Source organism: Cinclus cinclus, chromosome 14 (genome assembly GCF_963662255.1).
Source record: "Cinclus cinclus chromosome 14, bCinCin1.1, whole genome shotgun sequence".
In the NCBI taxonomy this organism is placed as follows: domain Eukaryota; kingdom Metazoa; phylum Chordata; class Aves; order Passeriformes; family Cinclidae; genus Cinclus; species Cinclus cinclus.
In genome coordinates, this window is record NC_085059.1 from 9,731,096 (window position 1) to 9,803,184 (window position 72,089).

General features: G+C 37.6%; 1 protein-coding gene across 1 annotated transcript; it reads right to left on the reverse strand.

Moving 5' to 3' along the window:
• Positions 1–3,197: 3,197 nt before the first annotated feature.
• On the reverse strand, positions 3,198–42,488 carry GABRA1 (gamma-aminobutyric acid type A receptor subunit alpha1). Its single transcript, XM_062502306.1, has 10 exons — positions 42,431–42,488; positions 39,796–39,883; positions 36,003–36,115; positions 26,320–26,387; positions 21,634–21,854; positions 20,006–20,088; positions 15,332–15,475; positions 9,537–9,689; positions 6,814–7,016; positions 3,198–3,506 (listed from the first exon to the last, which is right to left on the reverse strand). The coding sequence occupies exons 1-10, from the start codon at positions 42,486–42,488 to the stop codon at positions 3,198–3,200; spliced, it is 1,440 nt and encodes a 479-aa protein (XP_062358290.1).
• Between the last annotated feature and the right edge of the window lie 29,601 nt (positions 42,489–72,089).

Genomic DNA, 72,089 nt, shown 5'->3' on the forward strand with positions numbered 1-72,089 from the left:
TAAATCTATGTGTTTGTACATGTCTCTCTCTACAGAAGACCACAAGTCTTGCTTTCAAGGATAATTTCCAAGCCAGTTTGAGACTGAATGCACTGGAATGACTTTTCTTCTCTCCTTTTTTTCTATTTGGGAAAGAAAGAGGAGTTGAAAACTGAAAATTTACATATCTTGTTTGAATACATATCCCTACAACTATTTTAATAAGTGAAATATTATTTTATACAACCTGAGGTTCTTTTCTAACAGTCTTTCTTAAATCTGTGTTTATTTAACCAGCTAAATCTCTAGCTTAAATAGTAATATTTTTACTCTCAGTCTCTAGTCTATCTGCATTTTGCCTGGGAGAAAATGCGTTTTATTTTGTTCCTACCCTTATGAGCCAATGTTGTGGTACAAAACCTTAACAATTGTTCATCTGATGCAATTAATTACGTTACTGGATGTACATGGTACAGAGTGAACTATCTTTTCTGAATGTCAAATCAGATTTGGGAAACATTCCTGTTATATTTGTCCCTAGAAAACACTGGACAGAAAAATCACATCTATTAAAACTGTATTCATTACCAAATCCAAGGAAACTAAGTTCTTGAATGAATAGTAGCTAATCAAGCAATGTGTTATAAAAGGCAGTAACTAAAGAAAACCAAAGTAAAACATTCACTTGCATTATTGAACATTTTTAGCTTTATTATTATAATAGAATTACAGTCTGACATAAAATAAAGAGCTTTTGCTAAACTCTGTAAAGCAATACATGCTTCTGCCATAAACAACCTCTATTAGATTTAGGTTTTATTGCCACATCACTGCACTGAGGTGCAATAAACATTCAATGTCATCTTTTTAAAATTATCTCAGGAGTAAACAGAAACTGTCCTCTATAAGAGTGTATCATTATTTTCAAGGAAGACTTACTATTATTACATGGTTTAGCAAAGCATTGTAAAAAAGCTACATAGAGAATACCTTGTCTTTGATAAAGTGTGCAGTCAAGTTTATACAGTATAATACTATTGGCATAGACTAACTAAGAGGTGATATAATGCAATCATTGCATAGCAAAAAGCAGACTAGTTAAGTAATATTCACATCTAGTGTGCAAAATGCAGACCAAAAGGTAGCTATGAATTGCTAGAAAGATAAAATGGCCTAAATGAACACATTAGTTTAACGCCAAAAATAACAAGATAAACAAGTACACAGAAGTTAAAGAGCCATAGTTTATTTTTTTCTATACATATATCTACACATGATACCAGAGATGGAACATCCCCTTTTAAATAAGGTCCAATCAGATAACTTATTAAGTTCAGACAAGACTAAATGTTAGACAATGAAGCATTTAAAAAAAAACATAAATCTCTAAATCAGACATTAAACATTTCCTTTTGTAGATAGAGAATGCCAACTTTTTGATTTATTAAGAGTTTAGAAATCACTGCCTATTAAACTTGACTCTCAGTAGCTGTTTCTCTAGAGGCTCACATAGCAATGTTTCAAAATCCATTCAATAACATGAATTATATTTTTTTTTAATTGATTCCAGCAAATATCCACCATTCTTCCAATCTCTTTGAAAAAAACTTTATCTGAAAGTTTATTTCTAAGAGTTAGCAGTAACTAGTATCTAGTAGGTATCAGTAGACACTGACTGGAAATTTTTAAAGGGAGCACAATACCTGCAAAATGGACATCTTGTATTTAAAGCCCTTACATATTGTTCCTACAAATATATTGCTACAGTAAAAATGAAATGTAGTAAGTTTGCTCAATAAAATCTGTTTTCCTGTACATTCTTTTATGTATGACTTCTTTGTATTTAATGCTACATATATTACATCGCTTATTGTAACAGTTATGTTTCAGCAAATATAGCAGAAATATACAGATGAACTTCTGTCTTAACAAATATTTCACCATTTTTACCTATCAAATATAATCCCATACTTTAGTGTTTATGCATGACTGGAGCAGACCAGTCATTAATCTAACAGTATACATTGGATGACATTATCAAATTGCAAGCTGCTGTACACTTAACTGCTTTACAAATGGAATAAATTCCAAGCACTTTCTGCTTTTCTTTTTTATAAGCTTTCCAGTACCACTGGTTTATTCTTTTCCTTTAATTCAGGCTCTAAATATGTTTTATTGAGCATTTAACAACATATTAAGAGCTAAGAGGTGAATCCTCCTACACAATGTTTTAAGAACATAAATTTAAAAAAGTAAAAAAATGTACAATCTCATGCTGCATATTTACAGTTATTATTTAAATACTATATTTTATCTTTCTGCTATTCATAAATCTCAGTCTAAAGCTTCTTTTAATGTATTATTTTATAAAAGAATACATTCAACATATCTAGAGCTTGCAAAAAATTTGTTTGTTTTTTTGTTTAACTCTCTAAAACATAGTGATGAATAAAAGCTATTTTTAAAGCATTCAGAAATTGTTTGGATTACACAGGTTATAGTAGAAATTTGGGATCTGCACTTGTTTGTGCAACTGGTTTTAAATCTAGTCTACTGACAACTCAATGCTTAGAACAAGCTTGCAGTAAGAGAGCAGATTAAAGCATTTGTTACCATTAGATCTTATGTGCTATACAGTGACAAACTGTACCTAGAGTGAGTAGATTTCCTTTCTCATTAAAGACTATTTACTATTATAAGTCAGGTAGTCTGGAACATAGAAGATAAAATGGATTAGGAAAATACCGTATCTTATGGAATTCAGCAAGTGGAAAGCTTTACATCCTTGAAAAGATTATAAACAGTGGCTGAATAAATAATGTAGTCTAGGATGTGCATCAGGAATGTAATAAAGAATATTTCCCCCTCCCTATAATATTCTGAATAAAAATATCTTTTTCATGTACATATACACTATCTTTTGGGGAAATTCAGTACTAAGCTTGCTATAAATGTTTTCTTTTTTTCTTCCCTCCCATCACTCTACAACTCTTTTCCATTTCCAAAATCACTTTTCCGAAGTATATAGTTTACAATGTTCACTCCCTCACACACAGGATTTTTTTAAAATATACAGATATATTTTACCTTTTGCTAACTAAAGAAAACTTTATTTTCTTTAAGACCGAGACAATGAAGCAAATGGGAATTACCGTATGTGAAAAAGGGAAGCAATTCCCAGAGCAAAAGACAAAACAGAACTATATGAATAAATGATGTTATTGATGTGGAGTTTGAACTTTCAGCTGGGGCTCCCGGTTTAAATAGGTAGCCCAGTAGACTAAATTAAAGATTCCAAAAAGCAATGGGAAGGCTATTCTTGATAACCGATCAATTTTACTGACGCTGTTAAAAGTTTTCTTGGGTTCTGCAGGTTTTGTTTCTGGCTTAACTTCTTTGGGCTCAATTGTTGCACTTTTAGCAATGGTTGCCAGCCCAGGGTCCCTTGCAATATTAGGGGTGTAGGTCGTAGCTGCAGCTGTGTATGTGTTGTTTTTCTTGATGAGAGGATCCTTCACTTTCTTTGGCTGAAGAAAGAAGAAATATTTAATTCTCAATACCTTCTCAACAGATACAATTATGAAAAAGCACTGTGACACTTTGCAATTAATCAAATTCATACCACAAAGTGTAATAAGCTGTAAGAGAGAAGTTAATCCTGGATATACAACTCATGCAAAATATTTAGGTGGCAATAAAGACAAAATAATCCATTTGTATTAGGTAAACCAAATTAGATGACAGATAAAAATAATGAGACCTGACAGCTGGGCTCGCAGGCAAAATCACCTTTAATGATAATCAGCAGTGAAGAAAACACTCGTAGTTTGATATTCCCACTAACAACTGTATCCCTTGATCAGGATAAAAAACTTACAAGACAGTGAATTCTTAATGTAGCCTTTCAACATTGGGACAAATATTGTGATATGAAGAGTTTAGACATAATTTATACACAGGAATACACATTGCATTACCAACTAACCATGCACTAAAGGAGTGGTTTATTCAGTAAGATGCAAAGCTGTCAGTACTCTACTCACTAATGGTTTACACCAAAGGCACATGCATTATGGATTAGGAACTTAATGTTCTTGTTTGAATCTTAAAATTGGATCATAATGGCTGAAATGGCATTCCATATGCAAAGACTTTAATGTCTGTATGACTTTTTCATCCACCTACTTATAGTGCTAAAGCAAGAATATATTGAATATATTTTAGGGGAGGAGGACTTATTGAGCTTATTTAAACTTATTTTATCCCTGGGTCCTTATATTTTATAGTATTCTATTTTTGGGATCTAGTTGTAGGAAAAATTTTACATTTTGACATCTGGGCATGCCAGTTAGAATTTAACTGTCCCAGTTTCTGGTAGACCAGACCCTTTCTACAGCCACTGCCCAAGGATAAACACAGAAGAGAGATGTAGTGGGTCATTAAGAAGGTATAAGGATTCCTCCAATTATGAGAAAAAAACCCCAACAACAAAACATACAGTGAAAACCAATTCCAACAGCATAGAAAAATCTTCAGGCGGTATTTCCCACAAAAAGAAAAGGCAAATGTTATCTATTTTATCCTCTTGGGATGGGGGGAAGATATGATTGAAGAGAAAATATCAGTGAAATTTGATCTATTATTTCATTTCACAAGACAGCAAATACAATTCTATGTTTTTAAGAAGCAGCTGTCTCAGGGAGGCAATATTTTTTATGTGATCACAGTACTTTTAATGACAGACCAGCTATAGATTAATGGCTACTCTGACACCCTAATAATATAGTTTTGATAAAATATTCTTGTTCAAGAGGTGAACGTTTCAGGGAGTGGAGAGATTCCTGCTGGAAACATGGGAACAGGAAACAAAGCTGCAAAAGCCTGAGGGCAAGTGAGGAGATGCTTATGGAGGAACAGCTTGGAGCCCCATGCTGGAAGGAAATGTAGGCTCAAATGTTAAAATTATGCCACTTAGTAAGGAAAGGGATTTATCTAATGGCTCTGATGTAGATGTGCTTTAATTCATGGCAATAAAATTCTTAGCTTCAGGCCAAGAAAAAGCTTCAATCTTCAGAACAAACAGGTTAAAAATATAGCAACAAAAAAGGAATGTCAGGTTTGTTGGTTGCTTGCTTGCTTTTGGGTTTTTTGGTGTCTTTTTGGATGTCCATTTTTCCCCTCCCAGGTATGGAGGCTGCTAATGTGGTTCCTGAATGTGAAGGCAGTTCTGTTTGCTTTTAGGTCAGATACTCTGGTGAGCAGCAATAAATCCAGCAGACAAAAAGCAGCTTCACTGAAGTCTCAGAGGAAACCCTTTCAATAGATTTAAATTTCATTAGAAATCTGATCCACAGAAAACCCTGACACCAGCCTGGGTCTTAATATTTCATGCCAATTTCAACTTCATGAAAAAGCAATATGACAGCTAATTAGAGCTCTAGATTTGATTAAGATGAGATGCTCTGATCATTGTGAGCTTGCCTTGCTCACTTTTCCTCACTGCAGAAAACTCACAGCACCAGGTACCAGCAAATGATACATAAAGCCCCTACCTGCTAATGAGCACAAAGCCATAAATCTTGCAATGTTTTAAATAATGTTTGTTGGTGTAGGGCTTTTTTTAGAATGTAATTTTCTTTGTGACAAATGAAACAGCTCATTATAGTAACTACATTACAAGGGAGGATAAATTAGCAAGGCAATATTTAAGGATACAATTCTATCAATGCAGTTCATTTTTACAACAAATGTCATGAAAATAGGAAAAGAAAGAATCAAAAAAGTTATTTTCAGTGAAAGTATCATCACTAACTGAAAACTCAACATTCAGCAGCAGCTGTGCAGTTCATTACTGTAAGTTTGTTTGTTATTTTACTCTTTTGTTTTACAATAGTTTTGTAGTAGTTGCCGTTGTATAAATGCCCTAATTTAATTTGGAGGTTTGTTTTCACTGACTTATGCAACTAATATCCATAAATCATATATATGCATACAATCCTGAATTAAAAACATATCTTTGCATACCAGTGAGTTAGATCTGCTCCTCCAAATACCTGTTCTCTTGAATCCCTAGTCTGTGGATGTTCATGATTACCAGTTCTGCAAGTTAACTCAACTGAATGAGCTTGGTCTTTCATAAGCAGCTGACATAGAAACCCATAGGAAACTCCTCTTTCATCTCCTAAATGTCCTCAACAGTTTCTTGATGCACCTGGACTAGGTCTGATCCCAGACCAAAAGGAATCAGTGTGAGTTTTGTCTAGTGCGTTTAGGGAAGCACAGATCAGGATTGCACACTCCCAGCACAGCTTTCAATTCCTTCTTCTAAACAAACGCCTTTTTCCAATAGCTAAGGAAGGAAAAAAGAACTCCTGTGAGAATTTATTTGATCCTGATGATAGAGCAGCCCTTCTGAATTTCATGTTGGGGAGCACTGTACCTTGAGAACTGTTAAATACTGCAGCTACAAGATTTTTCCCCCTACATTTATGCTGAGGCATCCATCCTTTCTCTTGTTCAAACAGAAAAAATTAATTGCCATCCCTTAAAATAAGACATGTTCATCTTTTTTTCTGCTCAGTTGCAGAAGTCAAAATCTCAGTAGAATATTTCATTATTAATAGCATTAAGTATCACCCAGTATGTAAGAAGTGGTGTTTAGGTATTAAATGTCTAAGTAATCATGGCCTAGAAATGCTGTATGTGGACACAGATGGAAACAGAAGTAATAACTGTTCTACTTAATAAGAACTCTTAACGTGCTAAACCCCCTCCCATAGGGTCACCAGGCATGGCAGAGTGTGATCTTTTGGGATGGGTTTGAGGCAGCGTTACCTTTTCTGGAACGACACTCTTGCCATCCCACGCGTAGCCCCTCTTGGTGAAGTAATTGACTGTGGCAAACTCAATGAGCGCAGAGAAGACGAAGGCGTAGCACACGGCTATGAACCAATCCATGGCGGTGGCATAGGCCACCTTGGGCAGGGAGTTCCTCGCGCTGATGCTCAGGGTAGTCATGGTCAGTACAGTTGTCACTCCTGCAAAGCAAAGCATTTGTGTCTTCATGCCAGGGGCTGTTTTCTGTGCTTCGTTTCCCAGCTGCTACAGGCGGGAAAGCCTTTTCTACACCCCTGGTTCTTACAAACTTCCCCACCTGAGTTCAGTTTCTAAATGAGGATATCAGGTTTCAAGTTCTGTGGGAGTTGCAGGATTTTCAAAATATTTTCATGCTTTTATTCTTTGATGTTTTTATAATAGAATGTTATTTTTAAAATTGTAATGGAAATATAATTTGTGAATTACTTTAATCTTCCTGGTATTTGAAGGATTTTGTTGCTGTTCTTTATTCATGCCCTGCAAACTACTACAGATGTAACAATTTAATATCTTTAGTTCTCTCTTATAGCAGTTCTGAGATACTTAGAAAACTAAAACCTTGTTTCGGCTTATTTGGGATATTATATTTCAAAGATATATTCAAGGGCACCAAGATTTATGTGTTATTTCATATTTTTTTTTAATCCATGGGTTTACAGATTTCTGTCCCTTTATTCACTGACACCCTGAACATAGCAAAGATTTAATGTAGGAATGACAATGTAATTTCATTTCTTATATCAGAGCTTCTCAGTGCTGAACCTTTCCTCTTACCTGGAGCCAGAGAGCAAGCAGGACTGTACTGAATTCACTCTGCTTGCAGCTGCTTGGAAAAATGAATCTCTGAGTGCAAGCAAGATATTTACATCAAATCACATGTCCACAAGTTACCTTGACAACTGCACTGTCATGTCTTGAATGTGTCTGGCAAGTTCTTCTTCACTGCATTGAGTGTTAGTGGAAATGAGCAGCAATCTAAAATAGGTCAGTTAATGAACAACATACTGACATGGTAGTGTGAAGAGCTTGAATTATTAGACTAGTGAGCTTATTTCTCTTACTTAGTAGAAGAAAGATTTATAACTTATTATCTGTGGTACTAAGCGGGCTAAAAGATGAGTTTTGCTTCTGTGTGTATGTGCATTCATGTGAGATGTTCTGAAACTTTGTTTCATTGCCATTTGGAAATGAAAAAGCTATCTTGATACATAATAATGGAGTAAACCCAAGAGTATTTACTAAATAACTGACTTATAAAAGGAAAACTGAGAAATTTGTGGGTTCTGGAGCCTGTGAAGATAGCAGTTTGAAAATTGTGCAGTATTGTATATTATCCACTGAGATTAGGAAATTCCGGTCTCCATCTAATCACAGTGAAGTACAGCATTTTAAACTGATGATCAGACATTTCTTTTTAAATGGTATGTGCAAAAAGAGGTAAAATAGTTACAATTTCAATAGCTTTGACTATAAAAGTCCCTAACAGATGTTAAAAATTCAGAATTAATTTTAGTTACTAATATAAACAATATTATGTAGATCAAATTTAATTATACTGTAGTCTAAACCACTGTTCTGTGGTTTGGAACATGCACATGCACAGGTTTGTGTGCATCTATATATCAACAGAAAGCCACTGCTTGGTTCATGAGGTGTAAGGCTATGCAAGTTTTGACTGATTTCCAGAGAAACTGGGAAACTAAAGCACAGCTGTAAAGGGTGCAAGAAAAGATCCATAAAAATAGTTCTTGTCCAACAAGAGCTTCAGAGGCTGCATTTCTCAACGGTGACTCTCTGGCTTTGCCATGTTCAGCATGAATCAGTTAATTCCCTTTGGCAAAGCCAGAGGGCCCAAAGCTTCCTGCCACTGCAGTGTCCTGAAGCAGCAAAATGGGTGTGAAAGCCAGCACGGCTGGGGGTGCTTCTACCTCCTGCCAAAGGTGTTCAGCAGTCCCATCTGGATATCACCAAGGAACACGGCATATAGCAGACAGCTCAGGTTCTAGCTTTCCTAAATGAAAATTTGTTGCTTTTTTTTATTTTATTTTATTTTATTTGTTTCTGTTCGTTTGTTTGTTTTAATATGTACTTGACTTGGGTTAATATCTCCAGAGAATATGAAATAATATCGGACTTTTACGATAAGCATTTGCAAGCAGTGGATAAACCCTAGGGACCAGCTGTATAAATTTGAGAGTCTTTTACATTGACTTCTCACTGGATTCCTTGAGTGCATGTATTCACTGCTGTAAGCACAATAAATTGTTGCTGATCTCAACAATAGCCTGTAAACAGGATTAAGGAAAAAAAAAAAAAGAATTTTCAGAGGGCCTAAAGGTGTCAAATGATGGATATACATTGATTAAAGCCTTTTTGATGATCCCGTGATTCACCTTATTGCCATTGTCAGAGATGTGTTATTCATAATCTGAGTGCTTTGGAAAATTCAAATGGTAATGGATAGCTTGAAGTATTTTCAGGTCTCTTTTTACATTGAGTTCAAAATCAGTTTAAAAGCTTTGAACCTATATCTTCACAATGAAATTTTTTAGCTCTTGTGTGCTGCAACATGTCCAGACTCACACTATTCTCCAATACCATGCTACCCATAACTACTTTACCTCACATTTCTGAAACCCAGTTGCCTCATGATTGCCAGGAGGTTTATAGGTCTTGCTTACCAAATACGGTTCTTGCTGGAACAGATTCTCTGTTAAGCCAGAAGGACACCTGTGACAGTATCACTGTCATGATGCATGGTAGGTAAGTCTGGATAACAAAGTAACCAATCTTCCTCTTCAAATGAAAATGTGTAGTCATAACAACATATTCCCCTACAATCAAGAAAAAAATAACATTAAAAATTTTATTAATCAGAGGTCTTTGTAGGAAATAGTTTTTTACTACATTCACTCCTATTATAAAATAGAAGACCTCAAATCAAAATAGGTCAGCTCTGAAGAAACCACTTAATAAACCTGGTGGGTTTTACAATTTTTCCCTAATAATACAAAACTAGACATTCCTGGGAAATGTTAATTAAATTTACATGTTTTCATCTCTGCTGAGTAGTGAATCAAAGTCTGCATTAACTGGTACCTGTTTAAAGCTCTTGTAGAAGGTCTTACTCCATTAGAAGATGAAAAACCACCACAGCATACCCATTTAAACATCATCTAAAGACTAAATCAAGAATGCCTCCCAAAAGTGTATTTGTTTGGCCAAGATTAAGAAGTAATTCCTGATATGATGGTTTTTGCATTACCACTATCAGTGCTTTATGTACTCTGAAGTGTCACTGTTCTGTGAATTTAGTACCTTAGCAAATTATTCTCTCCTGAAATAAATGATTACTACAAGAATAACACACAATATTTTCATTAGCACTAATGCTTTGGGAGCTACAAAATGTTATGAACTGGGTACTCCATATGCAATGAAAATTAATTTGTTTTTTACACATAAATAAATTTTATTTATATTTTTAATAATAAATATATTTAATATTCTAATATACTTATGTCATTCCATAAACCTTTCTTACCTGCAGAGCAAATAATGCTCATTTTCAGATCATTATTTATATAATTTTAAATGGATTTTGGAGAACAGTATATTCTCCAAAGACTGAAAAACCTATGGTTTTGATGGTTTTGTTTTTTTGTTTTGTTTTGGGTTGGTTTTCTTTGTTTGTTTGTTTATTTGTTTTGTTGTTGTTGTTGTGTTTGTTTGTTTGTTTGCTTGTTTTACTGGGCTGATTCTTCTTATTATGCAATAAACATCTTAGGAAGGAAAGAAGTAGACATGTAACTGAATGGAAACTTCTGTCTAGATTAGAGATGACGTGAAATTACTGTAGTTCTATTTTAAAATGTAGGCAGTTGGAAGGAGAAAGCTGCTCTTGTGCAGGAAAAGCTTAAACTTGGTTGAAAAACTATGTCTATACATTGACTGCCTATGTACAGAGTATGTCAAATGCCCATTTTTGTACTGTAGAGTCCAGAAGAACATTTATTTGAGCAATCTTGCTCAATTTCTAACCCCAAGGGAAGCTTATTTATGATGTGACAATACTCTTTCAATATAAAAGACAGTAGAAAAGGGGGAAAAAAGGATAAATTTTAAACTGAGAAGTAAAGCAAAGGATATACAAGGAAATTTTTCAATTTCAAAAATAGGAGTGGCTGTAGTATAGTTGGAATTATTACTTGAATTTTGCTCACCTTTCTTTAACTTTGACTGAAACAAACTCCTTCTCCTCTGTAACAGAGATTATGATCTTATTAAAGGTGCCAGTCTTAGGTAGGAGAGCAAATAATTTAATTTTATCTACTTAAAATATGATGTGGGAATCTATTTTAATGCAATCAGATATAGAATGTGCACAACTCTATGTCAGAATTAATTCAGTGATTGTAGATGGCAAGCTAAGAATGCAGAGTGAACACAGCACTGTACTCTGAAGCTTTATTTAGCTGCCTAAATTACCAAAGTATTTTTAACCTCTGGAAAATGAGAACAAGATCCAAAATATAAAGGCAATTAAAAAGACAGGGATTACTCTCGTCTGTTAAGCAGTGCAGCAGGTCTGAGCTGGGAGTCAGATAAAGGTAATGCTGGGAGGAGTGAATCAGGTAAAGCAGAGGCCTGCAATAATGCTCTGCACTTTGGTTACAAGGCAAACCCATGCTCTTAAGATTCCACAGTACCAATGGACTGCACTTATGGGCAGTCACTTCTTAAAAGATAGTAGATGATCTACAAGATTGATTGAAATTACTGCAGGACATAAAAGCATTCCACTTATTCACAGCATCTTTAGCTTTCCATATTTCATAGCTTTCTTTAATTAAATATCGTTGCCACATTTGTGGCAGTGCTGATCACTCTCATGACTCTCCAATATCTCTGTGATTCTATTTTGAAAGCATTGCAATACAACCATAAAATTCCCTACAACCTAAAATTCTAAGTAGCTCTTGAGCAAAATATTGTCTATATTCACAGTGTCTGATTGCTAGGCTTTCACAAGTTGTTATATTCTCTTATCTTTTCTTATCCAAGGAAGTTAGAAAGGTATTTCTTCTTAGATAAATTTTAATTCCTGAAGTCTTCTACAAATAACTGTGTTGTGCAGATAAATCTGGTTTTCATTTTATGCACTCCAATGTTTAAAGTAATTATATGTAATACACAATATGAGGCATTTAAAATTCCTCAAAAAACTCTGCATCTGTATTAACTTAGTTTTTGAATGACTGTCCAAGCTGGAATATTTCCAGAGTTTTGGAAGAGTTTCTACTTCTGTTCAGTGCTTCTGTAGGTGCAGTTTTTAACCAGCCCTTAATTCTACAGTATATTGCAATAATTGAGTCAAATGTACAGGTGGTATAAACTAACCTGTGTCCATAGAAGAAAGTAGTTGATAATTCAGTAAAGTTACATTAAAACTATTTCTCAGTGTTCTGTAAACTATTTGTAAAAAGCCAGACTTATCAGCACCTGAAGTTAACGTGCATCACATCAGATGAAAAGTTTGAGGCAGGGACTGAGTTTGAGCTGTAACAATACTTTTTCTATTACTGTAAGCAGAGAAGTAGAACTTTCCTTGCCATTATTTTAAAACAAAGTATTTATCATTTACTATTTATTCCATGCAACTCATTTAAAAAAAAAAACCAAACCTCTTAAGAACATCACCTCTACAGATCTACAGAGATAAGAAAAAATTTAACTGTTTTGAGTATAAATCCTGATGACTCTCATTGCAAAGCAATGTTTTCAAGATGACAAAGCAATGGAAATTACTTTGAAATAATAATTGAAATTACTTTCAATAAAAATGGAAACTTGCATAAGCCCTTTAAGCATTTGTTAAGGCGCTTACAAAAAGAATAATTTTAAAATCTTTCTGAGTCTATACGGATCAGAGAGTGACAGTAATTTTATATACATATAAAATTTGATAACTCAGCTTAAACAAAACAGCAGCAGCAATAATTATTATTTCACTTAATAGTATTTTTAAGCCTGTAGGCCTGCATATTGCATTGCTAAAATAATTAATAAACTATATAATAAAAAGTAGATGTTTCAAGCTTCTCTTGTCATTAAAAACTCAGTGTTTGTAGTTATCTTGTTCTATATCTATAAATAAGGATTGCAAGTGGCCTACTTGCCAAGGAAGAAATTAAAGAAGAAAAGCACTCTGTGGATCCATGAAATAATTTTTGACAATGTTTAGAATAACCTGGTTACACCCAGATCCTTTGGAAAATAAGTATCTAGAATTCCACACAACCATGAATATTGTCTTAAATTCGCCCAAGATGTTGTAGATTGCTCTAATGATCCACAGAATCAGCTGCAAAAGAGCTTTATTTTCTAGCCTAATAAAGGTGTGTTGAGAACTCTTAAGTGAAGATTGACTTCAATTCCTTTTATCTTTTTTGTTGCTATCCATGACTCTGAAAACAGAGAGGAATTTCATAGCTTTCATTACATATGTCATATATTAAAGCAGAGCTGATAAGAGGATCAAGTCATGCTGGAAAATGCTGTTGAGACTACTGGCCCACCTACCTCAAGAGGGAGAAAAGGGATTATTAACCACTCCTGATCCTAACCTTTAGTATGGGGAAAGCAAAGCATTTTTCTTCCCAAAGCAAATAATGAAGAATTTTCATTTGAGACATTAAATTTGCAAGCAATAAATATGTTTCTTCCACAGCTGTGCATTCTCATCAGGTAGTAATTAAAGAGGATTGTAAATTTGTACATACTAAAAAGATTCTCTAATGGGATTGTTTTTATTTTTGGTAACTATTCCATTCAGTTCTTTGTACTGGATTTCAGCATCTAGACAACATCTTCAGCTCAGCATATTTTATGTATTGACTATACTGCATTTAACTTGATAGATAACAATGGTAAATGGTTTCCTCAGGTAGAAAAAGGAGGCAGAATTCAAATCTTTGGAATAGCACAAGCAAAACAATTTCTTTTCTTGATGGAAATGCATAAAAAATCTTAAGCTTATGTTTCAGTTCTGTTTGTGTATTACTTGTCTGCCCTTCTTAACAGTTTACAGCATGCTCCTCACATTACTGTCTAATTACCCTGAACCTCGTCTGGCATTTCTATTTGGTTTAGTTATGTTCCCTCATGAGTCTTTTCTGATTATCCTGCTACTCTTAGAGCACCTGCAGCAAGCAGGGAGCAAAGCCAGTCCCGCAGGCTGGCGAGGTCTCTGTGAGACAACCTCACAGAGATCCCCTCAAATCCTATGCACTTCCCAGCAAAGGGCACTTGGGGTGAATTACTGGCTGCACAAAAGCTAATGGCAATATTTCCATCTGTGGGAAGGTCAAGAGTTCTCCCCTTTTTACCTGCTTGTTGCACACCTCTGTGCTCAGCAATGGGAGCAGTTGTGTTGATTCTGCTCTTATGCAAAGTTCCTATTATTGCCATACCAATTGCTTTTATATCAACTGAATAGAAGCTTCCAAGCAGTAACCTAGAAACTTGTCTGTGGCAGCTCTTCTTGGCTTAATAGAACATATGAATATATTTTAACAAGCTAAATAAAAGATTCAGACAAAAATTACAGTTCCCCTTAAAGTAACTCACTTTAAATGTTCATTGACTTTAACAACACATTAGGAAATTTGGTTTATGCAGTTATAAGAGGACTTCTTTCTAAGTCACAATGTTGAGTGTATCCAAAGCAATACAACCACTTCACCTGAGGCAGTGCTGCTTTTGGTCTACTGACAAGTCAATCTGGTCAACAGAGCTCTTGTTCATGCCCAGTGCTCAGTTTCTTACTGTATTTAGATCGCCTGAATTGTTAGAAAATAAACTTTTAGAAATTTACATCTTGAAACAAGCACTGCAAATTTTAAAAATAAGAGGTTGTAGCCAGCTTCAAGGTTACAGGTATATCATAGTATAAATGTCAGCTGAATTTCTGTATCTCATTAAAGTTTTGGAGTTAAAGCTGGTGTGAAAGGAAAGGAAATCATGTTTGGGTGTTTCAGATGGTTTTGAGTTTGATGAGTTTTTTTCATTCTCTTAATACTTCCTTGAGAAACTAAGCACTTGCTTTTAGTGACTTCACTGCCTCCAGAAATGTGATCTTTGAGGATTCGTATTGTTATGCTATTTTTATCAGCCTACATAGCAAGCAGATAATATGAGAAGAACATAATGAGTGCTTCTTTATTACAAAAATTATTGTTTTTTCTGGCTAGATCTGACACTGTAGGAAGCCTTTTAATTATTCAAATAATTTTACCACCATTTGAAGTAGGAAAATAATTCCAGGCTGTATTATCTTTTCAGAGTCATGTTTTCCTAGTTTGAAGTACATATATTATAATTTACCCTTCACTCTTATGTCTTTGTATTTTTTAATCCTGCTCTGATTTACATCTTGAGAGTTAAACATCACCCTCCCAAAATTTTTTTCACAGACCTGTACTGGACTGCACAATTCCAGAGTCCACAGTTTGTCCAAGCAGATCATACTGGTTCAGTCGAGAGCCATCTTCAGCCACAACCACTGACCTTGCTGGTTCCCGTGTCCACTCATACACAACCTCTGCTCTGGTATAAGCATCTAATTTAAGAGAAACACATTGCATTTGAGCTTTGCACTTTCTGTTGCCTTATGGCTTTATCACAAAAACGTTTTGAGCAGTAGTTTGAACATTTAATTCTCTTTAATTTCTCTGTGGAAATGCACAACTATCTTACTGAAGTGTATCTATAGGAAGTACAATTGATTTTTACAAAAATAGCTAAATATCTGCTGTAGGGCTGGATTAAGGTTGGTCCTCCATGGCATGAAAAATATTTCTCTCTTATGTATTTCCTGCCTATGTAAAGAAGTGAGAATGAGAAGTGGAATTTCTTAAACATGCAAGTATCCCAATGCTTTTTATAACTTCTAGCTATTGTAAAGAAAGATAAGCCCCAGACTTTTCAGTTTTTCATAGTGTGATGTTGTATGAGCCTCTGAAAGTCCTTCTCAGAGTGGCTTCAGTGATCTCCTCAGCCTGGATACAGCTCCCCATTTGGTCATTCCCCCATCACACTGTCCTTGCTGTAAAATGGGCCTGGCTGACAATTCTGAGGCTGCCTAGGAGAGACTGAGTTTAACTCACAATTACTATATATATTTTTTTTGTTTGTTTTTGCTTTGGCTATTTCTGATTAGTTCTCACACTCAAGACTTGATTTTGGAACAAGGCAAAAGAAAAGTACAAAAGTACTGTGGGCCCTCCAAGCCCAAGCAGTCTGGTGTGTTACACAGATAATTCAGTAGCATCTACGCATGCCATTGAGGGGCTTTGTGTTGTTATTGATGTATTTTCTAGAATCGAGCTACACATAAATATTTTTATTCCTAATTCTATAGTAAAATTGTGCTGCCGTTTTGTGCAGTCTGGAATCTGGCAGCTCTCACTTGGAGTAGTTGAGTGGGAGTTAATTGACTACACAGAGACATCTCATGGAATCCTTTACACCTAAAGAGTATCCAAAGGCATGAATGGGAAAGAATGTGTGGCCAGAATCTGCATCAAGCTTGCACCCACCAAAGGCAGCTGGAGCTGGATGGGACATCTAAGGGCATCCAAAATGACAGCAGAACTCTATCTACAAGATGAAAATTTCCCTTTTTTCTGACTGACAAGCAGGAATCTGATTCACTTGACTTCATTTGTGAGTTAGCAATTTTACCTTATCGGTATAAGAGATAACAGCTAGTAATTGAAGAGTTGATTGGGTAAAATGTGCTGGTAAATTAATTGCATGGCATTTGTTTCTGCATTATAAAAGCTGAAGAGTACTTTTATCTTCAGGCTTCATATTCCCTAAGCACTGTAACATATCTTGAAATACGTTTTTGGAGTCAATGGCAAACACAAATCTACATCTCTATAATTCTGACTTTAAAAATAATGGCCAGAGTAAACACAGAAATTGACTTGATAATGTAGTCACATAAAGATAGTAATAAAATTAATTTTCAAGCATTTGTTCTGGAGTGTGAGAATAGTTTAGAAGAGAGAGGAGTGCTTTTCTGAGCCACTGAGAATGGCTGGATTGGTTTAGAGTGAAGGGGGTGCACTGGGCAGTGCTGGAAATGAGCTACCAGATTTGGTGCTTGATTCAGCTGCCCCCCTCAGCTTCCAGTTCCTGTTGTATAAGCAGCAACATAGCTGTCTGCTCCCATCACTGCTGGTTTTCAGAGTGGCCTCAGTTTTAAACTGACTATCAGATGTTTGTGGTAGGAGTTGAGGAGAGCATCTGCCTTTCTGATTTTGTTTTGCCAACATATGGCATTTCGTTGTTCCAGAATTTCTTTAGCATTTGTCACATTGAATTTACACTGGAATAACCTCTAGCTTAAGCTGCTCTTTGGCAAATCACTTTAGCCTTGGAGCTGGGTCAAACATTTATTGCTCCCTACAATATGGGCAGAGTCCACAGGACGTGCAACTCCTTCACTGTGAGGCTTTTAAGAATCCAGCTTCAACAAGTGATGAGTAACAGTGAAGAATGTAAAAAACCTCTTATCCAATTTAATCTAAAACAAATGGAGCTAGGCAAACACTGCCTTGGGGGAGCTAAGTGTTAGATTGTAGTCTGCATTTTAAGCATTGATTTTGTGACAATTAAATGCATTTTCCAGTAAATTTTCCAGTCCATTAAGATGACTAGAATTAAGTGCTTTAGTTTGACAAAAATGTCCCAAATGTATTTAAATATGATTCTCACTTAAAAAGTGGCAATTAATTATAAGATGTGTTCTTCTTTTATGTTTAACAGTGAATCCCACTTTCATAACTTGCTTGGGTCCAGCCATTTGTCCTGTCGGAGATATTTCTACTTATATCAATAACAAAATATTGAGAGAAATATTCTATAACTTGATAATTATGGCATATGATCTGATGAGAAAGAAGGGAGAGATCCAGCTTTAAGGGCTGTTTTCAACAGTGAATTCTTCATGCAGTGTTTGCAGTAAAGCCATGTTACAGAAGGAACTCGTCCCCATGAGGATCCCAGATTAGGAGCTCATCTGGATTTAGTGGGTGAATGAAAAGTTTCCCTGAAAACTCTTTGATTTTGTCTAATGATCCTTCCAAGCATATGTAGTTACTTGTTTTTCTAGGGCCAATTTTGAACAGCTGCCATAGACATTAGTGTTCAAACAACAACAAAAAAACAAAACAAACAAACGAAAAAACCAAAACAAACAAACAAAAAACCAGTAAAACATGACAGTCCACAGCTGTACTCTGACCTTAGAATGTCAGTTATTGCCTTTGAGTGGTGTAAGAACTGATCTTTCTATCAGAAATATCAGTGATGTTTTGTTCAGTTAAGAAAATTATGTACATTCTGAAAATATTTTTAAGGATAAAAAATCAGTTTAGATACAAAAGATACAGACACACTTGCATGTTTTTGGCTGTCTCATTCTTGCCTTCTGGTATGGTTCTGGATTTTTATGCAAATCCACATTACCTATCCCCTTTATTTAATAATTTCTGCAAATCTTAGTCATTTATTTAAGTGAGGCAAAGTCCTCAGTAATCTGCAAAGCCATGCACTTTGTGAATGAAGAGTATACAAATCAATCTGGGACACTGAGCCAGAAAGAACTCTGTAGGAAAAAAACAGGGAATATTGTTCATACTGGGGAAGGTCTGGTGTTTGGGCTATGGTTCAGTGATGCACAGGTGTGGTGATACGTGTCTTTTTAAGTCTATAAAATTCAGTCTAGTAAGCTAAATTTGTTTGGAAACTGTTCCTGGTTTAAATTGTCATTGGCATTTTGTGCAGGATTAGCCATCTCCCTACCTCGAAGTTCCAGCACGATGCCTGCAGGGAAAAATTAGCCAGCACATCAAAAGAAATTTGATCCTGCAGCCACTCCTGATCTGACTGGGATCTCAGGTGCACAGATCTCTTATTCATCAAGAACCCATTGCAGAATCTGTCCTGTTATAAACTGGAGCAAAGCTTCCCCCCATTCCACTCTGTTTCACGAATTATTTGGGAAGATTTTGGAAGTGCTCTCTAAGAAAACTTAACATTCAAGGAGCAAACTATTCTTGTCAGTTTTACTCCAAGGTTGTTTGAGCTTTCTGTTCTCCAAGCCTTATCTAGGAGACTGGCAGCTCTTCAAAGACAAAACATCGGTGCTGTCTCATGGCAAACATAGAACTATTCAGCCCAAAGTAAATTATCCCCTGTCGGATACCATGTGAAGAATGAGTTGGTTTTTCTGTTTGTTGACTTCTAAAACTGATCAAGCCATGAAGTAACCATTATCAGTGAAACGACCCATTGCTGTTAGAAAAAACGTAGCCATTGAGGAAACAATTTGTACACTATTGCATCTTCCATATATTTTATCTTCCTTGTTTGTGTTAAATTAACTAACTTAGATCTTCGTGGGGTTGTTTTCTTTATATTTTATTTCTAAAAATTTTATGCTTAGTTACATGTCAGGCTGGTTGCTATTCAAAATGAAGTTCTTGGGAAAATTCTCAACTTACCAAAAGCTTTGTCAGTTATTGCACTGATTTCAATTACATGACTTTGTACAGTATGTTCTCTCATCTAGGGCTATGTATGCTGCAAGTGTGGGACTCTTTGGAGATTTCTGAGATTTTTCACTTCCAAAAACATTCCATGAGTGTATATGAGTATCATATACATAAACTACCAAGACTACAGTAGAAAAACTGTTTTCACCTAAACCAATTCAGTTATCCATGGTGTATATTGCTTTTCTTTAACACTGATTTTGGTTTTACTATAACAAAGCAACTATAAGATTAACATTTTCTATGTGGCAAACTACTTTTTTAGATATTTAGAACACTGTCATTTTCATCTTTGATGAATGTCCAGGCATAACATTGTAAGATATAAAGGAGGTCCATTATATATCAATATATACATATATGTATATATATGTGTGTGTATATATATATATATGAATAAAGATAAAACCCTGACAAAAATGTGAAAAATACACAACGTTAAAACCTTGAGGTTTTCTCACTTGTAAAATATTCTTTTAAAGTGGCCTAAAAATGGGAGAAACCTCAATTTAAAATAAACTTACAGCTTCCAAATTTCAAGGGGCAAGCATGTGCATCCATAGGAAAGTCTTCTAAATGCATTGGACATTCTGCTCTCACAGTCAATCTATAAAGGATTAATGAGCAAAAGGACACATTTATTCCAGTTTCATAGAAATAGCAAATAGACTTCTATTAAGACACATAGCATAGGTACAGCACAGTATCTGTTATATGATTAATTAGCAGTTACAACTGGACCTGAATTGTCTGGCTGAGGGTGTAACTGCTCTGCCCCTCTGCCCTTCCTCACCGTGCATCAGAGGTGTACTCAGGCTTCTAATTTGGTGTGAGGATTAAAATCTATTAGCAACTGCAATTGCTTCCTCCCTGCCATCATTAAATTGGCCCACTCTGGATGCTCAGACATTTGCTGAAAACATTTAATTGCTATCAGCTTGAGTGCAAAAATGATTCTCAATAAAAGAGATTAAATGAACTACAAACAGTCATGCATTACACATCAGCAGAGAATGAACAGTAATACTTGAAAAGTAGGTTGAAGATTGCATTAAGACACTTGCAAAGGTGAGGAAATAGGAATGGTTATGATCAAAAGAAGAAACACATGTGAACAATGTGCTGCCAAGATAGTGTTCCTGTGGATTAAATTCGTGACTGCTGAGCATTTAGAAAGACAAGAAAAATTGACCTGGACTTGTGTAGCTACCAGCCAGGATGAATCTACTACAGTTTAGCCAGTCTTGAAAGATGTTGCACAATAAATTGGACATCCCAAATGCCTGGAGAATTTTTTTTCTCCAAACACTTGTACTGACTTTAAAAACATCTTAAATATTTTTTAAAGAACACTCAGTGTTCATCTATGTACTAAGTTATTCATCTTGGCTTGAAGTCAACAGATTCCCTTTATACCTTGTTTTGATTCCGTGGGAGACATAAAGGGGGGATGCGCCGCTCTACAGAGACAACATATCCTTTTTTCCATTTTTTAATCCAGAATGTTTGCATGACTGTATATCGTAATTGTTTCAAAAGGATTTATTTAACTCCTCTAACGACTGGACAGCCAAAGCTCAGCTATCCATGAAGACAATAATATATTTCCAGTTAATGTTGTCAGCACAGAAATAACTTTTTCTCCTAACTTTCCTAATATTTTAATCAATGGAAAAAGAAATGTTTCTTTTTATGTTGTCATGCTTTATAATCCCAAGCACAAGAAATACTAAGAATGGTCAATGAATTCTGTGTGCATATGTTAGTTCTTAGAAAGAGCTTTCTATAAGATCCAAGACCCTTGCACAATTTAGGATTATATTAAACTTTCAGGCTTTATTATACTTGCTGATGGAACCCTTGAAAGCAATGCCAAATTAAGATCCTCTGCAAACTGATGGATTCCTAATACTGTAAGAACCTTTTTAAAGTCAAGCATTAAGATGCATCCAGGGACTGTAGAGGTAGCACAGCAGGAGAGGAAAAATAAACACTACAAACAACTCAGTTTGCCCATCATTCCAAGGCCTATTGTGAAAATAATTATTAAGCAAGAATCAAATTATGCTCAAAAAGAAACCAGTTTCCTATCTGGAAAATATGCTTTCACAAGTTAAATTTTAAATGAAGGATGTAATATTTTAGGGCTCACCTCATTGTGTATAGCAACGTCCCATCCTCTGTAATTCGTAATAGTTTATTTGGCATTGTCATGTTATGAGCCACTGACTTCTTTCCATTGTGGAAAAAAGTATCAGGTGTCCAAATTTTGCTGGCCATTAAATTATTCAATCGGAGAACAGTCATAGGTCCTTTGAATTTTAATCTCTCATCTTTCCAGCTTTGACGGAAAAATACATCTATAGTGTATTCCTACATCAATTCAGAAAAAAAGGGAAACACTTATGATATCATATGTTGCAATATGAGAACTTGAAAAGCATGTTCTTAACATTCCCTAGAAGCATGATGACTATTAATGAAATTAGTCATTATCAGAATGTTTATTTACTGTATTACTTACAATGTACCTGAAGCTGGTTATTAAACAGTTACAATATCATTACTGTGTTCAACAGAATAAACATCAGGAAGTGCCCATGAGTTAGATATAATAAAATGGAAACAAAATAATTCACCCTTTTCCCACTTGAACTGTGATTTGGAGCTGCAGGTAAGTGGCCAGTATGAGTGGCACAGGAAATATGTGTCAGAGTAAAATAAGCCTTGTGAGACAGGGTCTTACTACAGCCTTTTGTTCTAAATGTCTCATTAGCATAAACATGTAATCAACCTGCAGAGAGTTCACAGTTCACTAAAATTATATGGTCTGATTGATGAGATGTGGAATGGTTCATTGGGCTAAATGGTTGGACTACAAAAGCATGAGATGAGGACACCTTGGGCCAAGAGTTACAGCGTGATTCCACATGGACTGGGCAGTGGGTGAGAGTAGCAGTGGACATGGGGACAACCAACACTCACTATAAAATGGAAGAAATATTTGTGACAAAGCAACAGGAACCAAGTTAAGAGGGAGAGGGTGAAAGTAAGAAAGATATGTGGGAATATTATACATAAAATGTAGATGTATGTGGAGTGAAAATGTGAAAAACTGTGAATGCAGAGTTGTACAGTGTTTTCCCAAGGAAAAATTCCATCCTCACATGGAAGTTCAGTGTGGGATTATCCTGCCCCTTCCATCTTTGATAAACTTTGATTGTGATAAACATCAAAAGCTGTTATCCAAACATGGTTCTGAATTACTCTGAATGAGACAGTTTGGGCTGAGAAGTGGAACCTTTGCTGAGATCTCCTGCGAATGGAGATTCCAAATCCTGAAACAGACAGCCCCAGTAGTGGAGGCACATAGAGCTATAAGGAAAAAGCTATCCTGACAAACATGTCAGTAAAGAGAAACATTCTGGAAGGAGCATGCAAAATGTCTCCCCAGCAAATTCCTTTAGATTTGGGTTTTTTTCTTTTTAACATCAACATTACATACAGCCTAAGCTCTTCTGAGCTGTTTATTCCTTGTGCAGCTATTAGCAAGAAAGACTGGTGATTCTTACTGATGTGTATTTTCCCTGCTTTTAGGGTATGAAGTGCCTTAATAAATTTTTTGTTGACATGGAAATGTAGTTACTTTGGGTGACTAATTTTGGGCTTGTTTGGTGGATTTTTAAATTTAACTTTATTTATATGCCAGACCTGTGAGTATTTTGGGTGCATACTTAGTCGTATTTCCATTTTTTAATCTCTTGCTCAGTGAACTGCTGAAGCTTGAGTTTATTCAGCTTCAGTGAAAGCAGTTTGCCCTTATAGCCAATTACTTGCTTCAGAATTTTGCTGGGTCATGGCCTTAGGTTGAGTTGTGACAAAATTCTGTCCCAGCTTTGCAGTAGAGTAGGAGAGAAGGAGGTGTAAAAGACAGTATCCATCATTAAAATTTTGGTTTTCCTCTATGTTTTACTATCACTAAAGAAAATTTCCTCCTACACACATGGGAAAGGTAAAAGACATGTCCAGAAGGTGACATCATTTCAGTGTGCCTGTAAGCCATTCCCAATTTCAGCTGCAAAAGGTGTGAGTGGGAAGTGGTACAGGTTGAGAAAAGGGTTTTTGACTTCATACAAACACAAGGTTCATTTGTTGGGAAAGGACAAGGAGACAGAAAGATTTGATAAGAGTCCTGACAACATAAGAAAATTCAGTTAAAAAGTAGCTGACAGGTCATGCCTGGCACAGACTGAATCTTTCCCTATCCCAGGTCATCACACCATAGAGAGTGAATTAATTTTGGCCAAGATATCTCAGATCTTCAGCTTTCACTACTCACTTAATTAGTGTACATTCATTGTCTTCAAATGAATCCTGACAGACAACTGATCTTTAGGGCCAAGCCATCAGATAATCTTATTAGGGCTTTCTTCTACAGCAGAGGGGCATACAGAACAAGGGAGCAGAAGGATTTTCTCTAGACTATGTACAATAGCAGCCACCTATGTGCAGACATATGAGTGAGGTGGAATTTAGAATAAATTCTCCGCAGCGGAGACTCTTCATTCCACAGTGTTCAAGTTAAAAAAGAAGATTCTTATCTGCACTTTGAATAAATTATATGGTGTTGAATATTTGTAACACCTTGACTTAAATGTTCTCTAATTTACTCTTCTAATACTTCTCCCTGGAGATTGTTTATTCATAGGGTAGACCACTCTGTCATCTCCATGAGGTTTTGTACAGGAAGATAGTAAGATAATTCCTGAAAAGGTTATTCCACAGAAAAACTGGGAATGAAGGTTTACTAGAAAAAAAATCTGTCTTTATGAAAAAATTATTTTTAAACGCTTCTCATTGAAAATAATATGCATCAAAAAATTTCACAAAAATGACAGTTTGTATGAGAATAGCCAAATATCTGTTTTTCAGTTTGTTCCACCATGTGAACATGCCTGAAAGCCACAAAGTTCTTCCAAAAAAAGATAATTTCATTTTAAAAATTGCTTTTCTCCCATTTAACTTTATTCACAAGGATAAGAACAAACCAAGACAGCCTCTTTATAAAATAACAGGTTTTGTCTATGCCACTCTTAGTAGTACTGAGAGTGGGTAGGAGCACCACGTCCCCTGACTTATCCATGGAAGTGCCTCGCTGGGTCCCTGCAAACAGAGGGCTGAGGTGTGCCAGTGTCTCAGTGTGGCTGTGCTTTCCTAGCACTCAGTGGCATCTGGAAGAGCCCCAGCCCAGGCTCACACACAGCACATCCTCCCCGTGCTTGCCTGCTTGTGCAGCCTCCCAAACCCCACAACCTGGGCTGCACACAGGGGAATCTGGAGAGCCCTCAGCTGAAGGGGTCTGCTACCAACCTGTCTATGCACACAGCACATCAAAGTGTACAGTGAAATTAATATAAACTCTGCATTCTGGTAAGTTCTTCAATTTATCTTCCTGTCTCTCATTTCACACCTAGTTTCTCAAGCAAAGGTTTAACATGAGTAGGCTGCACACATGTTACTTTTTATGGGAGGTGAGTAGGATGAGTAGAGTTTTACACTAAATACTTTTCTGTGAATTATTTAGTTTTCAAAATACATGAACACCTGCCTCTGTGTTTCTTGGTCACACATTTTATTAAGAGGATGATGAATTCTTCCTCCTGTTTAACCGACTGAAAAACAGGAGTCAGCATGGTATGGGTATCGTGGCATTGGTTGCATTTACAAATTTGACTATAGTTCTATAGCAATTTTCCAAGCAATGAAAAAATGGTGTCTTTTCATAAAGTTAACTTAGAAAAATAAACTGTCTCATAAAAGTTATTTTTTCTGGTTTTCCATTCCTTAACATTATTTTGAGTAGTCAGAAACTTGTAATAACCTGGTGTTTGAGGCCTGTCTACATTTCTAGTTCAAATTAAACAGCTGACAATTTTGTAGTCAGAAATGGAACTTGTTCCCTTTTCTCTACTTATTTTTTCTTTTTTTTTCTTGAATCTTTCTTTTGGTAAGTATATTTAGCAAAATGTAGCCAGCTACAAGTTTGAACTGCTTTCATCTGTTCCTTTAAATTAACAAGGCTGTTTCTAGCATTCATCCCAGTACAGCATCCAGCAGATACTGGTGTCTGCAGACCAGGCTTTACCCCTCTCAGTAGCAACCTACTTGTACAAACCTCGTTTATATGCAAAATTTTAAATACCTTACCCATATTTCTACACGACTCTTAGTATCTCTTAAGACCAGGGCTCACAACATCTTCATTCCATTTTCTGAAAATCTCCATTCCCTGCAGTTATCTGACAATTTGATTTTAATAATCATTCTGTAAAGAAGTGACACTAATTCTCTCATTAATCTTCTCTTTTGAGCAGTCAAGATCTAGGAAAGTCACTTTCCATTGATCAGTAGCTTTTAATATAAAAATACAGGTTACACTGTACAGGTGTCACACCATAGGCATAAGTGTTAATTGCATTTTAAGATGATGATCTTTCTTGGCAAATTGGATCAGTGATGTGCCAGCAAGGACCTAAGCAATCACTCTCAGAAAAATACAGATCCAAACCCTAATGCATTTCATAATATATTATGTAGCAAATATAAAATCTGTTAAAACACGTTATCAAAGTCACTGAGGCTTCTAATTTCAGGGCACTTAAATGCAGTCACAGCAACAGGAATGGTAGCACATAGATGCTGATGGCATTTTTGGATCAAGGGCTTAAAGAAAGCCCAGCCTTAAAAGGGGCAAATAAGTTATTGCATATATCTTTCATCCTCCAAATTAAAAAGACAAGAGAAAATGAGTGCTGTAGAAATATAGGCCATCACTTACCATATCATGGTCTGAAACAGGCCCAAAACTGGTGACGAAGATGTCAGTCTTCACTTCAGTTACACGCTCTGATGAAGCAGGAAATTAGGACAGTGAGTGTCTATACACAGCCTTCATTAGATCTAACCACTACCAATTCTCACAATAAATAGAGAAATTATTGGCTTTGATAAGTCATTCTGAAATTGGTCTGCAATATGATCCTGAGAATTTATTGTAGAAGTAATTTCACGGTCAATATTGTCAGCAACAGGTTCTTTATTGCAGTTTTTCCACAGAAATTTTTGAGATGCAACGACACAGCAGCTGCCGTTCCACTGTTGTGGAAATATTTTCATTCTTTGTCTGATAAATCTTCTTGTCTGACTCTATAACCAGTGCTGAATATTGTACACAGTACTCTATAATCTCATTGGGTACTCAGTTTCTGGGCAAGGTAAAATAAGGTCTCTACTAATCACCCCTGGGCTTGCGAGTTGTATATTTTGTACTGAGACCAAGAACACAGAAGAAAGGGAGAGAATTCATTGTGGTGTATACAAACATGAATACACTTTATTGTATGAGTTAGAAATGGCTTGTTAAATGGCTTATAGTTAGAATGGCTGCTACCCTTTACTTCAATAAACAACAAGGAGTTAATTTTTTTCCAAAAAAACCCATCAGCTAAACTTCCCTACTGAAATGATCTGTGTAAATGTTTTTCTGAAAGTAAGGTCTCCAGTCCTATAAGCCTAAATGATAGATTAGTATAAATGATACTTCAGATTTCTGTAACATGTATGTAACAGATTATATGCCTATGCTGTTATCATAAAGCTGGACCCCTCTGTGATTTCCAGGATGTCCATTTGCTCCATGGCACAATGACATTGCACATTTCAGAAGAAACCGGTGATTTTAGTGATCACAGGTGCTGAGATGCCTAAACTGGTATTGATCTCAAGAAAGAGGTCAAACATTTGATTTTAGTACATTTGATTGGACTGGCAAAAGACACTTTGAGAAACACCCAAGCTTAACTTCCCGCCTTCCTCTCCTCTCCCTCTACGCACACACAGAGTATCAGTCACTTCTGAGCATACTGGTACATTCTAGGGCACACATAGCAAAATATTCACCCTGGATGGAATATATCAAAATAACCCTGTTGAATTAAATATAGCTGCAGGGAGTAACACCACCTGGAGGCAGGAATCCAAGCAGTGTTGAGTGCAGCTAACCCCCACCAGCTTTCCAAAGTTATGGTGATGTAGGTTGTAATACATTTACTATTGTGCTCCACAAGTGAGCACAGAGATTTTGGTAGAAGTTTCATTCATGGAATGAGTGATCACATTTCTGAAATAGCATTCAAAAAATAAATAAATTGAGCAAGCTTGAATTTTAAAAGTAATCCTAAAGAAAACACTATAGCATGTGTATAGTAAGCAGACATGCAGCAGACAAAATTTTTCCTAAGACTAAGAAATATATATGTAGCTATTTGTATAATGTTACTTAAATATTGCAAGATAATTAATGAAACCCCTCTAATTTAATACAACCATCTGATTTCCAAAGACTTTGGACTGTTTAAATACAATTTGTTCCATCTGACAAGAAAATTCAGAGTGAACAGAAGAAAAATAGGGAACCAGGGTTGCGCAGTCAATTCCAGTATACATTTCCATATCTGTGCAAAAGTTCTAATGGGAATCAGTGTTCCGCAATGCTCATACAGATCTTTCACTTTCATTCAAAAAAAAGTGTGCAACTGCTAAATATATAAAATTGGAAACAGTTTCCTATAAATATCTAGCATAGATAAAATAAAATTTGTCCTTTTGTGAGCCAGCAAAAATCAAAAAGTTCTACTATTGGTAGGAATGCAGTTGATGTCCCATATTCTATTAATAAATTAGTACAAAAATCAGGTGGCATCAAAAGTAATCTTCAGTAATCATTAAAATTATGACATTTCCAATGTATTATTCACAACAAAGGAAAGTAAAATACTGTAATGTGGCTGAACTTCTTAATATTATTTTTATTCTTTATATCTGTGACTGAGACGTACAAAATACAGTGACTATTGAGAAAAGCACTCAATAGGTGAAATTTCCTCCTTAGGTGTCCAGTTGAATTAATACATGACCCCATTGTTATTTACAAACTTTTCAATTAACTTAAAGAAATGCAAGTATTTTTTTGACATCTAATTGTCTCTGGCCTTAAAGGAGTTCATGGCGAGAATTTGACTTTCTGGAACCAAAAGAGGCATATGCTTGTTCAGAAATTACTTGGCTTGGGAGGAGATGATTCTGTCTTTCAGCCCATCACTGTCACAAAAGTTCAAAAGGCTGTGGTCATGTATGAAACAGCGGGCAGAAGAAGGACATGGGGATTCCATAGTAAAACATTGCTGAATGGACACCAGCTACCAAATCGCCTTTTCTTAAGACTGAGAAACTGATACCATCCTGAAATCTATTAGCCTTTTCCATAGTGAAAGGTGAATCTCAAATGGCTTTTAAAGATCTTTATCCTTGTTCCTTACCCCCTCTTCTTTACTCTGAGGCTTTTTAGGAGAGACAAGATTCTATAAGCTCTTCAAACACAAAATGATGGTCCTTAAGAGTCCCAGCTCTGAGCAAGATTCTGTTTAATACAATCCAGCTGATTTGCCTTGCACAAACACAGAATATGCTCTGTGAAACATCAGCATATCATGTTATGCTGTCCTCAATTCTGGCTTTGGAAGATGTAGTCATAGAAGAGAGGCTGAGGCTAAAAGAAATCACTTGAGGACACAAAATGGGTACTTAAGACTTTTGCACTAAGAAGGAAGATTTTCAAGGGGTTGAAAAAATAAGTGATGCTTTTTATTTCTGTGTAACGTTGCAAATAATTTAAGCGGCACATAAATCACATGAACATTAGAAAATTCAGATTGTGAACTCAGAAGAGGCTATGTTATCTTCACACTGATTACACTTTTGCAGTGCACCTACTCCCTTCAAATGCAGATAAACCAATGTACAGACCATTTTTCTGGTTTTTCTTTGGTGTGTACCTCACTTTCAAGACCAATGAAAAAGTGTGCATCAAAACACAGAAAAAGATTAGCCACTCCAAAGCCATGTGGAGGTTTTGAAATTTTTGTTTACTGCTTTACTAATTTGATGATTCAACTGTGCTTTGTTAAGTGCTTCAAAAGTTGTGAGTCACTCCTGCACAGGACATGTGTTTTTACTCATACAGTTGAGCTATATATTTAGAATCAAAGTTACCCGTGTTCAATTTGCATCTTGATTACCATAGGAGAGCTTAAATTGTGCATCAAATGCTCAGAATGATTTTTTCAGGAACCACAAATCCTGAGCTGTATTCAAAACTTTCACAATATCCCTGAGAACTAGAGAAGAGTCTTATTGACCCAAACAGGCTCAGGTCAGGAGCTGATTGGATTGCTGAAGAGAAATCCAGCAGTTCTAAAGGTGCTTTAAGTCTGTGTCTTAACTGTGACATCTATCTCATGTACCAGGAGTAAGTAATGTAGGGATATCTGTAGAGCATGTAATGATTTCAGTAAAAAACCCTAAGGAAATTAATAATGACTTACTGGTTTGACTATAAGGCAATAACAGGGTCCAAGTAGTTACTGAGCAGCAAAAAAGCAGCTGAGTAGCACACCCAGACACTGTGGGACACAGCTTTGGGCAAAGGACCCAGGTACAGCTATGAAAGCATCAGGCAACCTCAACCACTGTAATTTTACTGTTTGCAAATACTGTGTTTTGCTAATGATACTAGACTAGTGTAAACTCAAAATTAGTAACAATAAATATTTTTATTTAAAGTCCCAGGGGGTCTCATTATTGCTGGAATTGTGACTGGATTATAAATTAAGAAAAAAATAAATACAGATATATTAAAATAGCAGTAAATAAGCCTATTTATCAGGAGAGACCATACATTAAGAATTTCCCTTTATGATCTGCCAGTATTTGAGCACGAGGTTCATCTCAATTGCACATTTTGATGGTTTAAGTTAACACCATTTTTTGGTAAGGCACTTGTTCTTCCTGTATGTCTCATGTCTGTCTGTGTTATAATTATTAATATGGAGGAGACGTTCCCTCTGGCTTTGAAATAAAGGAATTTTGATACCTGTACAGTGTACACTTAGATTAATCAGCCCAGCCGTGTCCTGTGAAGTATTTTGATTGAAGAACCACAACAAATGCACTCACAGGAATTTTGTACTGCTGCATTAGTAAGAGTAGAGAGCAAAAGGGATGAGAGTGAGCTGTCCTGTGATCACCCACTGCAGTCTGTGCTGAGGTTACTGGGACTTGCACATGCCAATTAATAGCTCAAAGCTGCTCACATCCTACCTACCTCCCTGCTCTTGTATTAAATCAAATTTCCTAGGATTTTCTAAGGCTTCTTGCAGTTGTCTTTAAATTAATCTGGTGTCTACAGAGTGGAAAAAAAAAATGAAAATCAGCTCCTTCAGTTTTTCAAAGTTAAGTGTAACATCTGGTCCTTCTTTACTTACAGAATAATGTGTAGGGGTGAGTTTTTTTTCATTTGGAGTAGAATAACTCAAGTTCAATTTTTTATTATGCATACAAACAAAACCCTTATTTTCCCTAAACTTTGAATTAGCTCAGATATGTTTAAATCCAACAATTTCCATTGGGACCTCAATAACCAAGAGGAAATTTTATCATGTTTATATATAATGTTTTCAAAAAACTGAATCTTAAAATCTAATTAACATAATACTGTGAGGTGCATTTCCCCATCCCTTCTACTCCATGGAAGTAATGAATTGCCTGAGACTGACTGATGTTCCACTTAAGAATAGTCCCACTCAATTTTGATAAACATCACGCAGGACACATCAGCAAATACCTTTTATTGACAGCATAAAATTACTATAATTCTGTTCAATACTGAAGTTGATAATCTACTTGGGGTGATCTACTGAGCGTTCAACCCCACAATAAAACCAAATTTAATTCAGGAAGATTCTGGTTTGTCAAATCAAACCCATTGTTGTTTGTTCAGTATTAACCTTTCACTACAAAATCCCTCTCAAAGGGATAAGCCACATTTACCTTTATTCTAAATTAAAAGGTCCCAGAGCATGTGGTATCCTTTAGTTTTAGGGAGATGAGATTTGCTATGCAAAGGTGAAAGTCTTAAAAAAACTGTAGCTGCCCCTGATTTCATGTTAATGAATCTCATCACCAAATACAACCTGCTCTAACCAAGTCTTCCCTGCCTCCACTGTGGCACTTCAAACCTGCTGTGATGGCAACCCAGGGATCATCTCTATGCCCCATATGAACAAAAGGGTTATCCATATGCATCTACCTGAGGAAATTATTTTTTCCATGCTGTTTCATAGCACTTCAATTTTTTTTAACTCCCACTCTAGACATAGTGCTTTACTAGAGAGATCACTACCCACTGTAATGAATTTTGCTTCTTATTTTACTCCTTCCCAGTACTATTTGATCCTTTGGGGTTTTTTCAGGACTGTGTATTTGAATAGAGATCAGCATCTTTATTATTTAGGCCATTTTTTATCACCTCTAGTTCTACAGTCCAGGTAGTTTCCACAAAAAATTATGCTATTACCTCAATGACTTCTCTCAGTTTTTTTTTCCCTAATGTCTGACATGATTTCCTCTTTTCAGCTTCAATGTGTTACACTCTGCAAATCCTTCTCCTTACTTTTTGTAAATGATAATCCTCTCATAGAGTCAATAGGTGTTCTCTAGTATAATTTACAACATTTTTACATTTAGTTTGGAACTTCTATCTTCCATGCATAAATAACTAAATGTAACTATTTGTTCATGTTAATGGATGGGTACAACAGATGCTATTTCCTAGCAGTGTCTGACTAAGCGACTAAGCCCATATAAGAAGGAGGAAAAACAAGTAAATGACATAATTTATATCAATAATAATTGATAAGAAGTGAAAATGTGCTAATGCATAACATAGTGTTGCATGCTCTTTTAAAAAATAATCAGATTAATTTTGTGAACTATGCTATTTTTTTTAATAACAAGCATATTCAATCACTCTAATTTTTCCCTGTGGGTCACCAACTCCACTGTTCAATATTCTGCTTAATGAGAAATAATTCCTCCTTTCCCCCTTGTTTAATGGTTAAATGGGTTTATGATTAAATGTTAAATGGTTAAAGAGTTTCTCATTTAATTTCAGATATGGCCTTATTGGGTTATCTGATGATAATTTCCATTCCCATACTCTCTATGGAGCATATATGATTTTTCATTTTCATTTTAAAGTAATACCTCAAAAGAAGATAAAAAAGGCAAGGGCAGAGTTAATTTTAATCTAGCACTTATTCTATGTATGCTCAAAAAGTGATTCAAAATTCAACACCTCGAAATTTTTCATTATCTTAATACTCCACCTTTTACCCTGGCTTTCCCATGAATACATAGCATAGCTGCTACAATGAATGTTTGTAATGAGATTTCCCCAGAAGGTTGTTCCTGGCTTCATGGTGCCTCATCAGCTGCACCGGAATACTTTTACCAAACAGTAAAACTGTTCACCACACTAACAGGATGTGTGCAAACTTGGGATTGAGAAATATCATGGTGTTTATTTCAAAAAGGATGAATTTACTCCTCTAAATAAGTAGAGCCAAGATCAAGTTCAAAGCCCTTTCACAATTCATTACAATTTTTCAGTAACTAAAGATAGCTTTTCATCACTGAATTCTTCATGCATACACATAATCACCTACTACCATCTACCTTTTATTCCATAGGTAAGAAAGAGAGAGAGATTGGTCTATTTTCTGTTTCTGTTCATGCACACAATTCTGTTTCTGCAGGTGTATAGATCTGAAAACCTGCACTACAGGAGAAGAGGTCGTACTGGGAGAACCAGAGTTTTCTGCAGTGTGCCCTTTTCTGTAAGACACGGAAACTGCACTGTACATTGTTTTACCTCATCTCCTGTTTCTCAGAAGGCATAGAAAGTATAGAATAGATAGTTTTGGATGATTGGAAGAGTGCTGTAGTGCCCTCAGTGATACACAGATTTACACTGTGCCTAACAGCACGAAATACCAACATTACATATAATGAGGATCGCTGGTCTCTTGAATTCTCTGATAGCTACATCACAGCTCATAAGGAAGCAATGAGTTTTAGCACTAATTCTACATATCTAAAAATGTTGTTACATTGGTAGATTTCTTAACTTTTGCTTCAGAGTGGATAAAAATTGTGTTCTGATCAAAATGTAACAAGAAGCCATCACTAATGTTGGGAAGAAAAATGAAACAACTGCTTTTCCATAAATTTTAAAATTTCCAGTATCAAGTCATGCTATGATGGAAGGCTACTGAATTTCCAACTCCATAACCCAATTTATATATTGATTTAGATTTCTCACTGGATATTTTTATGCATGGAACACTTCAGAATACATTTCTCCATTATCAACCATCAAAACTGAGTTGTCCTGAGGTGCTTCACTCAGATTTAGATACATTAGGGAGAAGGTGTTGAAGATGTGAATTTCCAAATTCCTGAGCACACCCTTTATTATAAGTTGCTATGAGGACTGAAAACATCAGCCTAGGTATTTGTCCCTAGTTTTTTAAATCTGTAATTTATGTATTTTGAATAATGCTTTATTCAATAGTCAAAAGAGTATATCTGATTATCTGTATATTGATTACAAGAATTAGTTTACTGCCCACAATTTAATCTGATATGGGATTTTTTTAAAGCCATGGTACTCTTATTTCTAGTGTTCAAAGCTGACAAACATAGGACAGAAATTTGCTGAACTCACACCATGAAAATATAGCGCACTATGCAGAAGGAAAATTGTATATTTGAGGTTCTGGGTTACAGGCAGGAACAGGCAACACAATTGAAAAATGGAAGGATGCAAAGATTATTTAAACTTCTCTAATCCTTAGTTAGAGAAACTACTCCAATCCTTCCTTCCTTCCACCCTATATTTCCCATCACTCGTTGCTTTCAAAATCCATACAGATTGCTATTTAACTTTGTGAAGATACTAATTTTCTTTCTGTCAGGAGTAAGTTTAAACTGGACCAGATGACTCTTCCATGAGTTCACCTTTGAAGTGTGCATTCAGAAACATATATGTAAAGACACAGACATATATGTCTGTGATACTGATATGCTTAGCTCTCTAAATGCAATCCAAAGAGTGAGAGAAAATCCTTTCCCTGCATCTCCCTTTGTTTTCCCTTCCAGTATGAGTTTAAAAAGTCATAATTGCTATAAAACTCATATAAGAAATCATCATATGCTCATATTTTTCTTGTAGACATGTACCAGACTCGGTTTACAGAGTCTCTTTTATTTATGGCCCTCTGTACTTTATTTACTGTGATAGAGCAGCTGATTGAACTCTACATTTCCATTAAACAAAGAATAAAAGATCATTTATCTACCCTAAGTCAAGGGTTCACAAGAAAGCAGGAACTAATATTGCTAGATAAAAGCAAAAAATTACTCTTATTTTGTTGTCTATTACGTGAAATTGCACACAAAAATTTGCAGACCAAGATATCTTAAATGTGTTAATTAATACTTTTTATCAGAATTTAATCTTTAGCCATTCCTCAAAATCAGTGAAGTCAATTTATTGAAGAGACTGGCTCACAATTCAAGAACAGTTGCAAGATGGTACCCTCAAACCACAGAATAACCTTACACTTAATTATGTTCCATTTCATCCACAGGAGATGATAAAAGAATTCCTAATGTTATGCACCCTTATATTGCAGTTCTTCTGAGAGTGATTATAGGAAAACATTCTGAACTACATTATTGTGGGGTGGGTTGCTCTATTTTATTTTTATCTGACAAGTCCAAAAGGAAAAAAGAAAAAAGACTTCTGAAAGAAATAAAGTCAACCTTTCCACAAACTGGAAGGAATAGATTTGAGCTCATCCATTTAGAATTTCCATGTTTGTGAACAGTAAGATTTTAAGATCAAATTTCGGGACCATATCACAGTACAACAAATCAAAGAGTGAACACAGGGATGTTGATGAAGACCAGTCTTTGTAATAATGTTTTTTAAGGACATAATTGCTATGTGGTTTTATGCCTTTTTCTGGATTCAGCACCAAGAGCAGAAGAAGACTTTTTTTACCAAACCGAAGAAAAAGATGTTACAGTAGCAAATCCTTACATACCTAAGTAGAAAACAAAAAAAATCTTAAAAACTTCTCTGAGACAATCTACTAGAGTAGATTGATACTTTCTCTTTAAAAAAAAAACTCAAATCCTCATTAAAATGGTCATAGATATATGGGCTATTTAGGCCTCATTCATCAACATGTCATTTGTCAGATCACAGGTTGTATTTTTTTATCTTCTATTTTTTATACATTTAAAGTTTTACTACACATTCAGAGATGTACTTGAATTGTGAACCATTTGTTTTCTTCTTTTGGGTAAAAGTGTGAGAAAACCAATTATGCAAAAGACAGGGAAGGCATGGCTTTTGGGGGAAAAAAGCTGTACATTAGCATTACTTTATGTGTATACATAAACAGAATTGAAATAAGTATATTCTGGAAAATATAATAATGTTTTTAACTGACTTTTTATCTAGCATGCAACATTGAAAATCATAATATAGAGCACCTCCCAGTCCTGGTCTCAAGCGGTTGTCATAACCATCCAGAAGGCGATCCAATATTCTGGTGAACACTGTGGTGTTGTCTTTAAGTTCATCTTGTGATGAAGTTTGTCCATAGCTGAAATACACAAACAGCTACTATTGAAAAACAGTAATCCACCAATGACCTTAGAAAATAATAATTCCATAATCTGTTTAATCTCGCTTATACGCGTATGCGTTTATGGTCACATAGCATCCTCCATATAACAAGATTGTAGTGATTTGTAGAATTCCTGCGTGTTTACGTTTTTTTCCTTAAATTGTAAGAGTTTAAAATCATAAAAAAAAATCAGTGCTCCTCTATAAATGGTGAGCAAATAGAATGCAAGTTCCTTAATGTTTATCTCATTACTCCTTAATGTTTCTGATGTGCTAATATGTGTTTTTCTCAGGAAAACGCTCATTTGTCAGGAAAGGGTAATGTGTTTAGTTCATAATAGCTATAAACAGTTTGCATACAAAGAAAGATACGGTAATTTAGAACACTGACAAGTACTGACAAAAATAGAATATCTTCTTTTTAAATATAGAACTAGATTGAGTGTACATTTTCATAGATCAGTATGTAATTTTGCTTTTATTTCTCATTTTCCCATAGCAATTAGATTTGGAGGACTATCTCCATCTTTGCCTTTCAAACGTGTAACAAAACCATCTGTTGATATGAAAATCTCATGTCTATAAAGCTTCCCTTACAGATCCCTATGTATATCTCTAACTCAGTCAAAGGTCCTGAAATTTTACTTGAAGAAGGATAAAGTTAAAGCTCTTTGAACTCAGGCAACCAAAATCTTACTTCCATCAATACAAATCAGAATTAAATCCTTAGGCTTAGTGGTTTCTGCCTGCTATAGACGACACCAGAATCAACCTTTTTCTTAAATCTGAGACCTTTACCTAATACCCAGTCACAGATTATTCCCTTAATCGTAGATTACAGTTGTCTTAAACCCTAACCCAGCAGCAGTTTTCCATTCATTTCTGGGAATACTCCCATTACAAACAAATGGAGTCATCAGGGATACAAGCAAAAGTGCTGCTTTTCAAAACATCACTTTGTTGCACACATTACTACTGAACTGGAGAAACAATGAAGCACCAAAAACTTTCCTTAGGATCACATCCAGTGACAGAAGTGATTCTTGCACTGGCCAGACTGTTTTCTGTTTGGGGTACGTGGTTCTTGGTGCCCTGCCAGACTTCCCTGCTCTAACCACTAAAGACCCTCTCAGGAGAAATATGATGTTGAACTAAATGATCAGGTTCTGTTTTTTCTGTGAGCTCCATCAGTCAGACATCCTTTGTGTATCCCACACTTACATTCCACTTGTTTTGAACGTAGAGAGAAGGAGGAAGGACACCCTGTATATAGGCACTCTGGAAATGCTTCAAGTTTATTTTGCAGCACAGGTTTGAGTATTTACAGCTACAAATTTAAATCAGTTTCAGGACTGACATCCACAGAAATTTTAATAATTTTTAGCTTATTTCCATGCAGTGTGATGTTTTAATGCATATAAATCATCATTTCTAATAAAAAGACAAAACACCTATTTTTTAAAATAGTATTAATTTCCTCTGACCATGTCATACAACTTCATTTAATAAAAAATTAGGTTGTTTTATATTTCTTGATCTTACATACCTAGAATTGAATTTTGAGTCACAGACAATATCTTTTTTTCTTCTCCTATGTTACCAAATAACAAGTTTTCCTGCTGTCTCTAGCAAGCATTTTATCTTTCAAAGAATCTTTCCTCATACACCTTCCCCACAATTTCAACCAGGACCTTCTGTAGATTAAATTTTATATTATTTTATATTAACACTCATTGTCAGAAAAAAAAGCTGCTCCTCATACATATCTCAAGGATAGCAGAAGGTCATCAGTAATAAGGTGGGAAAAGGATACAAAAACACTTCAGGAAAGTTAATGGTAAATTAAGGACCATGTTTGTGAAGAGGCATCAGGAAGATGGGCTGGAGGCAGTGCAGTTGGGTACCGTGGCACACTCCCATGCTGCAAGTCACATTTGTCAGTGCCCTCACTTGTTCTTCCCACCATTTTAGCAAAGATAAAAAGCACCGTGAGGGCCGAGTTGAACTAACATATGGTCACAACAGGAAGATTCTGACCATTTGTGCACATTCAGAGTAGACTGTAACTCCAGAGGGATTGTGTTTTTTCAAAACACACATATTAAAACAGACCTATTGCTGGGCTTTTTTATGATAACAGGAGTGACATGGGAAGACTGTCTTTCTGTATCACAGACACATTATCTATTATATCAGTTGTATTTTATCATAAAGCATTAACAGCACTCCAGGGGGAAAGCAAGGCAACTAACAACGACAAAATGGCTTTAAACCCAGATCTATTTCATGTGAGGTGTGTACATTTTGAGGAAAAAAATTACTGAATGCAGTTGTGTTTTTACATTAAACCCCAGTCTCATAAAAAACTGTGCACGGACTCCATCTACAGGTCATTATATTCCTGACACACCATCAGACTTTTAAACTCTGGTCCAACGCGTTTTAATTTTCACATTAAGAATGCACATGCACCCAGTACAGCTATAATAAATATCGGTGCATAGATATATGTTTTCACAAAATTATCTAGTTAGGTCAGATGAAACACTTCACGAATACTTCAAATCTTCCCTTAATATATTATAAAAACCAAGGGGTATTTTTCTAAAACATTGTTTGATACAGCAGCTGTTACATGAATTGCCCACTGTAATTTTATTTTTTTTAAAAGGAAATGCTTGTGCAGATGAACCTTAGCCCATTACCAGTCCACACAAATTTAAAATCTTCAAGGCAGTCAGAAAATAAGTTCCTCTAGAACTGTGAATGCGTAAGAAGACACAGTGGAGATCAAGGCACAAATAGATCTTTCAGGGATCACTATTGACAATGAAAATGTTCTACTGCTTTCTGGTCATAACATAACATCATTGACAAGCACATTAATGTTTTTTATATTGCAAAAATATATCTGGGAGTATTCTTAAATGTCTTCACTGAATTTTGAATTGCAGACAGTACTACAAGCATACTCCAAACTGCTTTAGTCTTTAGTTAAGCTACTAGTTGTTTGATGAGGTGTTCTATGATTACAAATTGTTCTTGATACTAACATTAGTTTTAGATTATGATTTCAACAAATATTCCACAAATACTCAGTGCAGAATGGTCTTTCAAACACAACTGTCATGGGCTTTGAGCTTACAAATTCTTCTTGCAAGCAGTCTCTCTTCACCAGGAAGATTTACTTCAGATTTTCTATACAAACTACTAAGTTAGCACATAGTCCTGCCCAACAAAGAAGTCAAATTATGCCTCTGCTTGCAGGCACAATAAAGTTACTGAAAGCACTTAAATGAAATTTAAAAACCCCTTCATTATACATTTTTCCCCTCTGAAGAAACTTGTATTTCTGAGTACTGATTATATAAGAAGAGAATCAAATTGCACAGGTGTTTAAGAAGTAGATTAGTTTCAATTTGTTTCAGAAAGCTTTTGCTTATTTTCTTCACCATTTTGAACAAAAAAAAAAAGTTTGATGCAAACAAACTGTAGTTTTCTTTCAGACTTCACTTAGATTTGGCTGGGACTTGAACAGGGATTAACTTCCCCCAATACACTTAGTGGTAGTGCAGCCCATGCAGTGTTTGTCTTACGCTGCTACACAAAATTAAAGGTTCCTAAAATATGATGGTGCATTAAAAAATATCTCCCCACCTTCTTTCAGTCAGGGTATTCAGGAGGAGGCTCCAGGCCCAGAGGCAGTCACAAAGCACCAGGAATCTCTTCATGGTGGACTCTGGAACTAGAAGGAAAATAGCCATTAACATCCCCCACATTAAAACAGGTATCTGGGGGGGGGAATATGACATTGGAAACTTCTGCAGAATAATTTGATGTCAGGCAATGACTTCACAACATTAGAGCTGATGCCACTCGGAATAAGGGTGCATGGCCTTGACTGTTCTCCTGGTTACATTTTACTTTTAGACCCACAGACCAAGGATGGGATTTATTTTGTGGCAAGGGTGTATTCTTTATGCATTACTCTTGAACTTTAGCAAAAACAATTACGAGTAAAAGCTGCTGTCCCCAGACCCTGTGGCAATTCTTACTTAGTTTCCCCCTGTGTTGAAAATGTGTCAAGGTACCTCCATTGCATCTCCAGATAACCAAGTGTAATTGCTTTTTTGTTTGACTCAAACCAGCCTGAGTCCTTCCAAACCCCTGGGAAGGTGTCAGTGCATGGTAGTGTGACCGAGGAGAGTGGTGCTTTCCTCACAACCACTGTTTTGCTTTGATGTGATGAAAGCAACTTTTTTCTAGAGATGCAACAATCCTCATCTTCCCTGAAATTCAGCATCAGAAAAGGACTAAAATGAGCAGATCCTAACTCTATGATCTGCTGCTACATGGGCACACTTTAGGGCTAAAGGGCACAATTTGTAATGAAACCACGTGCTGACAACCTACACACTACCTCCTAAATCTCTACCAGGCTCTGAATGCTACTAGGAAATGCTTTTGAATTAGCAGCCTTCTCCTCCTCTCCAAGCATCTCCTGTACTCTCTCCAGACTCCACTGAGTTACTCTCAGTTTACCTTTGAGTAAAAACTAACAGAACTCAGAAAGTTCCTTCTGCTTTCTAATAAACCATAAAATAAAAAGTCCGCTTATATTTGTGGAATCAATGTTGCAGATTCAACTACTGGCCCAGGAGATGTTGGGGGTCCTTTTACATATCAATTCCATGTGTGCTGAAATACATTTGATTTTTAGGATTCATTACATAAATAGGGTTAATAAATATAAAGCCTGTATTTTCCCCCAACATTGGAGGGGTATTTACACGCCTGAGAAAATGAAGCACTGTACATAGAAATGTTGTTGTAGCTTTAAATAAAGCTCCCCCAATTCACTGCACACTCTCATGAACAATTTAAATCAATAAACTATCACTACAAAACAGTATGTAAGCAATTAGATATTATTAAAGTGTTTATAGCCAAATGATCAGCAGATATGCATTGAAGGGGCTGAGCTAATCTAACTGGATAGGAAGGAGCTGGATGTGGCAGGAAAGTGTGGATAAAGATCTTCAGGGAAGAGACTGCATCTTAACTTGCCCTGTAAGCACCCCCCTTTACAAGGGGAAAGACAACATCTGTGGCTTCAAAAATCACCTTCTCCCGGTCCTGCCAACTTCTGCCTTTGCAAAAGGCTCCTCGGGATGAAGAATGGAAAGTGAATTATTCTGAGCTATTTTGATCTGTTGAGCTCCACACTCGCTCCCCTTCTCCCAACACCACCCCCTGCTTGGATAAACCCATCCAGGTTTATAAATCCCGAAGAAGGCAAGTTTCTTGCAGCTGGAAAAAGCTGCTGTTAATAAAGCTTTGAATGAGAGTTAAAACCCAGCAGCCCCCGGCCTCCCCCACCCGCACCGCCTGAGAAACCAGCGCCGGTTCTCCCATTCAAAATGGGAGCAAGAGCCGCGCTTCTGGGAGCGTTTCAGCAGCGCCCACTGGAAGGAAAGAAAAAAAAAAAAAAAAAAAAAAAAAAAGGGGGGGGGGGTAAAAACAAAATCGGGGATAAAAAAAAGGGGGGGGGGGGCCCTTTCGATGCATTTTGACTCACTGTGACTCTGTGAGAGATTTGCCTCTCTGAGGCTCAAATCGAGACTTGTTTTCCTCCTGGCATTTCAACTTTACATCCCCCGGCCCGGAGCAGCCACCCCTCCTACCGCGCCCGCGGGAGGGAAAAACCCAAACCCCAAACCCTTCTACGAGGAACCGGCGGAAATCATTCCGCGATAAAAATAATAAATAAATAACATAATTGACAATGCCCATCGACCGCTGCGGATTTTCAGGCTGGAGGGATAGAGGGGAAAAAAAAAAAAAAAAAAAAAAAATCACCCCGATCCGGCGGTACCTGCGGAAGGAAAGGAGAGGAGCCGCCCGCGCGCCCGGACGCGGTGCCCGCAGCCGGGAGCGCTCGGAGGGGTTGCGGGCGTGTGCCCGTGGGTGTCCGGGGGTGCCCGTGGGTGTCCGGGGGTGCCCGTGTGTGTCCGTGGGTGCCCGGGGGTGCCCGTGTGTGCCCGTGCTCCCGGCCGGGGGTGCGAGCCGACAGCCGCCCTTACCGGAGCCCTCGGGCGCGGGTCCACGGTGCCGCTGCCCGGCGCTGCCCTGCCGGGTGCCCGCCCGCCCGCGCGGAGGCTGCGCGGCTCCGGCTCCGCCGCTCACTCCGCCTCGGCCATCGCCACCGCTGCTCCGCTTCTCAGGGCTCAGCACCCAAATTTCTCTTCCCAGTATTCCGACCGCCGCTATACAACAAAAGCTTTCTCTTTACCAAGACAGTAGTAATACGTCCCAGGGTAAACCGGATGTGAAATAGGCTGTGACTTCATGCCAGAGAGATTTTATTTTAGAAAGGAAGGTGGTACCAAGCTCTCATCTAGAGACCAATCCGCCCATTTTTTTATATGCAGCACAATTTAACTTCCAGTGCTCTCGCCCTAATCCCTTTCTCTCTGGCTGCGGACTCAAATCCTTCTACAATCTGCAGCATTATTGTTACTGGGGGGGGGAGGCTGTGCGGCCGGGGGAGGCTGTGCTGAGCATCTTTGGACACTAGCAGTTTACAAAACAGTCTATTTTAAGGGTCGCACAGTAAAAATATAACCTATCGGCGTTAGCGTTCAACCTTTGATCGAATATTTAGCCGCGGCATAAATATGAATGAAGGCTAGCCAGGGGTGGGGAGGATGCAGCACTACGCCCGTGTGCCTGTAGAGTGTATGTACCTACAGAGACCTGCCGGCAGACCACGGCTGTGACCAGACAGGGACAGAGATGCTGTGCAATACTAATTAAACGCGGGTACCACGCGTTTTGGGCGAGACCCGTAGGAGATGAGCTCCAGGAGCAGGCGGCTCTCCCCCACTTCCACACGCCTTTAGTGCGGTGTCGGGCAGGTACCACGTTTGCCCGGTGCGCTCTCGGGGCTCAGCCCAGGGCTGTGCTCGGGGGCTGACAGCCCCTGCCGCTGTCCCGCTGTCCGTCGGGCCCCGCCGGGCACCGGAGCCGGGACATTCCCGGCCCCGGCAGATCCGCGCCCGGCTCGGTCCCGGGGCCGGGGGTGCGGGGAGCTGCGGCCACTCGCCGGACACTCGGTGGCCGTGTCCTGCCCCACCCGCGGTGAGCCAGGGGCTCGGTGCTGCCCCACATTAACGTCGCGTTAACCCCTATCCAGACCTCCTCCCCTCCGACGGGAACGAGCGGGGCGAGCCAGGCGGACGCCTGCACTTCTGCGGAGAAGCAAGGAGAAAGTTGGATGCATCAGGTCCGGAGAGGTGTCGGTGTGCGGGGGAACGCAGGCAGCGCTCCCCTGCCCGGCACAGGCTGTGGTGCCTTTAGCTCGAGGCGCCTTTCACCAGCTCCAAGCCTTCTGCAGAGATACCAGATACTGCTGCCACGAGCGCAGTGTGGCAGCTGTCCTTGCTCTGTTAATGTAAAGAGAAAATGAAGTCCTTCGTCAACAGTATCTCTTCCTTATAAAGCACTACCAGCATCTGGGGGGATGAAAAAAATGTCCTTATATCATATGCACCTACTGGATTTGAAATACCATCTGCTTTCCCTCTTCTCTCAACGCCATCACAAATTCAGTTTCTCTTCCCTCCTATGATGCTGCTCCAAGGGAGATAAAAATCCATATATCTTGTCTGAGATAACACGAATTGAGATCTCATATTACAGTTAAGCTATCTGTTGCAATCTTTATCCAGATTTTTAAATGAAATATTGCACATTCTCTGCATCCTCATGAAATGCATGATTTGTTTGTCTCTTTAACAGCACAAGAAGGTTTTGACTTGACCTAAGAAACCAATGACATTCATAGCTAAGGCTGGCAATAACTTCCAAGGTGGCAGTCATTTTGGATAAGTGCCTGATATAACAGTCTAAACACTGCAATGATTTCCTTAAGTACAAGGAAAATTGAAATCTTGTTTATCAAAGTCCCCTAGTGCACTAAGTCACCCAGTCATTATCATCAACACTGAATAGCCACAGGTTTTTTTAAAGGCTTCCAATGGACTTTTTGCTTAGTTTCTTGGCATTTCCAATGTAGCTCATCTCATTTTGATTCAAGGCTGTTAGCAGTGCACAGAAAAGTAGGGAACAGAAAACCTACCCACATCCCAAGGAAATTATAAGTAGTGACTTTTCAAATCACTATTGCATGGACACAGTCTTAGTGGCTAGAGGGATTTCCTTTCTTTTTTTTTTCAAATATGGAACGTTTTTACCTTCATTTGCTCTTAGCTAGCACAATTTACTGTGTTTTTGTTCTTCCACTGAAGCACGAGAGAGCTTTGCTTAAGCAACAAGTAAACTGAGGTCCTCATCTGAGTTTACAAAAACAATACAATGGATTTTTATTAAAGTACATGCACATTTTGTGGCTGTAAAACCACTGAGATTCCTTCCTCTGTCAATAAATCTCTAATTACATTCTCACAATGACCTTAAACTATTTTGTCTAGATGAATAATATATGTTTGCAAAAATAAATAAATATTCAATGTAGCTTTGATATTTTGTTTTCTCCTTCTTTACTCATAAACAAGGATAAGTTTTAAGTGTATTTGACCTTTGTGTGTGGCTGTGATAGGTAGCTGGACAGAAAGATGGGCTGAAAAGTGGGTGATTGAATGGATAGAGATTCTTGTCCCTCTGTACACTAAAATCTGAGCAACTGTAAAGCTGAAGCAGTTTCAGAGCCTATGAGACATAGCCTTGTGTCGTATAGTTTTCTTCACGTATTTTAATTAGTAGATAAACAATGGCAACTATTTTTAGTTTACTAAAGTGCCCAGGGTTACACATGATGTTCTTTGCCTCTTTGCCTCTATGGATACAATTTTTGTGTGCCAAAGGATTATATGTTTTTCTGAGTTCCCACTGGGTGAAAATATTGACCTAAAATTGGAAGTTGTTCATTCTCTCTCTAATTCGCATCTGCTCAGAAAGTAGGACAAAACTATTTTTCCTCCATGGCTGAGATTCCTGTCCATCAGTGCTCACATGTAACCCAGATTTTATCTTTTCCTTTCAAAAGCTGTTACTGCAGTTATCATGTCATTCCATAGTAAATGCTGAACATATTTGGATGTAATCAAACAAATGTTTTATGACGGATAATGTTATCAAAACAACTGCTGTAGAGGAGACGAATACCTCTGCAGATACCTCTGTGAGGCCCCCTTGGCATTTTCTCTGAGATAAGAAAAACTACTTAACTAGAAATGACTCATGTTATAAAATGTAGACTTTCTCTTATCTTTTTAGATTATTATTGGTTAGGTTTGATTCTTTATAATTGGTTGTCCCAAACAAAGAAAGATAATGTAGTTGGTTAAAATGTGTTAACCCTGTACCCTATCGGTTTACTTTTGATGCCCCCTAAACCCTATAAAAGTACATGTATTAGCCCTCCACGTTTGGAGATTGCTGCCGGACCCCCTTCATAGAGAAATAAAGCCTGTGGAAAAAGTCTGAGCTGCTCTCCTGGTCTTTTTATGTCGGTTGAAGAAGGTCCCTGTAAGAAACGGTGAAGTTGACTGCCTGAAGGGCCAGCACTTACATACCTTGTAACTGACCCCTGCCCCAGAAGAGCAGGGGCAGCAGGAAGAAAAGTTACAAACTGCTTTAAAAGATAAAAGAAAATACCAATTGTTTTTACCAGAAAAAAATGCTCTTTTGAAGGAAAAAAGCTAAGTGTCTTGCAATTCTTATTTTTCCCTTTTCCATCTGAATTCCACTGACCTAATCCAAACACAACTAGGAGCGATGCATTTGTGAAATAAGTTCATCTGTGGATTTCAGGCACCCAGCTTAAGAAAATATCTTTGAAAATCTCAAGTTATATATAGGAATGTGCATAGTACCAGTGAGTCTTAGACAATTTCATTCTTGAATAAATATGATTTCATTCTTGTACAAATTGTTCAAATGAGAAAGGAAAGATACCTTTGAATATATGTCTTCAGGTAACTCAGTATTAGGTGATGTGCATCTCTTCAATTTTACAGTCACATTTGGAAAAGGAAGATGTCAGGCAGACATGTTTTTTTTCAAGCCAGCTTTATGATTCCATAAAGTTTTCAAAAAGAGTTTATGTCTTTCATGTTACATGGGAATGTAGAACTGTGTAGTTTAAAAGCAATATTATTAAATATAAATAGTCAGCCAAAGCAAGCCTGGCACAGCTCTGTGCAATGCCTTGAATCCTGATGTTAATGCAAGTGATTAGTAGCAGTGAAGTTAAACCAATTGAATACTAATTTCGTAAAATATGTTTATTAAATGATGGATTAAAATTGACATAGAGAATGATTTTCAGTGTAGTTGGAACTATTTTTGCTTTTAAGTTTCTAGTAAACACTTCTTGAAGTCTGGCCTATTCCTTTGGTATATATATAGACACATACATATATATATATATAGTATTTAAATAGGTCACCTGGAAAAAATATGTTTTTTCAGTCTTGTGGTTTTTATAGTATTTTTGTGTATGCAAAGTATACATATGTTGTATTTTAGTTTACGAATATATAAAATAACTGAAATTCCACAGCAGAATGTTTTGGCACAATGTGTCCTGAATAGCCAAGGGATTTGAATAAAGCAAATGAAACTCAGAGATTTACTGGCATACAGCAGATCAGATGAAGAATTAAAACAGAAAGACCATCTGCTCCGAAGCTTTGAGCTCTGTTATTTACAAGTCCTGCTTGCGTGATTAAATGGAAATATTTTGTAAAATATATGACTCCAATTTGATTTCTAATTTAATGTGTTTCAGTAATATATCAAAGCACAGTTGTTAACCCTCTAGTAGACATAACAAAATTCAGTGGCTTAACTTTTTTCCCCTTTTTTCCCTTTTAATTTACCACAGTAAAGAAAATAGGACATATACTTGTCACTTAGGGGTGGATTTTTGTTTTGTTTTGTTTTTGTAAAAGGCAAGTCATGATAAATAAAAATGTTCACTGCTTTTATGCCTCTTCCATTTTAAAATAAACTTTTGTTTATTATCTCTTTCGTCTTCAAAAAATTAGTACATAGAGAAAAAAGAGTAGAAACTTTCAGGGAAATGCAACTGAGAATCTTCATGAAAACAAGTTGCACTGTTTTCAAAGAGTCAGTCTCACTTATAATGTCTGTTAAAGACATAGGAGTATTCTTTCTAGAATTGTCTTGAAAATTGGAGGTAGCACTTCTATGAACCCATTATCTATTAAAAATGGAATAAAGAGATAAAGTAGCTGATACCCAGAAACTTAGAGATGATGTCTCTTAAGTTCTAAAATTTTTAAGTACAGTATTTCAAAGAGAAAACCCAATTACTGACAAGTTTCTCAGATTTTCTAATCCACAGAGGCAACAATTAATTATGCCTTGCCATGCTGTTGCCAAAGATGACCACAATGTTTAATCTGTAAAGCCAAAAATGTAGCATTCTTTCCTAAATAGTAATAGGATTTCTTGTTTGATATCAGAAAAGAAGAATGGGATACTAATCTATTATCTAAAGAACTCATTGTGGAATTTACAAAAGCCACCAGAAAGAACAAAGGTCACAACTGGATGCTTTGGGGGATTATAGAAGACTTGTAAATCCAGCCGTGATCATTGCTGAGATCTGTGTCAGGAGGCTTTCCCTTCAACAGCTGGGTTTCTCTGCAGTGGAATACAAACATCACATGAAGTTATCTCCTGCATTCTCAGTGCTGCTGCTGTGGTGAAGTCCTGACTAGGGATCTGCAGTCTCCTGGGGCTTTCAAAGTGCAAGGTCAGCTGTCCTTAAAAATGCAAGGCAGGTCTCCCAACAGAAAGTGAGGAATGGACTCCTGGCATTATGGTGTGTCAATCAGTTCTACTTCAAAAATAAGTGAATAATTTTATGGCTTCCTGCTCTGCAGATGGAAGAAAAGATTTGTCTAAGACTCAGATCTTAGAATGATGACTTGCAGTTTGATATAGTTAATGGCAGTTCATGTTCCTATGGACCAATGAACTCACCTTTACCTTCATATTTTCTTAAGTAACAATATTGATCTGTAATGAAGTTTTTTTTCCTCTTCCCTTTAAAGAAATTATCAAATTTAGTGCATTAAAAAGCCCTTGATACTGATTGTTCTATGCTGATAAGGAAAATTAGTGATTGTGAAAGGAATGAGAGTAAACTGAAACAAGTATTTACAGAAATAAGAAACAATAAAATATATTTTTAAAAATTAACAAAAAATCGTTAAGAAAAACTTCACCTGTCCTTCTATAAATACTTGCATTTGATTGAACTAAAAGATGTAGAGTCAGAATCTCTCATCTATATTCAGAGATTCATATTATTCACATTAAAACACGTTCAAATCCATCCCTTTTCAGCAAATATTTCAGAGTCCACTTAAGGCCGTGGGTCATAAATATTCTTAAACTTAAATGTGTCCCACTAGGCTGAATTTTGCTGCTTTGCTGCTTTGGAAACCTAATACCCTTGCTGACTTCTCAGGTGACCTTAGACACATTTACTTTCTCTCCCTGTCTTCGTGCATTTATCTGGACTGAGAAGAGTGCAACTTGTGAAGTTCAATTAGCTCCAATGCCTGTGTATTCCAGTGGGCGCAGTGCTAAGCTGGAACTTCCCTGCAAACACAGTTTTGAAGTCACAGAAGTTTGGGAAGCAAAGGTAAGGCACACACTGCCGTGTCAGGCGCTGGATCCCACCCCAGTTAGAGGCACGGTGTTTGACTCGCCCATTCCTCCTACTCCAGCACCTTCCTCACCTCCTCGAGATGATGACAAGGAGACTCCTCAGATGATTTTGTCTTCCAGTTGGGAGCACCATATGCTTCCTGACTGCTGATGTCACTGCATGGAGCTCTGCTTGCGCACCTGCAGTGCGCTGTCAGAGCTCCCCTGCACGCGTGGTCCTGTTCTAGAGGTCCAAGGCTGTTGAAGAAACAGCCACATGAATATTTAAGTGATATTCACATTTCCAAGTTTAATTTTTGCGTGACCTGCTTAGTGCTAGAAATCCAAGTGGAGTGAGGGATAGCAAATGGAGATGGGGACTACACTGGGGCAATCATTAACAAAGGGATGCAATTATATTAATTTTAGCTTAGCTTTTGCAGTAATCTCTTTTATTGTCCTTATCCAAAAGATAACTCTTCTTCATTTTCCTCCTATTTTAAAAGTATTTATGCTCAGCTTTATACCTACTGAAATTACATGGGCAAAACTTGTGCAATTTTGGCAGAGCAGCTTTGCTGGGAAATTGAAGCTCCAGGTGTTGGTGGCAGACAGTTACAGGTAATAGAAGAGCAGAGCGTAGTAGACAGAATCTTTTCTTCTGCCCAGGGCTCCTTGTTTCTACTCATTTGTCTTCTAAGGTGGTTTTCTCCTGATTTATTTTTCTGGTTTGTGTTACTTGTTTTTTGCTGTTACAGACTAAATCATTATTTATATGTTTTGAATTTCCTTGCAGAGTCCCTGGAGTTAGGCAGAACTGTAATTTTGATGTTAGCTAGAGAGCTGCTTGATAAACTTTTAATTTTTTTTCTTTTTCATTGAACCACACTGATTCAACTACCATTCCTATTCCATCTATTTAATTCATAGAAAAATACCTCACAGTTGTTATATTTATATGCAAGCTTTGCAACATCAAATCTGCATTTGCAATAGTTTGTATGGATGCTTATATTATACTAGGAAATTATTGTTTTCATCCAGAAGCAGACAAAATAATCACTGGGCTCCAGAGTCAAAACCCCAAACAATAGAAAATCAATATATTTTGGATACTACTAATGAATGTAAGTATTAGTTGGAACTGAAACTGTTTTATAATCTAATTCTGCCCTTTATTCTAAGGGAGAGCTCTACCAATACAATTTCTTAATGTCTCTGATAATCCAAGATGATCCAAACGATATTTTTGAATGTAACCAAGATTTTTTTACTGTTGAATAGTATCAACAGTTCTGTAGGTGTGAGGATTAGCTGCCCAGTGCATGTAACCGCCCCAGCAGAGCTGAGTTCAGCTGGGTTGTTACAGCTTGATCTGGTCCCTGCCCACCACCCTGTTCAAACAAACTGGAAACTGATATAAGCAGGGAGACTTGCTCAGGTAATATGTGAAATGGCAGCCAAGTTCATATGGAGCCATATTCAGCATCCATAGTCTTGCTGCATTCATAAAAACTCTTAATATTTACCAAGACTTTTCTTCAGGGATATTGGCGTGCATTTTTACCTCTTTTGAAATTCTATGTCCCAGTTTTAATTTGGTCTTGATTTAGAACTTAAACTGTTGCTTATGAAAATTAGGAAATGTGTCTGCATAGAAACAGGGCCTCCCAGGTCTGTATTGGTTCCCTAAAAGGGGCTATTGAGCCTTTTGGTTTTTTATACTGCTGCCAATCAAGAGCAAAGCAATTGAAATTTGAGGAAAATTTGGGCTAACAGTTACTGGTATGACTGGGAGGGAAGCCACTATTTCACTTGTGTTCTGCTGCGGGGAAAAGAGGTCTGTATTTTTGAGAGTAACTTGCTGGCATGGTTATGGAACCATCCTCTTGACTGACATGGTCTACTCTTAGCAAGGATAATGAGACCACACAGGCTTTGGACAACACAATGTTATTATTAGCAATATTTCAGAGACTGACAAAAAAGTTACTGTGACTTTTTCATTTTGTGGTAAGAGAGCCACTAAAGCAGTAAGTTGTTAATTTTCAATGGAAAACTGTTTTGCAGGTTGTTGAAGGCAAGGTTCATCTCATCCACCTTCATCTGTGACTAATTAGATCCCTAAAAGCCTATGTAGACACCATTTGTAATTGACAAAAACCGAGATGTACCCTCAGAATACCAATAAACATTTAGCAAAAAACTTAGTTGCATAAATGTAATAAAAGTCTGTAAACTCAGACCTATAAAATATTGCCTCTATTTTCTGTAGCAGCTTTTTACACTTTTAAAATCTTTAATCTCATCAATTGAGAGTCTGAGGACAAATACGAAATACAACAATATTTTGACACTGAGCAATGTGTGATGCCACAACAATATCTTCTGTTTTTTCAGGACAAATCCCCAAACCATATTGGTGTATGGAATCTCTTGTCAAGAGTGGAAATACATTCCTCCTTGCAAACTAAAAGCAGTGTCATTCACTAATATATGTAATTCAAACAACGATTTGAGACACCTGAGTGTTGGAATGAAAAGGCTGTATCATACAACAATTCACACATGGCATTTGCCTTACCAAAATTCTGTGACAAAACCTTTAGCTACTCTGTAGTGGTGTCATGAATTTCTCTCATCAATTCAAAATGAGAGAAAGTACAATATAGTTTACTCACTAGCAAATTATTGTACAAGGTACTGTCAATGTAGGACCTATTCTCAAAAAAAAATCTGCTAATGACAGAGTTTAGTAGAACGTTTCATTAAAATGTTTCTTAACCTCCACAAGATTTTATAGAGCAATATGCTGCAAACAGGGGATGCCTCACCAACTCCTTTTCATACATTTGAAACCTAATCCAAGCAAACATTTAGTGAAAAACAGTCTTGGATTTACACAAAGCTCAAGTGGGTATTTCCATGTGTAATATGACAGGAGGGGTTTTATGTATACAATTTCTTTAACTGTACCTTCTAGACTGTTGGGTGCACTTAGGGAAAAATATCAACTAGTACAAAGTCAGTGTAAAATAGCAAGTGACAAAAGCACAAGATTAGAAGCCTAGTTTTGAGAAGTCTTTAGTGAAGAAACAAAGGTTGTGTGGTTTCACAGCTCTCAGCCTCTTTTATTTCTTTTGCAAGTTTTGATGTTTTCAAAATACTATACAAAATTAGAAAAAGTATGTAAACTAAATATATTTACTGTTATATAGTGAGCAATACCAGTCTCAACAATGATTGGAAAAAGATTTAGTTTGGAAAAATGTATGCTAAAATTGGATTATAACATAGAGAATTATTTACCCAAATAAATTTTTACTGAGTAATAAAGAGAGATGGTTTTTATAATTAACTTGGCATTTATTTTAGTATGCCAAGTTAATACCTTTAGAGCAACGTCTTTGACAGAAAAGCTTTTTAAAGACCACTGCAATGAAGAATGACTGACAATATGGAGCAGCACAGAAGGGACCTCATTAGTTTTTTACAGGAGGAAGAAATTGGAAAGCTAAAGCACTCAGAGGGCAAGAGTCAGCCAATGTAACAAGGAAGTCCTTATCAGATTGTTTCTGTTCATTTACTATATAGCAACCATTGCAGTTGAAATTCAAGTGAGGGGTGTCTGGAGGTACTGTAGAGAAATGTGAAATATGCTTGTGAGATGTCCAATCCTTACAAAATTATTTGTTGAAGAATTCAACATAAAAATGAGAAGATGCAGACAGAGCTGTCTTGATAATGAGTAAGAAGCAATACTTTTTGACTACAAGGCATTCTTGTTTGATGGCAATGATGTTACCAAGGTAAGAATTAAATATCAGTATCAGATGCTCTTATGTTACTCATACAGTAGGAATAACTTGGAAGGTTTTTTATGCTGCAGTTCGGAAGCTGTGCTTTACAGGATAGTGAAACTATAAAGCAATTGCAAGGATTCAGAACTGAACAGGAGTTTCAGGTAATTCTACTCAATTTGTATTAAAATTAGCAAAATAGAAAAAAAAGGAAACAAAGCACCACAGGCCAAATTTTATGTTAAAGCTCTTTACGTTTTCTGGAAAATATTCTGCATCCTTCAATTATTATAACCATATAAGAGAGTTTTTCCAATGAAGTGATGGGGACAGGGAATTCATAGAAATGCACAACAGGCAAGCTCCCTTCAGCTTGTCTTATCACAGGTTTACTGCCGTGGAGGAAGAAATATTCAACCAGTGAAAACTATAATCTTTAAAAGATCCTGAAGGGTGAATTGTCATGAACTGTCATGTTTTCCCTCTCCTGCCTTCAAATATAGTATCTACATGTACTCTCTATTCCCTGGTAATTCTATCAGAGTACTGTAGTGTAGAGCAATCCCATACAAAAGGGCTTTAAGGTTTATGCCCTACCAGTGATGATAGAAAGTTTTATTTCAGTTTTTTTTGCCTCACCACCAGGCAGCCTTGGTCCAAGCATGGCCTATGCAGAAGCATTTGTGTTTCAGCAAGGGAGCAGGACTCTGTACCCCAGAGCTGGCCACGACAACCGGAAAAACAACTTGTGACACCTGAGTGTCCATGCGTTGACATCTATGTTTCAAGAGTGCAATCATGAGACATAAATTTGCTAAGAAAAGGAAATTTGGTAGTAAAAAATATACCAAGAAAAATAAAGACAAGACCTGCACAGAAAAGAATCTGTAGAGGTGTAGCACCACAGTAGCAGAAGCAAGATGTGAAACACTCCTGATGCAGTTACTGCTCCTTTGAAAACATGGCATAACACACGTGCTTCTGAATTAGGCTGAGAATAAATCTAACCAGGAAAACACCTTATGGATTTTGCTGTAACAAAATGTGGGGAATTTAAAGTCAAAGCTATGAAACACTGTCAAATTTGTATTGGGAAAAAATATTGCAGCACTATTAATGGGTTTGGTCTTGAACTTTGCATCCATCATTTTTGTAAGCCAGAATGTTTATTAAATTCCTCTACAGAAATTGCTCTTTAAAAGAGCATTAACATTATGTAATTTTAATACATGCATTATATGCTCAATTCCTAGTCTTAATCGCCCAGCAGCATCCTTCAGCTATTAATATGTTTAGTTAAATAACTTCTTATACAGGGCTAAAGATGTAGTGACTGTATGCCATGGATGAATAATGGAAGCAATTTAATATTCTGAACATTTATTTATATTGTGATATTTTTCATCAACTCAGAATTTGAAGTTGTTTGCTTAGAATAGAAACTACTCACAAATCAGCAAGTAAATCAAGGTTTCTGAATTCTGTGTCAGGCATATGATAATTGATGTTTAGCTATTACAAAGGATCAAGACCTTATTCTGGTCTGGTTTTGATGGTGTAACTATAGTTGCACTTATATCTTATGCCCTAGGTTATTAAGGATCTCTCTAAATCAAAGCTTGGGGAGCTCAGTAAGTTTGATTTATCTTATATGCTCATTAGGCAGAAGATGGGTATAAACTTGCTCTTAATGAATGCAGTTCCAAGTGTCATTTCTTCCTCGGCCTTTTATGTGCATTTCCAAAGTCTTGAGTAGGTATTCAGAGGAATTAATATATTGACTTACTAGGGATATTGGCACTTGTCTTGCTGACACTTCAAAGCCCCTTTCAAGACTCTTCAGAAGATTAGCACCAGGCATGAGTAGACAGATAACTAACCTTCCCAGGGAAAACTGTGTGTTTTAGGAGCAGCTTTGCTGGTTTTGTAATTGGTTTTTTGTTTGTTTGGGTTTTTTGTATTGTTTTGTCTGGTTTTTTGTTTGTTTGTTGTTTATTTGTTGTTGTTTGGGTTTTTTTAAGAATATCAAGGGAAGTATAAAAACACACACACTCATAATATCCTATTTTTCAGTGTCTCTGGGATTTCAAGTCATACCTCATGAACAAGACAAGCTCCAGCATTAAGTCAATCTTTACCTTTTCCAGAAAAATCATTATCCTGCATCTACACTTTGCAAACACAGCTTTTGACCAAACACCTAATAAAATAAATCAAAAAGGAAATACATGAGTTTATAAAACAAATTCTTTGTAATCTGCATTTACTCTTTTTAAAACAAGAAAAAGATTAAAATAATCTCTTCTTTTTATTCTTCCTATCAGTACCAGGAGACCTGCTGACATTCACGTTCAGTCAATAAAGTCAGTAGGCAGAACAAAACCCAGGAACTGATGGAAATGTGGAACTTTGTTTCTATTCCCTTCCCTTGCACAATCACATCTTTACACCAGCCAAAGTTTATTTTTCTATGGTTTTTCTGTGTGACTGCTCTATTTCTCCCAAATTTAAGGAAAAAGACTCTTCACATACAACATGAGAGTATTAGCTGTCAATAGCAGTTATGTGTGTCAAGACAAGAAATTGGTATGGATTGTCATGTTTCTTCATGGTGTTATTTTTTGTCTTCCTAATGAAAACTTACACTACAAAGAAAATATGGATGAGACTTCAATAAGCAGGGGATAGTGACAGGTTTCTTCCCTTGTTAAAATTTAAGGACCTGGTATCTGGTCTTACTCTTTGACAAAACTAGTTCAGTGCCACTAGAAACCAAAAAAACCCCACTATGTAAAGCTGAATCTTGTGGTATCTGGACCTGGAATTCTATTTTCAGAAGTTTGTGTTGCTGATGGGATTATGACCATATTAATTGAAAAGTGTGTGCAGTCTCAAAGAATTCTTATAGGAACTATTTAATTATTCCCATAACATTTTGTTTTTTAGCTCAAGAATATTATGGCAAGATGTCTCTCACCTTTGCTGCTCACTACTGACATACCTTTCACATACACACATACATACTATGATCTGTTTAAAACTGAGTAGGGCAAAGAAAATTAAGTCTCTGTGTTTAAAATGGAAAGACCTTTGAAGGTTCAAAATAAACACCAAAAAAATACTAAAACCAAACGAGGCTAGATGTTGGTGCCAAAAAAATATTGATATGTTTTATTTAAAAGTAAAAGAGGCAAAGAGAAAGAAAGATGAAAGAAGGAAATAGGAGAAGAAGTGGGGGGGAGGGGGAGAGCAGCAGGGGTTAGGTGGAAGCATATCCCCATCCAAGTGTCCCAAGGATGTCTCCTGGCTCCCCTCCACCTGGTCGTCTTGGTGGTGAGGGTCCCCTGCTGCCACGCCATGCTGCAGAGGATAGAATTCAGTGGATTCACGCACGCTTTGGGCAGCTGGGAATGTCCAGTTTGACAGTGTCCCTTGCAGCACTGAGGGTCTGTTGCATCTTCTCTGGTCTCTGGTGCAGGGTCTGGGCACCCCTTTGAGGGGACCTTGGATGGGCCATTACACACCTCTGCTGTCCTTCACATGGATGCAGCTTTTTCCCCGGGTGAAGGGGCCCTCTACTGAGCTAATCTGAGGATGAATGCACACTGTGCCTCTGACCAGAGGTTTGTCCAACACACACCCCAGCCCTTTTTTCCCCACCCTTTGGTGTGAGCCTGGCTGATAGCCATGGGGCTGCAGTCTCCACCCTGAAGCTGTTAGGCTTGTGCTATTCTTCTGCCCCATCCCTGAGCTGTTACTTTATCATATCTTCATCAGTGAGTGGTAAAGGTCTATTCAGGATGTGGTGGTATTCTCTGCAGCTTTTGTAACACAGTTTTAAAAGCCCTTCATGAAAATATTCAAGTCTCTTATACAATATTTCAGTCTCTTCTGTAACAATACAGGAGGTATTCCTGACAGCAAAGTGGCTGAGAAGCTAACACAGCTGGTTGCAGTTGCAATTTTGTACTGGTGGCTTAAAAATGGCATAGCTCCCTCTTTCCAGGGGCTCGAGCATGGGGCATTTTGAAGGACATAGCCTACACCAGGATCAGGCAGCACTCTGAGAACTATTTCATACTTATATTAAATCTGAATTGCAAGTGTATCCTTAGCTGTTTCATCCCCAAGAGTCTTAATACTGTAACATCAGGGATCTAAGGGGAGCATTTTTTCCCCAAGTAACACACTGCCTTGTGCCCAGGGCCATGTTTCTTATTTGAAATTTGGCAGTGGTGGGCATATTCTGAAATCCTTTGTGTAACGTTAAAAATATATTTCAAGATTTAATGTCAGTATTGTATTCCTAATATTTCTTTCTACATCTAACTTTAAGCAATGCACTAATACCAGGCTTCTGTGAAAAATTTTATTCTCTATAGGGTTGTTCTTTTGCTGACCTGCTTAGACATATTCACAGGGAAACTAGGTTTTCTGGGCATTTGGTAAAATTAATATTTAAAAAAATAGCCATCCCCTCCCAAACAAATAGAAAGCCCAGTGCCTAAAGATAAGGTCCAGATCTCCTAAGTGTTCTGGCAGTAGATGCCTCCAGCAATGCTGGGGCTTACTTCAGAGACTGCTGTTGACAAAACATTTAATGTAATACCTCTAAGTCTTGAAAACTTTCCAACCAATTAGGTCACCGACACAACTGAAACCAAGAGGAAAAATGTTCAATGATATCAAAGGCAGAAAGATTTGGCTGATTTATTTTTAACCTTCTTAAAATATTAAGTCCTCCAAGACTATGAGTGAAGGCACTGTAATGTAGTTAAATCCATTTTGAGGAGAAGATATTGGTAACAAAGGTGCTGGGAAAATATTTTCATAGTCAAAAGGGCATCTTAAAAAAAAGACTTTAATTTTTAAGTCTTTTTAGACCTTCTAGCGAAGAATACTTGTATACACTAGCTAAATATACTGCAGAAATTGTAGCAGATCTTGATGTGATTGTGTAAATTGAATACCAAAAGTAGCCTATGGTCATGCTCTAAACAGACTATCAAGATTGCTGCTTTATTTAGGCTCTGCTAGAGCTTTTATGTCTGTTAGATATAAAAACTGAAATAAAATGTGAATGCATATTGTTTGACTGAGTAAGTCTTTAAATGTCTCAGAGATTCTCCATTAGTGTTAAAGTTCCATTGACAGCATTTAAAAAAATCTTGCATATATCATTATAGATTATAAGCCCTATTCTCTCTGTAAACTTAAAATTCAATGATATTTTACATAAACATCTCCGTACAGCACAAAAGCATAACAATAGCAAGTGGAAAAATATCCTTTAAGATAGACAAACCCACATATCTACTAATATATTCTGTTTGAAGATGTTATGGTTTGACCCTGGCCCAATGCCAGTGACACCCACAAAAGCTGCTTGCTCACCCTTCCCTGCCACAGCTGGGCAGAGGAGAGAAAAAAGAGTTAACAAAGGGTTCTTGAGTAGAGATAAGGACTGAGAGAAACACTTCAAGGGCAAAAGAGGCTCAGCTTAGAGGTACAAAGTGAATTTATTACAAAGAGAACCAGAGGAGGATAACGAGAAGTAAAATAAGCCCTTAAAACACCTTTTTGCCTCCCTCCTTCCCACCAACAGCACAGGGAGACGGGGGTGGGGGTCTCGAGATCCTCACCTGAGATTTTCTTCCTGCTCCTCAGAGAGAGGAGTCCTTCCCCTGCTGCACTGTGGGATCCCTCCCATGGGCTGTGTGTGGATCCCCACATCCCCTGGGGATCCCCACGGGCTGTGTGTGGATCCCCACGGGCTGTGTGTGGATCCTCACATCCCCTGGGGATCCCCACGGGCTGTGTGTGGATCCCCGCATCCCCTGTGGATCCCCACGGGCTGTGTGTGGATCCCTGCATCCCCACGGATCCCCACGGGCTGTGTGTGGATCCCCACATCCCCTGTGGATCCCCACGGGCTGTGTGTGGATCCCCACATCCCCTGTGGATCCCCACGGGCTGTGTGTGGATCCCCACATCCCCTGTGGATCCCCACGGGCTGTGTGTGGATCCCCACATCCCCATGGATCCCCACGGGCTGTGTGTGGATCCCCACATCCCCTGTGGATCCCCACGGGCTGTGTGTGGATCCCCACATCCCCTGTGGATCCCCACGGGCTGTGTGTGGATCCCCACATCCCCTGTGGATCCCCACGGGCTGTGTGTGGATCCCCACATCCCCTGTGGATCCCCACGGGCTGTGTGTGGATCCCCACATCCCCTGTGGATCCCCACGGGCTGTGTGTGGATCCCCACATCCCCTGTGGATCCCCACGGGCTGTGTGTGGATCCCCACATCCCCTGTGGATCCCCACGGGCTGTGTGTGGATCCCCACATCCCCTGTGGATCCCCACGGGCTGTGTGTGGATCCCCACATCCCCTGTGGATCCCCATGGGCTGCAGGGGCACAGCTGCTTCACCATGGTCTCACCACAGCCTGCAGAGCAATCTCAGCTCTGGCCCCTGGAGCATTTCCTTCCCCTTCTCCACTGACCTTGGTGTCTCTGTGTTGTTTCCCTCACATGTTCTCACCTCCCCTCTTCTCTAGCTGGAATTAACACTGCCCCCACTTCATTTTGATTTTCTTCTCAAATATGTTATCACAGAGGCATTACCAACCTCTGTCACTGGCCCAGTTTTGGCCAGTGGCAGGTCCATCTTCAGAGCCATCAGGGACTGGCTCTGCTGGACACGGTGGAAGCTTCCAGCAGCTCCTCACAGAAGACACCTCTATGGCCCCCCTGCTACCAAAAACAAGGCCATGCAAAAACACAGTAGAAAAAAAATTGATTCGGTGTGGTTTTGAGAGGTTGTAAGAAAACCTGGCATTTAGTTTAAGCCAAGTCTCCCTTACCACTGAATTATTTTCATTAATGTTTTCTCAGAATTAGTAAAATGTCATTAAATTTTATTTTCATAACCCAACTTTTTATATCATATTCATGAAAAAATTGAGGGGTATTCTAATATCAGAGTGATGTCTATCACTCTGTGCCTAAGGTTTCTTGGGATGTTTACTCCCAGGATGGTGGCATAATAAATTTACTGGGGTCCTAGGTAAGAGTTCACAGGTTGTAGTAGAAATAATGTACTTTAAAATAGGTTAATTACAATGAGGAAATGTCAGGAAATAAAATATTCCTTGTATTTTTGCTTGCATTTGAGTGCAGAACATCATTATTAAAGCACAGTAAAGTGTGACTAAGGATTTTCAGAACAGATTAATTCTCATACCAGAGCAATGTCATTCAAAATAAAAGAAAAATCTTGCAGATATTAATGTCATTGGTCTAATCACACAATTAAAGATGCTGAAATGCATATGGATTTTTCAGGATGAGATGCAAATTACATAATAAATAGATTGAAATTGGACTGTCCATAATTAAACCAAAGCAGAAGTCTTTAAGTGATTCCCAATTTTAGTCAATGGCTAGGTAAAAGTGTTCAATTTGGGTACAAAATACTTATTGCTTGATTCTCTGATTATAGAGTAGGATAATTAGAGACTGATGAATGATTTATTACTTCTCTTAAAATATATATCATCACCTCCATTTTAGCTTCTACTCCTGTTCACTTGCTGAGCTAAGTATAGATTTGAAGGTCTGAGGGTTTTGCCAGAGATTGTATTGTCTATATTCATAACAATTTTAAAAATATACCAGTCAGTATTTTAAAAGGTATTTTTCATTAAGCTTGTATTCTTTTCTCTGCCAGTCTCGTTCCTGTTCTGCGCTCAGCATAATCAAATCTAAGCACCTGTGAGTGTTGAAGTAGCAAACACCTACAGCGTCTCCATGTTTTTCATCTGCTCCTGCTGTAACTCCAGCTGTGCTGGCAAAGTGGGCCCTGGAGGAGGGCAAAGCCTTGTTCTGCTCCTGAGTTTCTTGGTGGCTTCACTGCTGTGCAGTCAGCCTGGAGACACCCATCCTCTGGGCTTGTGAAAGCCACTCACCTCCAGACTGAGCTGAGGCCAGGAGTGGGTCAGAAAATGAAATCTTCCAAATTAATCATCAGTGTAGCCACGCTCTCCTTTGGCCTTCAGCCCCAAGCATATAACTTGAAGTATGTATAGTCCCAGTTAATTCAGAGGAGCTGACACTTAAGTATTTTACTAAACTGAAGTATCAGCCTGGATCTTTTGTCTTTGTCTTGCATTGTTTCTATTTATGTAATAGATTTTTTAAAAATTTCTTAACTCCTCTATGCAGTGTCAAAGATAAATATAAAATTCATAGAGATTATTAAAGAATTTGAAATATTTCCAACTGTAGTTAAGATCTAAGAGACTATAATCCATACTCTATGACAAAGTAAGAAATTACTATTTCTGCTGGGATGAAATTTTAGTAGCTCAAATCCAGTTGTGTCAGTACATGAAACTGTAGATTCTGTTGAACCACTGTGCATAAAAAATTATATTTAGAAGAGTCTTGGTCAGTATCTGCTCTTTGAAGTATATGTGGACTTGCAGGACGCATGTGCACACAATCACAGAATTTTTCGGGCTTGAAGGGAACTCTGGAGATTGCCCAGCCCAAGGGAGGGTCACCCAGAGCAGGTGACACAGGAACTCATCCAGGTGGATTTTGAATCCCCAGAGACTCAAAACACATATATATATATATATGTAAATGTAGCAAAATAAATGCATATATGTTGGCCTCATTTAATATTTTTTATTAATTGAAAGCAAACTGACATGACTATCTGATCTGTAGCCATGATTACTGAACAATAAAAATAATTATTATAAATTAGTAGCAATAGCTACAGGTCGCAGTTTTCTTTATCTTAAACAAGAAAGCCTTGGCTGCAGAACCTTTACCAGAATTGTAAAGTCTCTTCTCAGTGTAAGAAAACAGTATGACAACCTCTGATATGTTAAAGTCAGCAGTGGTTGCGAACCCATCCAGAAACTGTAGTTTGTATGGTGAGATCTGAAAGGATCCGTCAAATGATTTTGGCACGTGAAAATTGCTACTTAGACATAAAGATTAAACTGAGCCAATAAATTTCGTCTTACAATTTCTTCTAACTAGAAAGTTTCATCCAGCAGGAATACCGAAGCCTACTCTAACATAGGGTGTAGCCATTAGATCATCAATATCTTCGGTTCTGATTTTGAAATGATGGCACAAAGCTGCTTCCCAGACTTGACTTTGCTGGCAGAGCCTAGAGCCCACTCGCAGGGGGTGCTTGGTCTGCACTGGTGCCACAGCAGCACGGTGAGAGCACGGGCCACGTGCCTGAGACTGGAGCAACAGCTCATCCATAAACAGGCAAAGAGGCTGAGTGCAAACTCACAGGAGTTAATGGAGAGAGTCTAAAAATGTCCTGGCTCTGAATACGTTGCACGGGGAGAGGAATAACAGGGAATCTATTTTGCTGAGAACCGCTTTATTTTAAGCATATTTTAAGGAGAAGGCAAAGCCACTTAGCAGACCAACTCACATGGAGTGCCCTTGCTGGAAATGTTTCTGCTTTTCAGAAGTGGATGCTGTGCATGCTAATATGCTGGTGCAGAGCTCAGCTGGGAGAGCTGGGTAAAGCAGAAAAGACCTTGTAGGGAGGTTATCCTCCTTCAGGAACAAGTCCTCTGAAAATACCTGTCATTTGGGGCAGCCTGATACATTGCAAAAGAGAGATTTTCTCTTCACAAGCCTCTCCCTAAACTCCAGGGGAAAGTAATTTCTAGCAGGGATGATGAAGCAGTATCCAGTACGGGGTGTGCTCTATTGGAGACAGGGAAATCAATCCTGCCTTGGGTTTGGTGGTGGGATTCTAAGGAAGGCTGGTAGAGCCCCCGAGAGCCCTCTGGCAGAGCTGGTGCTTGTGTGCAGTGTCTGAGAGCTGCACGGGAGGATTCGGGTGGAGCTGATGCCTGCTCACACCCTACAGGGAATTTCTGTTTCTATGTTAGGAAGATACTTAAATTCACTTGGCAGTCTAAGCACACGAGTTCTTTCTGAAAGAGGTTTACTGCTGAAGGTTAGGCTGTGCTTTTCATTAAGTCACAGAGTTTTAAGTGTTAGAGTTCTGGATAGTAAAACTACAAGTAATTTCTACTGACCACAGTCCACTAGAAACTGTTAACTGGATTCTTTTTAGGAAGGGATAGTTTATTGCAGTTCTGCTAATCTGTTCTTCAGACAGGAGAAAGTGTTGCAGCACCTTGATTTCTTTACTGTATATCAAATATATTCTACCTCACCTTTTTTTTTTTATTATACCCTGTTTTATGTTAGAGCACAGCACAGTCTTTAGCCACCCATCTCAGTTGTCAAACATCTCTGCATGGAGTGAGAGAGAATAGACAAAGTTCTGAATGGCATTATGGCAAATATTATGCTATAGACATTGTTTGAAGATGGAGGCCATTTTGACAGATAAGAATACATTCTTGATGAGTGTTTATAAGTAATTAATGTCATTAATTTCTCAATATATTCTTCCTGTACAGTATCAGCCTAATATCCTTTGAAATATAGAAAGTGAGGGAAATGACAAACAATTTCCATGTTAACCTCAGGAAAGCAAGTGTTGGTGCTAAAATGCATTTCGATTTTCATTTTATTTGAGAGCTATGATTTTCTGTGAATAACATTTCTCTTCACTCCAAAAAGATATTAAAACAATAAGGAAAATGGAATCTTGAATTGGAAAATTAGTCACCTCTAAGAATAAAACTTCCCTTTGAAAATGGGAATGTTCATTATTCATCACCTCCAGACACTGTGTCCCAGAGGTTCTATGAGTTTTTCTTTATTTGATTATATACAGTTTTGACAGATTAACCAATTTTTTATTCTTCTGAGTCATAAATCAAGGCACCTGCTGATTAAACTGGAAATTATCAAGTGTAGAACATCCTTTTGTGACAAAAGCAGTTTAAAGAGCAGAGAACTAAGAGGAACTGTTGCATTTAAAAATGTTGAAAACATAGTTCAGAGGAATTTTCTTCTGTTTCTCACACAAACATTTACTGAAGACTGAAAATTTCTAGGCAGAGTCAGATTTCCTTTTTTCAGTTCCTCTGTTTTTGTTTAAAGAAACTGAATATAAAGAGAAGAGTTTTTTCACTCCATCCCAAGTTGTTTGAGGGTCTCTTAGTTTTCTACTTGATATTGTCCTGCCCTGCAAGCAACACACTTTATTCCAGCTGGAAAGGACAGCACCAATGTTTTTCATATCTGTATTAAGCACCACAATGGGTTATGCATGACCACAAGAGTTGTTTCCTGGTAACTAAAGCTTGTGCTGCAGGAATGCTGATGGAAGTTGATGTGCTCAGCTCCCTCTTTGCTTTGCATGTCAAACTTCTCTGGTTTATGCCCCAAGTCTGGCTCATAATTTAAGCAGTAGATTGTCCAACACTGGAAAATTAAATGCACTGCTCTCTGGGCTTGTGCTTGTCTCTGAGATTTTTTCAGTAGGAATCCAATAAAGCAAATATAAAAGAAGTTCTATATTGTTTTGTTTCTATTTGTAGATTTTCACATATATTATGATTTTATCCTGGAATGAAAGGTTTCTTCAGGTCTGTATTTAATTCAGTAGCTGATGGCTGCCAAAAATGTGCTTGTCAAAAGGGGAAAAAAATGAGATTGACCCCCTCCATTATCTGTGCCTTGAATTTGTGAAATTCAGAGTGGTAGCATTAATGGGCTTTTCAGGGTCGACTGGCTGGCCCTGTCATTGGCAGAAAGAGATTTTGGGAAAGATTTAGTTGTTACTCAATTTATAGCAGCTGTCAGGACCATATCACTCAGGGTTGGCTCAACAGGAGGTGGAAGCTGGAGAAGGTCTGACATAATATTGTCCCAAACCTACCTCACTGAGTTGAAAATAATAAGGAAGTATTCTCACTAGAGACAGATTCATAGAAAAGAGTAGCTTTTAACTGGAGAATGCATTTACTTCCTTAGATGGGTGCAGGATTTTGGCATTTTATTGAGCAATGGGATTAAGGTCAGATAAATTGATCTAACTTTTACAGAAACAGGTAGGAAGTGAGACATCTGAAATATCACAACTCTGCTAGTTGTCATGTATGTTATGTTAGTTGTCATGTTATTATGTAAGTCAGCATAACAAGCAGTAGTGGTCAGTAATAAATGCATTAGAAAAGTGGCTGTGGTTCAAATCACTCTTGTTCTGATTCTGTTCTGTCTTCCCTGGATTATTGCATACAGTGGCATAGAGAGGCACAGAAAGAAGTTGTCTTATTACTGCAGCAGGCTTTCATTTGCTTTGAATGTTAAATTATTTCAGAATAAACAGCAACTGAAATGACTGAAGTAAATGTAGAATTTTGCACTAATGATTTCTACAAAAGGAATTCAGCCTTGTTAAAAAGTATGTGAACAGTAAGAAGCAATTCTAAAGCCCTCTGATGTCAGTTGAAGCCTTTCTATCTCAGAAACTCATATATATTTGCTTTAGAAAAGCAGATTCTCTACAGTGGAATGCAATTTCAAAAACAGCAAAGCAATTAATTTTTTTAGGCTGGGGTTGCTGAGGCTATGTAAAAAGATAGAATAGGAGATATCTAAGCAATGGGTTGGGAGGAGGATGGAATAAGGGTCTTTTATGGTGAAAAATCAACTTTAGCTTTCAAATCTGTCAATGAATCTTAGTAACCTACAGTCTAGCAGCAAAGTCATTAAACACTAAATTGGCCATGTGATAATGATCTACATAATATTTTATCAGACTTGTTCACTTATAATAACTTATAAGATAATAGTTCACTTTAATTCCTACAAGAAATGAAAAGTGAATAAATGTTTAAATAAATATAGACTATTGTGCTGAAACTTCTGTGTGAAGCTAGGCTTATCTTTCCTCAATCTTTCCAGACACCATATTATAACTTTAAACATATGCTTGTAGGTTTTTCATTGTTTTATACTGTGCTTCTAGAAATGATCATGAAGATAAAATTGGTTTTCCATAGCACACAATTCATATTGTACATAAGGCCAGTACTTTAAATTCAATGGGCAAACCCATCTAGTTCTTTTTACCTGTCCTAAATGAGCTCAGTTTTGCCCAGACAAGAAACAGAGAGTAATTTTCTTTACTCTTCACTCGGAGAACATGATTAATCCCTATCATGTAAGGGGACACAATTCAACTGGATATTCCTCCATTTTGGGTTTTGGTTTTATTTTTTGCTTGGTGACCCATCCAATGAACCCATTAGAGAAAGGCCCTATTTTGTGATTGACTGTGCAGCATGATGTGCATGAAAAGGCTTCAAATGCATGAAAAGGCTTCAAAGAACTGTGCTTATTCCTGGGAGAAATAAATTATCAGAAATATATTAATGGCTAAAGCTGTAACAGAGCAGACAATTCTTGAGACAGAACGAAGCCTGATATTAGGACTTAGCAGAATAAAGGAACCTCTCTGATGATATTCAGTGTTCAAAACCCGTCGTTAAAATGCTCATTTTTGATCTGTCTGATAACTTCTTCCATATGTTATGGCTTCAGGTAAACTGACACTGAAGATGCAAAGGTAGGGAATATTTCCTCACATAATTTTAACTCCCTACCAAAAAAGTGCCTGCATCTGAGCTGCTCAGCTAGACTTCCTCACATTTCTAGGGTATAATTTTTATCTGCTGGTTCAGACAATTGCCCCACTGTGGGACTAGCTGTACCCAGAACAAACCTGCTTCTCCCCTGTGTCCTTAAAGGAGTCCAAACTCCCTGATGAAATAGAGTTGTTACAGTATGTCTGACCAAAGGTGTGATGAACCCTGACCAAGAAAGGGAGCTCACCCCAAGTGTAGCACTGCAGCCCTTCTGCCATTGGAGCAAATGTTCTGGTGAATAAAGTCACATGAAGATTTTGTAATGCTCAGAGATGATGGCAATAGGACTTCTTATAAAAAAAGTTGTTGCTCTAGGCAAGCTTTTATTAGCATTTTGTCTCTTAGTTCAGTTCAATGAGTAAATTCATGTAAGATCGTGGCTTACAAAGAAGTTACTACAATAGCTGTTACCCCCTTCCTTCTCCCCGAGCTAGCTATAGAAAAGGCTTCTGTGATGCTCATTGTCATGTCTCCCAAAAGCCCACCTTTCCCAGCTGACACAGAAGGTTAAGTGTGCAGCACATCTGGTGAGCCACAATGGCTTCTCACAGTAAGGACAGGAGTAACTAAACTGTGAATTTGCTCGTACTGTATGCCACACAACACAATAATTGAAACCTAGATTTTTCTCTTCACAATAACAAATGGTTTTGGTTTGGTTTTTGGGTTTTTTTTTGCTGATAAACCATTTTTAGCTGGAGAGTTTAGAAGATCTCACGTATTACGCTTTCCACTTCTTTATTGTAAGACATTACATAATGTATTTGCCTTTCATGCCTTTGGAAGAGGACTCCTTGTCCATTGGTTGTTTACACAAAACAGAAATGCACAAGTCTCTGACAATAAAAATCTCTCTAATTAGTGTGACATCTGCAGAAACAATCATGGATTACAGAAGGGCATGTAGAGACTGAACTCAAACTTCCCAGTTATAAAATATCAATGCGCCCAGCGGAGGTACAGAACTAGAACTTAGGGGAAAATTTTCCAAGTTGTCCAATTTCTGTTCAGTTTTTGAATATATCTGTAAATTTGTGACTCTTCACCTCCTAGTTAACTTTGACAGGGTTAGCTTTTTTCCTAGCATCTCCTCACCTTAGTCATTTTAGTCATTCCTCTGGATGCAGCTTGGACTTGCCACTGAGTTTCCCCGAAGTTGATCAGTGTTGTAGCAGTATGCAAAATACAGCCACAGACCTGCAGTTCTCACATCTTCTCATGTGTTTGTGGTTCAGGAAATATCAATAGGTCACTGGTAATCATGTGCCCTGCCCCTCTATTTAATGAGCAAAGGGATAATGTTTGTCCTATAAAACTTCTCAGGGACCTGAAAAGTCTGTCTTTAAGTCATCCTTTTCCTAGGTTAAGGCCAGGTTGTTGAGATGCGTAGCTCTAGAAACACACTTATGTGTATGAGCTCAACATATTAGTGGTTAATTTTCTTGTTCTAGTCTGAACACAAAATCTCTGAGTAATTAATGTTCTTGTATTAACTTCATGGAGTTTTTGAAAGACAAGTTTTGACTGAGTATTGAACTATAGCTCTTACCCAGAACCTCAAACACTGAATTGTTGCTTTTAAACTGGACTGAAGCATGATTAAAACCCAGCTCATACCTAATATCTATTTCTAAATGGCAGTGGTAGCATTAGGTCAGTTCCCCCACGGGCACTCTTGGCAGAACAAGAGCGGCTTATGCACAATGTTTTGCATAAATGCATAGTAGCAGATAATAGAAATTCAACACCTTCAAGAGCTGACCCAAGAAAGCTGATCAGACTTGCACTGAGTGTTGGAAATTTGGGAGTTTGGGATTATTTTATTCCTACTTGTGCAGACTATTTTATTCCCCCATTGTGCAATTCCAACAGTTAATTTAACTAGTCATGACTTGATCTATATTGTCTCTGTACAATGAATGAAAAATTGAACCAAACTTCACAAAGAAGTTAATAGACTTAATGCTAGATGGGAGTTCTGGTTTTTCCCCATTTTTCCCTCAAGAGTATGGCACTGTCACTAGGCAGGAATAGTGTTTTCCCCTTTACAAAGGACTGAGCCCTCTGTTGTTACCAAAGGATAGAGAAAAAGACAATTTCATTTTTGTTTGACTGCTCTCTTGTGTAATACTGTGAAGATCTGAAACTAGTTTTTCTATGTATTATCAAGAAAATCTTAAGATTTCATGGCTGAAAAGCCATGTTGATATAGCTGTCAGATTACAGCACACTGCCAAAGGTTACGAACTTGGTGTTTTGCAGCAAAGATTTTTAAGAATCTGGTATTCCAAACCTCTATCCACCATCAGTTGTAGCAGGAACTCTCTGAATAATTTGCATAGCAACAGTTGCTAGGAAAAAAACCTGCAGCCTAAACCAAATTTCTGATAAATTCAAATCCTATCAGCATTTCCAGCAGCTGGAGAAGACTAAATATACATAGTTCAAATGGCTGGCTTCCTCCAGCAACAGTATTTTTAGATGTTTCAAAAAGAAATAGTGATTCAGAATACACAAATATTGTTGCTATATATGAGCTTGGGGGGAGGGGGAATGGCCAGCTCAAGGCAGCAGAGCCTCTGGGTTTCAGATGTGTTATCTAACCACGGGCATAATTCATGTCTGAAATCGGATGCACCTGCTGAAGCTGACTGATGCTCAGAGGAAGTTTCTGTTTCCCCTGGGCCCAAGCACCCTTCAAAATTAGGTGAAATGGGTGTTTCACAAAGACCTCTGAATCAAAACCTAAACTATCTCCCAAATTTGTAAAGCTTCCCTTATTAAGAAGTGGTCCTAAGTCACAACAGAAGACAGACAGTATAGAGCTTCAGTTTGGTCCCCACACACCACTTCTAGCTGAGTTTTGTTCAAAAGTCCTTGATGCAGTAGTGTTCATCTCCCTAAAGGTTTCCTCTGGTGGAATGTTTTTGGGTAAATGTGCCTCTGGACCATCTGAAATGAAGGAATGAAAGATCAAAGAAAAGTAAGTGGACTATTTCCCTTAGGAAAAGGGGGGGAAACTCACCCTGTAAATGGACATGGCATGCCATGGATTGATAAAATCATATATTGACTCAAAGAAAAGACTAGAGTGATGGGACTTGTCAACAGCACTGTTGAATAAGTAAAGCTCAAATAAATCTGAAGTGGACATTTTTTCAGCCAAAACTCTTAAGTCTTTTGCTTCTTGCTGTAACAAACATATCCCAGACAAGATCTAGAATTACCTGTAGACAGGGCTGGGTAAGTAGATGACTGGATTGCCCGGCAGAAGGAACTAAATATCTGCACAGTAAAAATAAGGGTGTTCACATTTTGTTCTCTAAAACAAACTCTTGTCAAGCAGAGTCTTTAATCTGCTGCCAAATGAAAGACATTATTTCATTGCTAACAGTCTCGACTATGCTGTTTGCAGAAAGCCATCAAAATAGAAAGAAATTACTGTAGTTTTCTTTTCCTGAGAGAAAAAAGTAATCACTCCTAAATCCATGAAATTATATTTCTGCATGAAGTTAAATCTACATATATGCCTGTATGTGTGACTGATTTTGCCAGTAACAGTAGACAAAAAACAGTAGACAAAAATTTTCAAATTATTTGTGTAGCTCTGTGGAAGTTATAGTTTCAGTATTTCATTTCCTACTAATGAAGAACCCACACAAACAAATGAAAAAAGCCAAACCAAACAAACAAGAAAGCTGTTTTATTTATAAATTTCCCAGGCTCTGTCTAAAACATTACTAAGCCGAGCATGCTGGCCATACCTGCTAACCAAACACAAACTGCTTCAGGTCTTATCTGCCCTCATGACCCATCTAGTTTGTCCCATTTTCCTGTGAAGGGGGCATAATCCTTTCAGCAGCACTACAGGAAGCAGCAGACAAGACTCCATTTTCAGGTCACTGATAAAAGAGTATAACATTGCACTCTGCTCAAGATATCTTTTCGACATGCATTCAATCAGAATGTCTTTTTCTCTGAAAGTAGCTGGGTCAATAGTCTAGAAGACCTCAGAGGCTTTATGAAGTATCCAAATCTTGAAAATTTACTAAATGACCTTTCTGTAGTTTACCTTCAAATTCTGCAGTCCCTCTTAAAATTGCCTTTGGGCTAAATTTGCTCTAGTCCCTTCTTTACAAGTTAAATTATCTTCCCCCATTAAAAATCATTAAAAAAAGGTGTCACAATTTTCTTTCAGATATTGCTTCAAAACTCAGAAGCAGCATATGTGTTACTAGTCCTCTTTTCAGCGCCAGTTGAAATACAGCAGCAGCTGAATGACATATGCTTGGCTGGATAAAGTGGCAATGGTTGAACTGCAGAGCACAACAGCCATTAAGCTGCTGTTTAGCTGGTTTCCCCAGCTCATGGCAAGAACTGACACATGGGTCCCTCCCAGCCACTCCTGAGGTCCCTTGTGCTGCACGCAGCAGGCACACAGTAGAAATGAAGTCTCAAGTTCTCCTGAGATGGTGGGGACCACTTTTAGATATGCTGTGAATCACAGCTCCAGTTCTGTTCAGATTCAGCCAGGGCTCTCAGCATTAACTCGCTCCTGCTATGCGCCCAGCAGTCCTCAAAGGCAGTGCTTGTGTGCTGTGAAGAGCTGGGGTTTGGATTTATGACATTTGTTACATAAACTCAGACCTGCTGGCACATGATAGAGGTAATAATTTTCTTCAGAAATTTCAGAACTTATCTCTATGCCCATAAAGAATTAAAGGGGGTTTTGCCTTTGAACAGCACCATGTTCCACACAGACCTGATGATTCTGTGGCATTGTCAGTCTTAGGAAAATGAAGTAATTCGAGAATACATTCTTTGTTTTATTTTTCCAGACAATTAGCACAAGATGGCCTCTCTAACATCAAGGTCAGAGGACTAGGCTAGAACAGCCTAGGCTCTGCCCTTCCACAGGGAAGGGGAGATCTTACAGTCAAATAGGTTTGACACTTGGCAGTTGGACAATGTCCAAACAGTCTAGAAAGCAGCAAAGGCAACAAGCACAGGGAAAGAACAGCACAGCAGAAAAAGAAAAGGGAAAATAAGTACAAGGGAAACAGAGAGACTGGTGCACAGCCCTGCAGCTCTGTCAGCAGCCTGACTGTGGCTAGGCCCCCATCCTCCCACTGGCAGACCCTTTACTTTCTGAGAAGAGCTTTAGATCTGCCTTCCAATTTTTGTCCTCTGTATTACTTTGTGAAATGCTCATTCCCTTCCCTGAAGACAGTTCATATTTGTTTTCCAGATGTAATGACTGCATATCAAGAGAATCTCATGGGATGTAAGTTGGATCTGGAAGTCTGATGTCAGAGATTCTAAACTCCCTTGCTGCCTTCCATGTCTGAGCCATTCCTCCATGTCTGAATCCTTCTTAAAAGGGGTTGGGCTAAGCCTGTCCTTGGGCTTGGGCTGTGTGGGTCTGACAGAGACTCTGCATTCCCCTCCAGTCCAAGGACTGGGAACGACCCCCCCTGGTTTTTTGACTCCACTGTTCTCTGATCTCCCAGTTGTACTTCTGGTAATCACAGAATCACCCAGTGGTTTGTAATACTTTCATTAAGAGCAGCATGCTAACATATTGGAGAGAATAGAAACAAAAGAATAAATAGAAAAACAAGAACATTTTGGCCATCAGTGGAAATATACTACACCTCTAAATTATTGAAAAGAATGGACTGTTATTTAAATACCATATTCCAGCAAGCAAGACTGTTCCTAGATTCTTTTTGAAGGAGCAGATAGCTCTCTATGAAAATAGGAGTCTAACTGTGGACTGCCATTAGATAATCTTTTACCTGCCTTTGGCATATTTATGCCT

Coding starts and splice junctions, on each gene's coding strand:
- GABRA1 (XM_062502306.1), bottom strand. CDS start 42,488: ATGAAGTCACAGCCTATTTCACATCCGGTTTACCCTGGGACGTATTAC. Junction 20,089..21,633: donor ACGTTGCTATACACAATGAG/GTGAGCCCTAAA, acceptor AATCCTTTATAG/ATTGACTGTGAGAGCAGAAT. Junction 7,017..9,536: donor TCCAGCAAGAACCGTATTTG/GTAAGCAAGACC, acceptor TTTGCTTTGCAG/GAGTGACAACTGTACTGACC.